At 42.6% G+C, this 72,089-nt stretch overlaps 2 protein-coding genes across 5 annotated transcripts in view; one reads left to right on the top strand and one right to left on the bottom strand.

The window, feature by feature from the left end:
* The window catches only part of NPAS3 (neuronal PAS domain protein 3), a 593,897-nt gene extending 584,475 nt beyond the window's left edge, over nucleotides 1-9,422 (top strand). For all 4 annotated transcript variants that reach the window (XM_071426922.1, XM_071426923.1, XM_071426926.1 and 1 more), the window contains 2 exons: nucleotides 2,220-2,335; nucleotides 5,139-9,422. In XM_071426922.1, coding sequence (XP_071283023.1) covers nucleotides 2,220-2,335; nucleotides 5,139-6,448 — 1,426 coding nt within the window. In that variant the 3' untranslated portion in view covers nucleotides 6,449-9,422. The remainder of the gene's footprint in view (nucleotides 1-2,219; nucleotides 2,336-5,138) is intronic.
* A 23,803-nt stretch (nucleotides 9,423-33,225) lies between these two features.
* On the bottom strand, nucleotides 33,226-61,241 carry EGLN3 (egl-9 family hypoxia inducible factor 3). The gene is made up of 5 exons (XM_071426916.1): nucleotides 60,518-61,241; nucleotides 40,682-40,801; nucleotides 38,693-38,829; nucleotides 37,930-38,003; nucleotides 33,226-36,839 (listed from the first exon to the last, which is right to left on the bottom strand). The coding sequence occupies exons 1-5, from the start codon at nucleotides 60,872-60,874 to the stop codon at nucleotides 36,802-36,804; spliced, it is 726 nt and encodes a 241-aa protein (XP_071283017.1). The 5' UTR covers nucleotides 60,875-61,241; the 3' UTR covers nucleotides 33,226-36,801.
* Between the last annotated feature and the right edge of the window lie 10,848 nt (nucleotides 61,242-72,089).

Here is a 72,089-nt window from a genome sequence, read left to right as displayed (position 1 = left end):
CAAAGTGATGTCTAGGGGTTAGATTGTGACTTATTATGCCAAGTCCAGCAAGCCCTGAAGAGACTGTGCCTGCCTAAACTTGCATGTTGAAATGCTTTTGATTCCCCTTTTGGGGAAGAGAAGGAAGCAACCCCTGGCAGGAGACCATTGAAGGGGTACTGAGGGAAACCTCACACGGCAGTGGAGTTTTCACTGGGACCTGGAGTTTTTTGGCCTGATATGATTTAGCACAGACTTTTCTGAACATATCCTTATCCTGCTACTTTTTTGTCTGTTCTTGCAAGTGTGAGGCAGAATGCAGCATTTCAAGAGGTCAGATTAAGGCTGATGATTCTGAACTGGAAGTACAGATTCACTGCCCCAGTCCTTAACTGGGCTGCAAAATGCCCAGAAATGTTCTCCTATTTCCTGCTTTAGCTGTAAAAGTCATGCATAAGAATTATGAACAGCTGCTTCTGTCCCCTTTGCTGCTTTCCAGACAATAGGTGAACCTAGTCCACAAACATCCCACAAAATAATTTCCTCTACAAGCAGAATATACCTAACCAAAAAAAAAAAAAAAAAAAAAAGAAAAGCTGTGTGGTCTGTCTTCCCCAGCTCTCCTCCCAGAACCTGATTTTTCTAGTCTGTTAGAGAAATATTAACATCTTCACTGAATTTGTGGTTTTAATTTAGATTTCTCCTTGTACTGGAATTCACAAAAGATCTAAATGTCCAAATAATATTTTAATAACAGATTAAGGCATAATTAGGTCTACTCTTAGCAGGAGTACTGGTCTGTATACATTTCCATGCATTAGAAAGTATGATTCAGCTGTCTGTAAAAGGATAGACTAATTATAGTGACAGGGAGGATTACTGCTGTTCTTGTTCTAGCAACTTGTTATTCACAGTGTGAAAGCCTTCAAACATCTTTTGCTTGGAGGGGGCAAATTTGGGGACTGCCCTGGGATGCAACAGAATAAAGTCACTTTGTCAGGACAAAGCCATAAAGATGATAATTGTAATACAGCATCTCAATGTGAACTGTGTGAACTCTGAGTTTTCACAGTGCACTCTAAGAGGCTGAATATGAGCATACTGTCATTCTGAAAGTGTGTCAGGCACCCCCAGTGCTGCCTCATATTGTTCCATGCAGGACTGTGGATTTTCCATTTTACCAGAATTGAACTTGAACTGCATGGAAATGCTCACTCATTCAAAAATTATTAAAGATTTGCTATTTTTAATATTCTCTACCACTTATGTTTAGCTATGGCTGTTCCCCTGCATTTGCATGCATTTAAGAAAGGAACACATTTTAAAAGGTACAAACCAAGCAAAAGCAGAGTGTTGCTGGGGTTTTCTTCCATCTCTCTGGCAGTGTAGCTTTTTTAGATTGCAGTCATGTTCCTTGCTAACAAGTCACAGGTGAGCACCACATGAGCAGATGAAGATATGATTATAATGGGTGTGTTGACAGTTCTTTATCCCTAACATATGCATCTTAACATGCACATGTGCATCTGTCACATAGTTAGAGAGGTTGTTTTTTGGTTTCTTGCTGATGTGGATGTATGTGTGCTGTGTTTAAAAATATGTAACCTATTTTATCTAATTTTTGGCCAGATTCTTTGGAACAGTGGTCACTTTTTTAGCCCTAGCTGAGCACCTCCTTAATAATTTCATGTGTGATGTGCTTGATTAAAATGTGGAAAACTGGAATGTTGAGAAAAACAGGCATTGAAAGGACTCTGGCAAGGTTGATGGAGAACATTTCTACAGAGATAACTCTGATAGACATTGCCAGTGGGAGAGAAACAGATTGGAAGAGTTAAAACACTCTCTCTGTCCTCCCAGGCACAGTAATGGGATCAAAATCAAGATATTTTGTTGTTGGATGATTACACAGTGTAGCTTTACTGCTAGATATCACACAAGCCACGATGTCCCACTTCAGCAAGGATGCTTTGATAGCTCTAAAACTTCACTAGAATCAAACAAGGTTTAGTACCTGGTCAATAAAGGTTTTTGACTGCAGTATTAAAATAAACCTTCACAAAATCCCTGCTGTGAAACTCTGAAGCCAAAAATATGTGTTTCTGTGTTTACTCTGCTATTCTTCCTGTTCTTTGTTCCTGAACTTTGATATGAAAAGAGGAAAAAATCATGAAACTGCAAATCATCCAATTGTGTTTATATTTGCTGTATCCTCTTTATATTTGTTGCATCCTCTTCAGTAACCCAGAGTACAAGGACACTCCAATGGATATTGCACAACTTCCTCACCTGCCAGAGAAAACCTCAGAATCCTCAGAGACCTCTGACTCTGAATCGGACTCAAAGGACAACTCAGGTAACACTCATGGTGTGCCTTCACACCCACTAGAGGTTCTTATCATGAAAGCCACAGGACCAGCTTTTCAGTTTAATTTTCCTTCTCAAGTATTTTTCCATTAAAACAAACAAACAAAAAAAATCATATAAAATTAAATTGAAAAACACTAGCAAAATCTTTTAATCACCTTAGCATTTCCATTTCCTCAGAATTTCTCTTCACTTTCTTCACGCATTCTTGCCTACATAGCACCAAACTAAATATTTGATTCCCCAGCTGTGCTTAAGGTGTTTTGCCTTGTGCAGAGGACTTGGGATTGCAACTGTTGGATAAAATTCAAGCTCTTCTCTTTCCAAAGTAGGCAGACATTCTACAGAGAGGTCTCCACCGTCAATCTATGACTCCTTGTGTATAAATACATTCTTGAAGAGTCTCACTAGGGGGCAGTAAAGATTGAAAAAATTTAGAGTTTTATTGGGTTAAAAGTTATATTTAATTAAAATGTGAGGGTTCAAGAACTTGTTTCTACGCTCTTAAAGTCTGGGACTTCAGCTGTTTTTTAAAAGCTGAGTATACTTCTCAAGTTCTATGTGTAAATTAGTCCTACAGATGGTCCAGTGCACAGATGGTTCACACATTCCCTGTTAGTTTTAACAGTGGTTACCTAGGCATAGGTGCAAATCATCTGGCCTTGAGAGAAGTGTGTTTTCCTGTAGCCCAAGAAGTAAAGATGTTTTTCAGCTGTTCTATGTAGGATGGGTGGATAGATAGATAGATAGATAGATAGATAGATAGATAAACAAACAGACAGATAAATAGATGATTTTTCTCTCATGTCTATGATAACTACCAAAAACACTCTAGAGGAAGTGGATCACTGTGATATAAATCAAGAAAAAGCAAGAAGACGATCAGGATATTATATTATATTTTCATATAGATGTTCTCTTTCATCTTTTGCTTTTATTCGTTATCCTTTGACATCTTGGTTTAAGTCAATGTGCAGGCTTGCTGACCACTGTCATTGGGAATTTCTTCATCCATTTCCAGTGCTTCCTTTATGCTGTCTTGTTCCTAAATAGCCAAATAACACATATGTGGGGAACAGTTTGCATTTCCTGGAAATGCACTGGCAGTTTCTCCAGGTGAGCACATGAGAAATACATGTACATTCATGACTTCTAAAGCTGATGCAGAGCAAGACAGCATTCCAAAGGTGCACAGATATTTATATCTCTGAAGGAGATGTCTGGGAGTCTTGGAAGGCAGAAGACACAGGGGCTTGTTTACTACAAAGGCATTAAATAGAAATTCCAAAGGACCTGAATTTGGAACAGTATTTTAGATGAAACCAACAAGTTCAGTTCAACCTGTCATATAATCCCAGGCAAATATTGTGTAGCTTTAGACCACCTCACTCTAAGACCACCCTTCCCCAGCTAGTAACCATGGCCTTAAAAGAAAGCATCTTCAAAAAAAGGAAGAAAAAATTGTAGGACAAATTCAGTCCTAGGTGGAACAAAACGTTGGATGAGACTTAGGGATTTACAGCCACTACTTTTTTCCTGTAGGTTTTATTTTTCAAAAGGAAGGGTCTCTCTGCTGCTGTTCACACAAGCAGAAGTCCCACTAAGTGACTTGCAAAGTGCAGTGGGCTGAATGCTCAGGCAGCTTTCCTGTCAAAGCCACCTTCAGCACTTCTGGGAAATAGTTTGGTATTGACATGGCTCCAGAAGTAACCAATATCTTTAGAGGCAAATGAATCCTTCCCCTCTCCACCTAAAGCAAGGATGTTGAAAAGGGTAGTACTTGGCTCTGATGAGCGAAAAACGTCTTTTATTAGGCAACAAAAGATTTCTGGCTGGTCTGTAAAGGACGGGGTTTCCTGAAACCTTTTTTGACCCTTTCAAACATAGTGTGATAATGGAGCATATTCAGTCTCAAAGTTGCTTTGGCTCTCTGAGTCCAGTGGGCTACAGTGTTTATCTCACCCATATTAGAATTATAATTAAATTAATTCAGGCAAGAAGAGTGACAGCTTCTCAGGGCTGTAGATGTGCTGTTTTCAATGGTCTTTAGATGATTTGGATCAACCAAGAAACTGATTCATTGGCTGATTATTTTTTCTGTATTTTTTTATAATTGTTTTCCTTCAGGACAATATAAGACAACAGTCTAGCAACATAGCAAAATTGTTTTAATAATAAACCAGTTTATTCATTTATTTTAACTAGTTTATGCATTCATTCATACACAAGTTGCTTCTCCTCTCACATGGGAGGAAATCAGCAGTAATTCCACTGCAGCCAGAGACTCTATGCCACTTCAAAAGTGGCAATTGTCATAGGAAAATCAGATGAGAGTACTAGAATCTTCATTAGTAAATAGTGCTATACGTGGATGCCTGCCCACTGCAGGAGAATATGGATGTGAAAGAACAATCACCAGAACATTAGGGGATAATGGGATTGTTCACTGACTCCTCTTTGGATGGCACAGCTACAGTGCTGTTGTGCTCACAGCTGTCATCATGATTCCTGTCTGGTGAGCAGATGAAAAGGCCCCTCAATCGAGGTGCAGCCTTATAGCATAGGCTTCTAGACCATTAACAGTCCTGAGTCAGAGACATTCATGGTGATCAAAACTCTCCCAACACAACACTGAAAAAAAAAAAACCATGCAGCTCTACAGAAGAGAACATCTTTTGCCAAAAATAAAGGTTAAAGCAAATCAAATCTCATTGGTAGGTAGAAACCTGGACTTGGATTATAATATTATGTTCCTATTGCTAATGCTTTGTTTCACTTTCATTTTGCTCCAGAGGACAATGAGAACTCAAAGTCAGATGAAAAAGGAAACCAGTCAGAAAACAGTGAAGACCCTGAATCGGACAGGAAAAAGTCAGGAAATCAGTCAGATAATGAAATGAACTGTAATGAGGATGGGAACAGCTCCAGCAACCAGGACAGCAGGGACAGTGATGACAGCTTTGAAAACTCAGACTTCGAGAATCAGAAGGCCCCTGAGGACAGTTTTGGCACTCTTGGCTCTATGCAGATCAAGGTGGAGCGCTATGTTGAGAGTGAGTCAGACTTGCGGTTGCAGAACTGTGAATCACTGACCTCTGACAGTGCCAAGGACTCAGACAGTGCAGGTGAAGTAAATGCCCAGTCTTCCAGCAAACATCAGAAGAGGAAGAAGAGGAGAAAAAAGCAAAAGGGAGGCAGCATGACCCGGAGAAGGCTGTCAAGCACCTCGAGTCCAAATGGACTTGACTCAGCTTTGGTGGACCAGCCCCAGCTGCTCTCGTCACCAAACAGTGCCTCAGTGCTCAAAATTAAAACAGAAATCTCAGAACCTATCAATTTTGATAACGATAGCAGTATTTGGAATTACCCACCCAACAGGGAAATCTCAAGGAATGAATCACCCTACAGTATGACCAAGCCCCCCAGCTCCGAGCACTTCCCTTCCCCCCAAGCCAGCAGTAGTTTACATGTCTCCATTCCAGACTCTGTCCTCACCCCGCCAGGGACTGAAAATACTGCCAGCCGTAAAACTCAGTTCAGCACCTCATCCAACTCGGCCTTGGCTCCAGTGTCCTCTGACCCTTTGTCACCTCCACTTTCAGCATCTCCAAGGGACAAACATCCAGGAGGTCCCACAGCGTCCAACTCTTTGTTGTACACTGGGGACCTGGAAGCCCTTCAGAGGTTACAAGCAGGCAATGTGGTGCTTCCTTTGGTTCACAGGGTAACAGGAACCCTTGCTGCGACCAGCACTGCTGCTCAGAGGGTCTACACCACTGGCACTATTCGCTATGCTCCAGCTGAAGTTACTTTAGCCATGCAGGGCAACCTCCTCCCCAACACCCACGCTGTTAACTTTGTTGATGTTAACAGCCCCAGCTTTGGGCTGGATCCTAAAACGCCGATGGAAATGCTCTACCACCACGTTCACCGACTCAACATGTCGGGACCGTTTGGAAGTGCTGTGAGCGGGGCCAGTCTGACCCAAATGCCTGCAGGGAATGTGTTCACGACTGCCGAAGGACTTTTTTCCACTCTTCCATTTCCTGTGTACAGCAATGGCATTCACACTACACAGACTCTGGAACGGAAGGAGGATTGAAATATGACCACATACTGTGTTCAGTGTTATACTCTGAGGCATAGACTATGTTTTAATTTAGACCTTTAATTCTAGCACTTTGAATTTGAGCAGGTCAGCTTATTATCTCAATATGATGGTCCCCATTTCATTCCCTTTCTCTTTAACTTGACTTATTCTTTAATGTAAAGATATTTTTTTATTTTTGCCTTCAGAGAGTCGAAGTACCAGTTGCCTGCCATTTTGTCTTCTAAGATGTGTGTTTTTTCCTTTGCATCTTTATTAAGATGCCTTTAATATGTGTATGCCTCTGCCATAGAATACTCAGTGTTGTGGTAAAGAGATTTTAAAGTGACAACCATTGGTTTTACTTCAAAATGATCTTGATATGATCAAGATTAAAAGAGACAAGCATAAACAATGTGCCCTGTTTGACTAAGTCAAATGAAAAGGGGGTTTTGTTCCTAATTCCTTTAAAATAGGGGATAGTATTTTAGAATTTTATGCAGAGTTTAATTCTCTTTTTATGGTTAAGATTTTCTTACTTGCACATAAAATAATTTGGGTTCTTAAAAAGTTAATTTCTGGCCTGTGACTAGAATGTTAAAAAGTTGGACTAAATGTTAATTACAGAAACTTTAACTTAATTTCTAAAACCATGGTGCTATCATTTATTAATCTGTAATGTCTTCATACAATATGCAGCTTGTGGGCTGGGTTTTTTGGAAAGAATGTGTTCCGTACTGGTTTATAGTGGGGTGCTGCAGTCTCCTTGGTTAGTTAAGACAAAAGCCCTCATTAACATTTGCTGCAGGACTTAAAATTTGTTACCTCCAAACTAACAAGCATAGCCTCACATCAAATTTAAATGGGTCAGGAAGCCTTTTTCAAAAAGAGCTTAAAAACAAAAAACTCAATTTAATTGACGCGAGGAGCAGTTTCTTAGGTGCATATTGTTTTGCTTTATTTTTTTCTCAGTGTAACTGAGGCTAATTTTACAACATCAAATAACACTTCAGAGTAAAAAAAAACCAGAAGAACTATTTAACATGTTTTATTTTGTTTTTCATTTAATATTATAGAGGGAAGGTTGTAAATTTCTTTTTGTTCTTTGATTTGGGTATTTTTTGTTGTTTTCTTTTTCCTTATTTCTAGTGTTGAAACCAATATGTTTTAAAACTAAAGGATGGGTTAATAAGCTTGAAATAGATAACTACAACTGAAAACTGCACATTAAGTAAAAGAAAAGAAATCTCCTATTTTGTCTTTGTTGCCAGAAATCACAGTGTAGTGTCAAACACTCCAAATGACTGTCAAATATAAATTCTTCTTCCACTCCATCTTTGGCAGCTGTTTGTTAAGGCATCTAATAACAGATGTGAGAACTGTAATGTGTACAATGTGTAAGTGTCCTTGGCTGTCAGTCCCATTGCAGTTTCAATGTGTGTTACTATATGCAGTATATACTAAGCTAATGTAGTTGTTTTGTCCTTTGTCTTCTCTGTGCTTTATCTCTAGTCCGGAGTGGTAAAGTCCCATTCCTGCAGTCCTAGTGAACCAGTGATTCTTGGGGGTTAGTGGTTTTTGTGTGGTGGCCTTCCTCTGTAATGTCACCTTATGCTGCTTCCACTGTCTGTATACCTTTTAATTTCTGCTGTTGCTTTGCTGTTGTGTATTCTCAAACCTCTCTCTCCCCCTTCCTTTCTCCCCTCCTCCTCCTCTACACGTTTCCCGTCTCTTTCTCTCGCTCTCTCGTTCTCTCTTCTTCACTCTCAGAGATAAAAGACTCTTAACTAGCTCAAGGTTAATGGAGCCATTTTTTCCCACAGAGGAATTCTGGGTATGACTTACTCTTCCAGTGTACCCCACAATGCACTACAGAGTAATGCTCAGATATATTAAGCAAATTGATGCCATATAGCCTCAGTTGTTAACATTCCCAGAGTCCTTGTGCTCGAACTGTAAGCAGAGGGTGCATTTCTTTGGTTTTCTCCTAGGTAGGCTGGCAGAGCAATATGTAGAGCAATTACCAGTGAGATAGGAAATTCTTTCAAAGGTCAACTGGCATTGTTTAAAAAGGAAACCGAGCTTAGAATTGTCATATATATTCGCTTACATGTGCAATGCTAATGTATTAACTCAACTGTCCTTCGAATTTTTGATCACTCACTGCGCTGAGTCAATTTCTGCGGTAGCTTTGAATTTGAGAAGGAGGTCCAAGCCACAGAGGAGTGATAGCAAAAAAGGAATTGGACGCTAGAAATTTAATTAATGAGCTTTTAAAGGTTCCATGGGAAGGATTTATGTAGGTCTGAAAAAGGCGAGAAAGCTGATTGGGAAATTCAAAGTTTAATTTTGGAAGCTCTGCTCTAGCTATGGAACAATCAAAGGACTGCACCTATCAGCTACAAAAAACAGCTAGACAGCTGTTGTTGTTTTGGGTTTTTTTTATAAATGTTTCTGTGTTGTGTCAAAATGATTTCTGGTGATTTAAACTAACAGATAATCACAGCTGCTGTCTAAATCCATAGTGTTTAAAATTACAAAATGAAAAAAAAACTTCATTACCTGTGAAGACTGTGTCTGTGTTTTTAACTATTTCTTGTACAAATATATGAAATCTTTTATGAGGAGACTGGTGCCAAGTAGCTGAATAATGGGGAAAGGGATTCTGTTCGTATAAATCTTAGCAGTGTTACCAACTCTACAATATAAAAAAATTAAAATGTTAAAAAGTGACAGCTATGGTACATTTATTTTGTGTTAAGCTAACCGAATCTAACTTCTTGAGTGCCTGGCTTATTTGAAACATTTTTTTCATTGATCATTGATAATGCTGCAAATCAGAAATGTACATACTTCATTTACAACAGGGTTCTTTTTATACTTTTGTAGATTCTCATACATGTCATACATGGTTGTCTTTATGTAACTTAATTTTTTTTCATCCCGCAGGTGCCATTTTCATAATAAACTTCTCTTGGATTTGTTACTATCTGGCATCATTTCTTTTACATATAACCATCCTGACTAATGAATGCTGGTAGTATTTGTTTGAGCAGGTATTTTTTAATTATTTTGTAAAAAAAAAAAAAAAAAAAGAAAAACAAAAAAAACTAAAATGCAAGAAAAAAATAACCAAAAATGAAAGAGGAAAAAGCAAGATTTTATTAACACTTGTGAAATGAAGAAAGGAAGCTGTCAAGATGTAGGTTAAGAATGCTAATCCAAATACTACAACAAACTTGCCACCATTCTAAATTCTCAGCTACCCCAACTCATTGTCATATTGAGCATTTTTATGCACATTATCAAAGCTGAATAATGAACCTGCAACATTAACCACTATAGAAAGTGTGCATTTTTTCCTTGATTAATGCACACTGGAAGAGGTCAGCTTTTGTACATTAATCATTTAAAATGCACTTTATATTTTCATTTTTGTACTCTACAATGTTACAGTGAAACTCTTCAGTCACATTATATCCTACCTAGGCTGCTGATTCATTTAAATGTGTACTTTCTTTCCCCAGAGTGGTGACCTGTAAGTAGTTGGTGTCATGCTGCTAGACATTCTGCCTTACCAACTGAGGACAGAAACATTTGCCAGTGCAGAACTGACAAGGCAAAAAGCCTTGGTCCCACAAATGAAAGGGGGGAAAAAGTCAAATACACTTTTGATTACACAGAAACCCACACACAGTGGCTGGCCTTAAAAAGAGAGAAACCTTGCATAAATTCTGGATAAAAAAAGGCCTAGGCCAAGTGGTTTTTGTCTCTGTAGTAAAGAGCAGGGAGAAGCTAAGGCTTAGGAGATGCCTCCCCAGGTACCCATTGCTGCGTGCCGACCCCATGGCTGCTGCTGCACGTGCAGAGGATGGGCTGGGGGTGGGACAGGAGTGGCAGCCTTCTCACCCACTGCAGTTCTGCATTCATTGCCTTTCTTTACCGTGCCTCTCCCACCTGTGACAAATATTTCCAAACTCCATATTTTATTTTGTTATGCTGAGTATGCACTCTCTAAGAATGCAAATTTGCCCATAGCCAAAATCTCTAAGCAACTTTGGGTGCCTAATCTCTTCTGTATGTCCACTTAGAAATTAATGCTGCTGGGCTTGTCATTCTGGGTCAAATTCTGCTTGCCTTATAAATGCTGAGTAAAACTGTCTATTCACAGTTTGCAGCTCAACTCCTTACTGTGAAAGATTCACCCAGCTGAAGTAAGAGCATGTGAATCTGGCTTGCTGGGCTGATTAAAAGAAAAAATGTGCACAATTATAGCTCAGTGAGCCAGCCCAGCACCTTAATAGATTGAAGTCTGGCTCTTTCAGCTTCCAAGCAGTTCAGGATGCCCACTTCCCAGGCTCCAGGCACTGAGTTTGATACAACTCCAAGTTGCAGGGGGTAGAGAGAAGCAGAGGTTAGCGGTGCTGCTTTCAGCTCTGCTTGCGCGTTCCAGTTGGCAACGCGTCTTGTTTATGAGGTAGCTAAGGGTGCCAGTGCCAGCTGAGAGGAAAACAGAATTTAAATGCAGATTGAAAGAATGACCAGAATAAAGCTTAATGGAAGAATAACATGCCTGTTCCAAATAAGTGTTAAGCAGTATTACTAAAGCCACTAATTCCAAGAAGGGGCTTGAGAGGGGCATTTCTGAGCAATTATAAGGGGTTTTTTTACCTTAACCATACTGCCTACACATGCATCAGAGCATGGAGTTGATGGTCAAACTTAATAGACTGCTCTAAGATTTACAGTTGAATGAGGAAGTTTGTGGTTTAAAGAAAATTATGGAAAGGCCATTTCATGGAGGGGTTTTCACAGTGATGCTGTTCCACTCATCTATCTCCATTATCTGCAGCAACTTTAATAAACAAAATCAACTGCTTGAAAGCGTTAAGCCCTTTGGAAAGGGTACTTTGGGGTAGGCCTAGCTGCTATCTTTGTAATATTTGAGGAAAAACTTTGCCATGCAGGAAGTTGGGCAAACTTTCTCAACTCATTTCATCAAAGGACATTTCCCAAAACAACTGATCTCAGTAACTGCCATCTCTAAAAAATTTGTTCCTAACCCACTTGTTTTGCAAGGTGATGTGTGCAGGTATTTAAAAGCTAGCTGAAGTGTTGCAAGAGGAAAAGGGCTCTTTCCAAGGCTCAAGACTGAGAAGTTACAGCAAAAGAAAAATATTTCAGGAGTACTTAAATAATCAGCTCTGACAGCTTGCACTGGTGCTTTTGCACAGTGGTCGTGTCACTGGAGTAACTGTGATGCCCCTGACAGCACATTTATTGTTATGATTCTAGGAAATGCATTAGTTTAAATGTGTCATTGCTCTCAGAGTTATTTGCATAGTATTTTCCCTTCTTACCATTGTAATTTCTTTATTTTTCATTTTAGGGCTGGGGGAGGAGGGTGGAAAGACTGGATATGCATTGTCAACTAATTTAATGAACTGTCATCTATCCAGTGAGTTTACTGAAGAGCCTACAGAAATGTTAACAAATGGGATGTCACCAGAGCCACAGATGCTCAGGTAAGATCAAACCCTTTATAAAACATGCACATGCATGCACACAGGGTGGTACCTATGTATATATGCATAATAAAGGTCCTTTCTTCCTGTCTCACCTATTCTTTCATCTTTTCATAAGTGAGAATTGGAAGCTATTTTCATAAAACCTATCAAATCACATCCACATTTTTTCAGCAAATCATAGAACTGTAGAGTAGTTTGGGTTGGAAGAAACCTTAAAGATCATTTAGTTCCAACCCCCTCCAGCTGCCCTCCAATGGACAGGGATGCCACCCACTAGATCAGGTTGCTTAAGTCCCCATCCAACCCAGCCTTGAACACTTCAAGGGATGGTGATGCCTGGCTTGTCCACAACTTCTTTGAGCAACTTGTTCCAGTGATTCACCACTCTCTGAGTAAAGGATTTCTTCCTAACATCTAATCTAAACCTTCCCTCTTTCTTTTTAAAACCATTGTCCCTTGTCCTGTCACTATTTGTCTGTATAAAAAGGCCCTTATTCCTCCTTTTTTATAAACCCCCTCATGGTACTGGAAGGCTGCTAGGACGTCTCCCCGAAGCCTCTTCTCCATCTTGAACAACCCTAACTCTCCCAGCCTGTCCTCATAGAAAAGGTGCTCCAAACTTCTGATCATCTTCATGGCCCTAATAGGACCAAGTAGGATCTTTTTGAAAGCAAAATTACAGGAGATAAGCCAAGGATTCAGAGTTCTTCTTTTAATTGACCTGAATCAGGTTGTTCAGAAGTCTTGTTCAGAATCCTAAAGTCAGCAAGACAGAGTGGAAGAATAGCTTTTTTTTCCAGAATCACCATGGGGTGGGTCTTTCAGCAAAACAAAAACTCAGAGTAGTTCAAACTTTTTTCATATAATATATTTCACATTTCTAGAAGTATTGCACTCTAGAAGAAAATATCGAAAGCTTAGTGACCTGGGTCTGAAGCCAAGCAGACAAAGTCAATAACTGTGAGCTTGATTACACTTGTAGGAAGTTATAAGTTTTTTCCCAACTTGTAGGAGCTGTGTAGCCTAGATGCAATGTGGAAAATAAGGGATCTTCTTGTAGACACCAACAGTACAATGAGTACTGACTTAATGCTTGGGCAAAAAAGATCATCAGGTCCCAAAAAAAGCTTATGGGATGTCAGTGGGAGAAGGTTTGCATGCTTTGCAGACAGGAGACTGTATTGCCCAGTACTTTGTCTCAACTTACTTCTCACTGACTCTAGAGACATAGAAATACTGAGATTACCTTTCTCCTTACAAGTTTTCCTGAGCAGAAGGACTCCTTGTTTTTCTTCTTTGTAATAAAAGGGAACGTAATATTTTCTGGCAAAAGGAAAGGAATCAGGTTTTCCTCTTGCTTTAAAAGCATTCACAGATTTATAGCGGAAATGACAGGAACAGGATGTATTAACCATATGACCCCAGCAGAATGAGTCTACGCTCTTGATTGATTTAAAAGTTTATCTCTGTCCTTTGCACAGCCACAAAGGGTCAAGTCTTGGTCTTGCTCAAATCAATGAGAGCTTGACTAATGACTTTAATGGCTCAAGACCAAAGTTTTGAGCCAATACTCACAATCAAATAACAAAGCACAGCCTATAGCATGAACCACTGGCCAATGAGTCAGGCTAATTGTTACCCTGCATCGTTTCCTTTCTAATCCTGTACCACATCAGTCACACTCAAAGAGAGAAGCTCTTTTTTGTTTGATTAAAAAGCCTTTCCCAGTTTTCCCAAGCTGCATGGTCTGATCCATCCAGAGATTCCTACCTTTAAAACAGGTGAGGAGTGAGGCAAAGGCATAGGTAGGCCTGCAAAGATTGCCTTCTCACCCATGATCTGTGGGAATGTGCCTGGCAGCCTGGGTCTTTTATATAAAAGCAATGGTGGAAATGTTGCTGGACACCAAAGCTTGTATTTTCTTGAGCAGACAGCAGTGCTAAGTGATGGCACATCAGTGTCACCAGTACAGCTTTCCCACACCCTCTTTTAATACCATCCAAGAGATGGGAGAGTTTACACTGTAAGGAGATGAGTATTCACTGAAACCAGTTCCTAATTTCTTTCAGTACTGTGAATTTCTGAGGTCTCTTAGTGTCCTCTGTTGACTTTCTTGTACTTCATTTCTTTCTTCTACCCACTAGTCTGCTTTATTACAGCATGTAAGGTAGCATCTTGCAGGGTAGTGACAAAAAATTATTTCATCTCAGGAAATCCAGTCTCCTTACATCATAGAAAATGGAAAGAGTCAGTATTCTCCAAAGATCTCTTTGAGCTGAAAAAACAAAACCTAAATGCTATGATTCATCCTTGCAGCAAGGACCAAGAGATCTTTGACTTTCCAGGATAAAATTAGTTTCTGAGAACATGCCTCCCATTTATTGCTCATTGGCACCTTGAAAAAGCTGTAAGTTTTGACCTTTCTCCTATTTAGAAGGGAAGATCCTTGCTGCTCTGTATACTTTTGCCTTGCTACAAGACGTGCAGCTTGTGTGCCTGACTTGGGCCCCTTCAGTTCCTAGAAAATTTTCTTCACTAAATATTACCTGAAATTTCGGGTTGCACGTTAGCATGATCATTTGCTTCTCATGAGATTGTAGCCTGCCTTCAGGTGTTCTTTTTTGCAGCATTTTTCCTCTTTTTCCCACCACCTTTGTTTTTGGCTTTGCCCATCCTTATTATCTTTAGAATGTCTTCAAACACACACCCCAGGTGCATAGCACTTCTCCAGTATGATCTATAACCATTACTGCCATTCCATGGGTCTTGTTACCAAGCCAATTTTATAACCAATTGAGTATTTTACTATCAATCCCATACTTGCTAACCTTATAAATTAATCTGTTATGTGGCACTGTATTGAGAGCCTTTTCAAGTCCAAGTAAATTATGTCTCCTTCATCGCTGTCCACTTTCATTGCCACTTCCTCAGAGAAATGAATCAAGATTGTTAAGCATGACCTCCTTTTTGTAAATCCATGCTGACTACCTCTAACCAATCTATATTAGATTGATATTAAGTCAGGACACAGACTCAAAGGGAGCCTGTTATATAAATGCAACCTAAGGTTGCTTCATGTGGAGATGAGAGATGGGAATCACTTATACACTGAAGTTAGCTGTACCAGGTCTGATGGTTTGCCAATAACTTATTAGTGGCCAGATCCCTCCCCAGGGTCTCAACCAAAACTCCCCTGGAGAGAAAAAAAGCTTTTATCTGCATTTGCCTAGCCTGTTTCTATTGCAGAAGTGAATGTGATCACCGAGGATGAGAACTGGTTCTGCTTTTATTCACCTGCGATTAAGTCAAAATCACAAAGGCATTGCAAAACCCTCATTTTCAACAGAAAGTTGTCCCTCAGCTTCTGAGAGAGCTGTATCTGCATTGCCTAAGATGTATGTCAAAAGGCAGCATGGGTGTTGCTTTCTGTGTGAATGCAGCCAAAGGATGCCAAGAGAATCTCCCACCTTGGCCAATCTCCCACCTTGGCTGGAGAGCCTGGGTGCTCTGTCAACTGCAACAATTTTCCTGATATCCCATTAAGACGTGGGATCTTACTTCCCATGATGTGTCTACTCTAAATACACATCATTACTGACTAATGCCAGAAAAGCAAGTTTTTCCTCAGCAAGAGGTGGGGACAGGGACTACAAGGTGCAGCCGTGTGAACTGCACCATGTCCCCTTGCTTGCTTGCTTGCCTGGGTATGAAGTTGGCAGCCCACACAAGCAGGATGAGGAAAGAGGCTCTTAGCAGAGAGAGAATCCTGGGAGCAGTTTAGGTATAAATTAGGTGTTTTGCCAGCTTTTCTACCTCAGTGACCGGAAATACTTCCCTCAATGGTGTAAGCATAGTAGTGGTCTCTTTAGTCATCCCAACAGTCTGTCTTGAGCTTGTTTGACAACATATGCATCAAACACACTGAGATCCAGGGGAAGTCAAAGACATCCCTCAGGAAACTAACCTTTGGCCTTCTGCCTCACAGGACACCCAAAGTGCACAAATTGAGCCTTCTAACCTACACCCTGTGGAGGCTTATTGCTTATGTCCTATATATACACATATGGTTCCCTTGTCCCTTCAAATCAGAAATGTGGTAGTCTGTGTACGGTGGGAGAGATGTCACTTTGGGAGAGTTCAGCACAGTCAGTGCTGCTGCAGGACTTAGATATTCTGGCAAACATCCACTAAAACAAAGGAAAGGGCCCCCCCCAAACAGTTTGGCTTGCGTTCAAGGCCTTGACCCTCTAACAGCCAGTACAGACATGTTCAGAAAAATAACTTGCAGACACACTAGGTCAATACAGAGAAGCATAACTTAAAGATAAGGATTACATGGGTATAAAGAAATAGTTGGAGCATGTCTTCCCTGTTTGGAAGAGAAGATTGCTGTCTTCCAAACAGGGAAGACATGCTCCAACTATTGCTTTATGATGAAAGAATTCTGAAGAGAAAGTAAGATTATCATGTACTTTGTAGGCAAATATTAAAGCAGAAAGGCAAAAATAAAAAAAGCAAATCATGTTTTAGAGTTCTCATGTTCCCAGTATCTGGTATCTGCAGGTAAAACATAGTCTTGTCATTGGCATAAGATGCATCACAGCTACATGGAGTCCCACAGTCAAAGAAACAGGATTTAACATCAAGTGCATCATGTAAACTTATATGTGCAATCCAAATTACCTAATATCTTTAAGGAATCAGCTGTTGAATAAGTATAGACCTTAGAAAATATATCGGACAAGCAAGCTATATAACTTGCAGCAGAAATTATGACAATGCTTTTCTAAACAAATCTGGTCATGGGTGAGAGATCAGATGATGGCAACCCTCCCTTCTGATGGTAAAACCCCATTGAAACACTGACCTTGCTGAAACTAATGAGAAGTCTGCTTTATATATGCACAATTTGTAGAGTTAAATCTTAGACAAACTAGGAACAACAAAAAGTGAACCAAAAATGTAAACAAAACCAGCAGCAAAATCATTTGTTGTGACTGTAAGGTTCTGCCTATGATTTCTGGCATATTTTTGTGAGCAAATAGTGAAGTTTTGTAAAGGATCAAAAGTACCTTTTCATTATTATATTTTCTCTATGTTACACTGCAGCAGATGAGTTGTACTTACAGGAATCCACAGTGCACTTCAGAGAAAGCATCCATGAGAGAAGAGGGTGGAACTGACATTTGAGATAGGAGATATCCTTTAACTTCATCATTAAGCATCTGCAGGACATTTGCCTTCTCTGCTTCTTTGTATCACAGCTCAAACATCCCCATACACCAAGAGGGATCTGGCTCCCTGTGATAAGCAGGGACTCACACCTCCCAGACAGCTTGAGCCCTGAGTGGCAGAGCCCCAGCTGGGCAGCACAGGACATGGAGCTCCACCACAGTCCTGCCTTGCAAACATCACTCCTGGCTGGCACTGTCAGGCATACACTGACTTGCATGGGTGTGAGCACAGCACAAAATTTCTAAATACACTTTGGGCCATTAAAGTTAAATCAAGTTGCTTAAAATATGAAAATTCATATTACCAGAAATCTTACCCTGAAAACAATTTCCCCAAAATTCATAAATATTAACTTCAACATTGGCTTAGTACCAAGTTTAAAAAGAAGGATACAAAGCTCAAAAACTCTTTCATTATTTTAAAGGCATGGTGCTGAGGTGTGAATTGCCTCAAACATGCACCACTTTGGCTACATGATGCTGCAATGAGACACATGATTTTTTCACCTAGTCATGCATTTATTTCCATTACTTAAATTCAGGTTGCAATGCAGACAAGAGTTTTTTTGAAACTGAATTAAACCACTACAATATTCTAGACATTTGCTTTGACCATGAGCACAAACCTTCCTTTCTTACAGAGGCTACAGAGGGAAAGATATATCCCTGCAGTCAACACATCCCCCTAAAAAGTGGGAAATCTAAAGTGCTTTCTTTGAGAAGGCTCAAAATATCTTCTCCCCATCTATTTTGGTCCGGGCCAGAGGATGACAAAACAATCAAGAGAGTGATAAACAAATGAATCTAATGAAACAATTACTTGTAATTCCCTAAAAGTGTGTTGTGATACTACTTAGTAGCACTGCTGAGTAATGATGCTGCTGCTGTTAGCAGTTGTATTAGCATCAGTAGTAATGTGGTGTACTGTAGAAAAAGTATTACTTTTGCTATCTCCCAGTAGTGATGGTAGTGGTACAAGGATAAGTTCAAAGTACTTGCTGGATTTTCCTGTGCTTATGAAAGTGCACTCAGCTGGGAATGTTCGCTTCCAACTTGCTTGACCCTCTCTGCTTGCTTCTACCCATCTTGGTCACTGATTGACTCATTTTTTCATTTGTGCACAAGATTTCACACTGTCAGAGGTTAGCAAAGTAGGCAACTTGGAGTCTTTATGTTAGCATATTATTTGTCAGTTGACCTTGTAATACTATCATTTGATAACTGCATGTGACACCAGCATTTAATACTCTGTCTGGGCTGACAGATAAAATTCAAGGCACAAATCAGTAACTGTCCAAGGGCCCGATCACCAGAAGGATGGCCTGCCTTTCCATGCTATGCCCAAACTAATGCTGCCCAAAGAAATCTGCATAAGCTATTGGGGGGGCTCATCATGGTGGGGCACTGGTTCTCAAAATTAGTTACTTTATAATTTACCACAGTGGGAACTTGACAGCCTTGTAAGGAGCAAGAAAGAAGCTTTTCTTTAGTTGTCTCAAACAGCTGATAAATGCTGTGATGTTGTATGTCAGAAATAACATTTTCATTGATGATATGGGTGGGTCTGGGAACCTCTGCTTCATACTGTGAGAATATGTCCCAGACCAGGGCTCAAAAAGTGTTTAAGTGCTGATCACTAACTCTAAACAGTACCATAGTGTTAAAAATAATGATAATAATGATGAATGGTAGCACAGTCTTATTCATAATTGTTCATTACAACTGAAATCTGATTAGATCTTCAAACACATCCCATCCATGTACCTGACAGCCCTCTGCTGAGCTATAAAGGTGAGTGGCACGTGCTCAGTGAAGCTGACCCATACAGTGAAATGGTTTATGAGGAATGACAATATATGATGAGAATACAAAACTTGATAATGGGTTTATTTATTGATTGCAAATAAAATTCATGAACTGTGAAGCTGGAAACTGCACCAGAGGGAATTGGTCCAAGAGGACATTAGGGGGGAATGGGAGAGGGAGAAAGAGAATGTATTACATGTAAACTAAGTTAAAGGTTGCCTAAAGGCTTCTTGTTCCACAAGCAGAGCCTCTAAGGATAGGATCTGAAAGCCTTTAATGCTACTAAGGCTTTGTCAGTAAGATATTTGCATATTTTGCCTACAAACCCAAAATGCTGTATTAATTCATTTTTATTTACCTCTCTGCCACTTCTAAAAGAAACCTTGCAGGAAGCTATTAATGACACCGCTTCATAAGAGATAATTTTCAGAGAGGCTTTGCAGGTAGTGACTGAAGAGGGGAAAAATGTGTGTCAAATTTAGGTTATTAACAGTATAATCCTTAAACAGACAGTATCTCAAAGACTAATTCATCTTCAAATTTGTCTGTAAAAACCTCATGATCCTTCACTCTGTGTGCATGCAAACTTACATTGCATGTCTTTTTTTCATCATGTTTACTAGAAAGTGAGGAAGGAGAGCTTTGCAGTGCTGGGCTGGAGGCTGGAAAACACAATTTTGCTATGGCACCTTCCATTCAAATTCAGATTCCTTTCTCCACAGTCCACCAGCAAAACCAACAGACAAGGAGCTTTCTCTCACAGATCATGTGCAAAGCAACAGGGTAGCAACAGGGATGAGATTGATGTATTTTGTCCTAAGTTACACAATATTTTTTCTTAGTGCAATGCCGGGTTCCTGCTGGACAAAACTTTGGACAAGCTAAATGTGAAGCAATTGCTCTTAAATCTGTGGCTACGAGAAATCAGGAGTCCCATTTAATACAATTTTAACGGCATGACTTTTTAACCACAGTATGGCAGAAGGAGCCTTGACCTTTTCCCTACTTAAGCATAAAGTACTGAAACCTTTGTGTCTTTCCACACCGAGAGAAGACCTTTTTCTCATGTGAATTTATAATATTCAATACAAGCTTCTTTTAAACTTTCCTGTTGTTGGAGGTACATTTTTCCTCCCTCTACTCAGATCCTTTTAAGATATAATTTATTAGAGGTTCACTCTTCCTTCCTGTACTTTTCTGCTCTGGGTGTTCTATTTATAGTCTTTGTAATGTCAAAATTATCTCTGAGGAAAAACACAGAGTCATATATGTCACCAACATGAGTGACCCCATTCCAGAGCCACAGCCTTTGTGGTGCCTCCCAGCCCTGCTCCACACGGACATGGGAGGGCAAAAGACACCTATGGCAGCAGGGACACGTGAGTGGAAAGGCCTCTGTTGACAGCAGAGCCTTATGTGTGGTCTGGGAGGGTTTTCACCACTCTGTTCTGAAAGGCAACAGTGAACTGCAGTTACTGCATTTGTTCTTCACAGGTGCTGTTTTGTTTTCCTAGGGTTTTTCCACACAAAGTGAGGAAACATTGCATCTGGAAAATTACAAGCTCTGCTCTTGCCAGTAGCTATTTCTTGAGAAGAAGCCCTATGACCCCATTAACACAATTCGTAGCAAACCCCAAAGATGTTTCTTAGATAATCACAAAGACGATAGCAGAGATAGTAAGAAAAAGAAAACTTTTTCTTTGGGTAGGGGTCTTCAAAATGGGATATTCCCTAAAGAAATTAATGTGAGGTAATTAGAAAAAAAAAAAATTATCAGTAATGTAAGGATGTCACAGAAGCACACAATTACAGAATCTGCTGAGTTGGAAGGGACTCACAAGAATCATCAAGTCCAAATCCTGGCCCTGCACAGGAACATCCCCAAGAGTCACACCATGTGCCTGAGAGTATTGTCCAAACCTTCTCAAACTCTGCTAGGCTTGGTGCAGTGACCACTTCCCTGAGGAGCCTGTTCCAGGGCTCAATCACCCTCTGGGCGATGAACTTTTCTCCTAACCCTCCCCTGACACAACTCAGGCCATTCCCTCGTGTTCTGTCACTGTCACCACAGAGCTCAGTGCCTGCCCCTCCTTTTCCCCTCATGAGGAAGCTGTAACTGCAGTGAGGTGTCCCCTCAGTCTCCTCCAGGCTGAACAGACCAAGTGACCTCAGCCACTCTCATATGGTTTCCTTCCAAGGCCCTTCACCATCTTTGTTGCTTCCTCTAACCACAAGTGCTGGACATACCTTTGAAAACTTGCAGCATCTCTCTGTGACAGCATCCTTTCCTCTGTGTGTTACCCTGGGGATGTGGCAGGACAAGATGCCACAGTGGGGAATTCTCAGGTGTGGAAACAGGCTTCTCCAATGTACCTGTTCACTGAGTGTGCAGGAGTAGTCTCTGGAAAGGTCTTCTGTGTTGACATTCATGCCCTGGAGTTCTAATATGACAATTAGTTTATAATCCTTTAATATATTTTTACCTAATTTAAAGTTCAGTGCTGAAAGAAGATTAGCCATATAGCTCAATTACATAAATGCTTAAGACTCTTCTTACACACCAGAAAGAAGAGGTTTAGGTATTTGAGCTTTAATGCCCCATGATAATTTCCCCCCTTCCTTCAAAAACAGCTGCAAAACAAATAAATTACAGGAAACATTCATGGCCAGAAACTCTTTCTCTTTGCTGCTCTTCAGAGGTCTTTATCAAGGTTTAATCCTCATTTGCAGTCCAGTAAGACAAGCAAACCACAGACATGGTTTAGTGGCAAACACAGTGGTGCTGGTTGAACTCAGTGACCTTAGAGGTCTTTTCCAACTTAAATGTTTTTGATTCTTTGACCTCCAGATATCTGGACAGGTTGGTCTGGAAGACCACATACCTAATTCTGTCACAATGCAAGTCAGTAGTGGCAAACCCAATCATTCACCCCCTCGTCCCTGAAGGATTGAGTGCACACAGGATCAGCAGGACTGGGTCCAAAGATGATCATCCTGGCCCTTGGCTGCATGCCACACCTGTCACCTACTGCCTTGAAGAAAAGCAGGACATGTCTTTGCTGTTAGTGCATGAGCATTTTAATTTGGGCAAATTGCCTCCAAATTTCTTCTCGCCCCACTATAGCTCTATAATATTTGGCCTACTGCTTTGATCACCAAAATATACACAGTCTGCTAAAAAATATACCTGAGCTTTCTGGTTTTCCTTTATTCTGTTTTGTTTCTATTTTTTTCAACAAGATACAGAGATTCAGTAGAGATATAATAACTGCAGTATAGGCACTGTATCTGCACCATAAGCAAAAGTAGAAACAACTAGAAAGCTTCCTGGACTTTGTAAAATATTAATAAAAAGGTTCTAAATAATTGTCTAGTTGTCAAATACCTTGCTTAAAACTACTCTTTGTTGGTGAACAGAATTATAGTTGAAGTCATATTTGTCCAGTGACTCCTTTGTGTTTCATTTTTACATGGTTTTATGATAGTTTCTATTTATGTTTCTCTCTTCAGTAAGAAAAAGAATTCAACAGAGGAGAAAAAAATATGTATTTTGTTTACAAATATAGGTGCATATAGACAATCAACAGCTATAGCCATGTACAAATTCTGTCTTAAGATTTGGCCTCTTCCATCTGCAAAACTTCACAGGAAAAGAAAGAAAACCTAATTTTGCTATAATATTTTCCAAAATAATTACTTCATCTGCTAGTAAATTTATTATATCAAATTGTCTGCTTATTTATATCTATTAATTGTTTATTAAAGGAGCAGTAGTAAAAATAAGTGGAATAACTATATGCAATTGTGATGTCTAAAGAAGAGACATCATATTGGAAAATAATTAGCTACTCAAAAATAATCATGTTAAACTTACTCTGTATAACAGACTAAAATAGAAGCCATTTTAGACAAATCCCTCTGCTCCTGTTAAGACATATTTTGTATAGCTAGGATCCTAATTTTATTCCTTTCCCTCTGGGTAACAATGCTAGGTGTTATTAAGGTTAACATCATCTTTTGCATTTATTTTAATTCTTTAATTTAATTTATAATGTCAAAAAATAAAATTGAAATGTACTCACACTTGTAAGAGCTTTGGAAATCATGCAGCAAGATTTTTTTGAGACCTTTTCTCCTGTTAAGTTTCAACAACACACACTTACCAATTCCCTTCTTAGTGGGTCCTTTCAGGGGCTCAGCTGCATTAATTTAACTCCTTCACTGTGATTTGTAGTTAACAAAGACTACACTTGGGGATAAAAGAAGCTTGGTGACTGATTCTGCCTTTTGCCATCATTTGCTTGGTCAGAAGATAATGGTGGCAACACTGACAATGTTTAAAAAAAAAATGAAGAGTACTTCAGATTTGCACTCTAAGAAACACTTGACAGAGAGGAAGATAGAGGTTGTTGAGGAAAAAAGCTGAGAAAAGATGTCAGCTTTGAAAAACCATCTTTTTTACCTATTTTTTTTTTTCTGTTGGGCACCTATTCCAGATGTTTGACTAATCCAAGTAGCCAGTCCAGCACTGCACTATCACCACTGTCTATCTGAGGGCCCATCACAACTCTCAGTTCTCCACACTCCTGCACCACCCCCATCTTCCCACCCAGCAGCAGAAAGGACCATTCAGCTGGTCAGTCTCCTGGGGCCAGAGGCCACATTGCACAGGAAGCAGAAGGGTATGAGACCTGCAGACCCTCTGCACCCCTGGCACATGCTGGGATTGAAATATGCCTGTCCAGATATGGGATCTGTGTGTGCATGAGCACAAGTCTCTGCATCAGCCCCCCTTTTTGCTGCCTTGTGCCCCAAGAGGCTCTGGGGAGCCCTGTTCCCATGAGAGAGACATCTCTCAATAATAATGTGTGCCTCACAACATAAATAGCAAAGAAGCACCTCAGTCTAGTTTCCAGAAAAGGTTTCTTTTTTTTTTTTTTTATAATCTAGGCTTTTTAAACAGGGGGAAAAAAAGGACATTATTCAGCTCCTGCAATGTAATGAAAAATATGTGGCTGAAGTACAACATGCTAAATACTTTAGCTGAAAAACAAAACACCTGAGCACATACATAGCATCATTAAAAAATCATGTAAATCTGCACATGATTTCAAAAGGGCCCAAGTTCCTCAGGATGGGTTGCACTAGAAATGTCAGGAGAGGGCTGGGAAATTCCTCAGCCAGTCCCCAAGTCCTGGGGGACACATTCTACTGCAGGCCCCTCTCTCTGCTCACACGTGAGGCTGAGGAGGGAGGGCTATGCCACACCCCAACAAGGGCACTGCAGTGAAGACTGCCAGAACAGCCCCATACATCCAGAAGGCTCTTCATGTTTGCCTCTCCACTGCCTGCAGCTCCAGAAGAAGCTGAAAGAGGCAAGTCATACATTCTGTGACTCTGTGGAGATGGATGCAAGCATCATCATTTAACATCATGGGAAGTAAAATAAATCACACACAGAGAAAAAAATATAGGTAAACAAAGGAAAAAGGAACCTTTTTGTAAAACATCAGGACATCTCAGATACATTGCTGTGATCTAGAATTATGAGTGCCATTGCCTAATACAGTTTATACCACTTGGTGGCAACACTTCCATGTTTGATTTATTGAACTTTTCTCATAATCTTTCTTCTGATACTGAAAAGGACAAGTGTAGGCTCTGTATGTGCAATTAATTATCGCAGAGAATAAAAATAAAAGGTTTGAATGGCTTTGGTACTACTTTCTGTCCAAGACTCATACTAAATTCTTTTCAAGATTACATTGTTTTATGTCCTGAGACATTTCTAATAGGAAAATTTCACATTCCTCAGGTATCAGTGAGAAGCCCTGTACAGCAATTTCATCTTAAATACTGGCAGAAGATATTTTTTTTTCCAATGTGCAACCACAACCATGACAGAAAATGTTGACCAGCTGCTTGCAGAGCACCAGGTGCTCAGGAAAGACAAGTCAGATGACTACCACTGTGCAGGTTTCTCCACTGCAAGTATGTTTTAAGACTGCAGGTGAACAAATGAAGGGAATTCATAGCTGTAGTCTTGCATGGTGCACAGGCAACAACCATGCCATGGCTCACTCTTGCAGTTTAAGTTTGATCTACAAGACTCATTCTTTCAGGAAAGATGCTCAGTGTCCCCACCTGCTCAACTCTGGGCACCCCACTAAACCTGATAATCACCATCATTAATGTCAATAATTTCTAAATTAAAGGATGGGCAAACTCACTGGCATTGGGTTCATATTCCTGCAGTTTGTGGTGTCCTGTTCTGCCAGCTGTCTCTAAGCTAACGTGTCACTCTAATCTGTCAAGGGCCAAGCAGGGTGGCTTTGTGAAAAGCAGCCCAAAGTCCCTCAGTGTCCCAGGGGTGGTGCTGAGACTGGGGATGCTCCTGCGCCTCTGTTCACAGTCATGGGCAAATTCTGGGTAGAAAGCAGTCCTCAGACTGCTGTGGGTGAGGGTCCTGTGCTGCAGTAACCTGCAGGAGTGCTCAGCAGCCCAGACCATGGCAGCCTCAGCAAGAACAGGGACAATGCACGTGGCTCTGTAATGACCAGGTGACTGGCCAGGATGTAGGAATGCTGAATGTCTGCAATCATTACCAAACCAGGCAGCAGCAGCCAAGTGAATAGAGCACCCAGCTGCTGCTGGCCTCCCTGGGTCCTCTGCTGCATTTCAGCTTCCCTCCATGAGGCTTGGAACTACAAGCCCCCTAGGAGACATAGGATTTCAAAAGGGTTTTTAGACGAATAGGTTTTTCCACCCACATTGAGTCTGTAGCTTGGGTTGCACTCTCAGTAGAAGGAGCCAGGGGTACTGATCCAGCTGTGCTGTCAGCCATGGTCCTGGTCCACACATAGGTCCACCTCAGGAAGACAGAACAGGCACCAGATCAGTCAGACACAGGGGCACCCTGTGGCATGTCACTGTCACTTTCACTGCAGTCAGAGCCACCAGGACAACACACACAGACCCAACCCTTCCAGCCCCAACACTTACCTGTTGATGTCCAGTGCAGACATGGGCACTGTGAAGGGAAGGTTTCTGAAGTGCCCTAGCTTTCTAATTTACCCAAGTGCTGGATCAACACTGGGTAATAATTGATATTGCTGATAGCTTGAGCTGAGTAAGCATAAACTTGAGCTCAGCTGGAACGTGCTGCAGGAGCCAGATCTGAGTGTCTGTGCAGCCAGAGGCCTGTAGAGCCAATGGGAACTGGGCAGGCAGGAAACAGGCAGAGCATTACAGGAAAGGCATCAGGTGCAGGAACATATCAGGGTCCTGGGAAGCAATACCTTGTCAGCCTGGAGTCCCCCAACCCAGCAAGCTGAGACTCACCAAGGCACTAGTGCAGTCCCTGGCAAGGAAGCACTGCCTGGAGGAGGCTGGCAGCTGCCTTCTGCCCTTCAACAGATGCTGAAACCAGTATGGTCTCACCAGACTGCTGCAATGCCAGGTCTCCAGCAAAGCCTGCCAGCATGGGGAGGGACAGACAGGTCCCAAACTGTGTCGGCACCATCATGGTGCAAAACAGCTTCCTGGCTCACAGCCAGACACTCCTGAGCAGCACCACGTGGCCAGGGACCTCTCAAACACAAACATGCAGTGGATGCCATGCACATGTCTACATAGGAGGTGATCCTGATAGAGCCACATTAAAATATATTTAAGGATCTGTGAAATAGATACATATGGCTCTGGGATGTGACACCCAGCTTTATCACACCCAGGGAAACCAGCTACACATTTCCTGCTCTTTAACATTTCCATCACTGCTACAACATCCTGGCTTGGGCCAGAGCTACCTGGCACAGGTGAAGAAAAACACATGCTTGCAAAACTTTCCTTATTTCACATTGGGAAAGGAGCAACAGTATAAAGCACAACTAAAATCACACACATGGCAGGGATTGAGCCAAAAACCCTCTTTGCACATATGGATGCTACTACTTGCAAACTGGGAGAGTGTTCAGCAAGTGAAATGTCAATTAACATATTTTGCTTGACTTCTGCGTACTTAAGTCTGGAATAGTTTGGCCCTAATATTAAGGAAACACTTTGAGTCCCCTTGGGATGATGCCCAGTCCTGGGCTGTTTTCTCAACTGCTCCAAAGGTCTCCAAGACATACCCACTACTTTCTCCATTTGGTGCCTGCACTGTGTTTAAACTGAGATTGATTTAAATCTCTCTGCCCTGGGAGGAAAGAGGCTGGTGCCCATGGGTTTGCTTTGTCCTTCTTCCCTAGGAGACCCATGCAGAAAGGGGGCTCCACCTCATGCCTGGTAATTACTGCCCAGGTTCCCTAATCATTCTGTAGCTGTATTCAGCTCTATGTAAAGTCATTTATTAAATAATGGGGATGTTGTTGTTCTTCTATTATCTCTCTAGAGTCCAATACTGTTCTTATCAGCTTTCTAAAGTCCATACCTCTTCAGTGTAGTCTCATGGCTGCAGATCTTCACTGACTCCTTCTTCTGCATGCTGTTCTCTCTCAGGTCAGGGCTCCTTCAAGGCTCTCCCTGACTGGCTAACCCACCCCCTTTTATCCCAGTTATCTTCATTGGTTAAGCCCAGTTAAGGACATCACAGCTGCAGCCCATCAAGGGCTACCGGGACCTCTGGGGCAAAGCCTCTATACAGAAATTCTAATACATTTCCTCTACTATATGGGGACACTATTTACTGAACCCATATAGACTTTCTGGGCTGCGCACCAACAATTTAGCACTCTTAATGAGAAATACAAGGATTAATTTTTAAGCATTCCTTTGGTGACCAGCAGCTGCTGGAGCTGGAGAGTATGGTGTTGTGCTTCAGATGGTGCCAGGATCTGGCAGAGGTGGTGCTTGGAGATATGCCTTCAAGGGAGGAGAAAACAGCAAGAAGTAAGGCTTGGATTCAGCTTGAGAGAAGCTGGGGAGGAAGAAATCCATCTGAAGAACTTCTGATAGCATGCAGAAAAGCCTAAAATCAGTTTCTATTGCAAACTCACAGGTAATAGCCAAGAACAAGGCATACATGGGCAGAGAAGAACCTGCAGTCCCAGTGTCACACTCTGCTGAGGGTCCTGTAGAGCCATCCCCATCCCACATGGCTCATGCTTTTCTTAGATCACAGAATATTCTGAGTTGGAAGGGACCCACAAGCATTACTGAGTCCAACTCCTTAGTGAATGGCCCATACAAGGATTGACAACACAACCTTGGTGTTAATAGCACCACACTGACCAACTGAGCCAACCTCAGGGCCACCAGGAAAAGCACTTTGTGAGCCTCCTCCTGGGGCAGCAAGGCCCAAGCCGTGCAATCCCTAGGATGCTGTGGCAGATGCTGCATTTCCAGGCCTGAGCAGGACTCTCCAGTCTGTATTTCCTGAGAATGGGAGGCCACATGCTGACCCTACATCTGCAGCCCTGCCTGGGTCCCAAAGGCACTGAGGAGCCTCAGCCTGCCCCAGGAGCCCTTCTAGAAACCCACCATGGGGTTGCTGCTGCAGAAGCACAGGTCAGTATGATGAAACAGGTGATTTTCAGAGCTGAGGTGCTTTTATCTATTCCTCAACTCTCAGGAAACAGAGCATAAGTATAATAGCACAGAAACCTCAAAATCAGCAGTGGACAGAGCAAATTGAGACTTTGAGTCTTAAAATGGCAGGGGAGAAAACTCCTTTGTGCTGCTGCACAGGGTGATGCTGGTCAGGGTGCTGGCATGGGTGCTCTGGCCAGTGGGGATGGTGAGGGATCCATCCCTTCAAAACACCAAGCCAGCTCGGGGAAGGCGTGCCACCTGCAGAGGCTGGGGACTCCCCCATGTCCTCCAAAACATCTTATGGTCATGATTTGCTGACAAGGGGAATGAAAGGAAGCTGAGATTCCAACAATTTTCATGTGTTCCCTGGGCACAGTCGCAAAGAAAAGGAAATATACTAACAATTAAGGGAAAATGTTTAGCTTATGATATTAACATGTTTGTAGCAGCAACAATAGTATAGGTTCCAACCTCATATAAAATTTTGATGAACTGCCAGTTTTAAAAGTGAAAGAAAAGTTTGCAAGAACTACTCATGATATTTAATATTAATAATAAACATATTTATGCTCAAGTACTGATATTCAAAGTCATCAAATTTATGATCACATTAGTTAACTCAAGCCCTTTCAGATGTGTGAAATTATGACTCAACTGAGACTTACTTAAAACATGCTTGGAAAGCAACATGGGAGAAAATGTTTAATGGACGTAGCAAACACCAACTCTCAGACACATGCACACTGTTTTTAATCAGAACATGGACTCTTGAAGAGAGGGGAGGTTCCTGCCTTTAAAACCATATTCCCTCAAAGGCTAACTTCTGATACCCCACTGCATATTTCTTCATCGTTCCCTTTTTTTCCCTCCCAACATTATTTATTACGAGTAGTGAATGATTGATGACCTATAACACATTTCCTAGGAAACAGAGAACCCAACCAGCTTCATGGCTGTTCTGGACAGGAGGGGAAGTTGCTTCCCACTATATCTTGAGTTTAGATACAAAGGGACATCACACTCAGGATGAATGAATGAATTGAGACAGGAAAAAGAAAATGAGGAAAGCACAGCTTTAGGTTTGGACAACAAATAAGGGCAACCTGCATGAACTGTCTTATAGCAAGCGGGTTCAAAAGGAGATACTGATGCCTGATGGCTGTGGAAAATGTGGGTTCAGTTCTTTGCTGCCCAAGAAGAGGAGAGGTGCTGCTCAGCACAGAGCACTGCCAGGCAACAGGATCCTCCTGAGGTGCTTGCTCACCAAGCCCACCCTGCTGTGCAGTGCATGCCTGTGGTAACTGTGAGTGCATCATGACTGAAATAAAAGTGCAGGGAGAACTGAGCATGGCAGGGCTGGGCTGAACTTCACCCCTGGGGAAGGGCAGCCCTGGTTTAGTCCTGCAACAATGCATGGTAGTGGTCTTTATAATCTTTACTGGAACAGGACAACCTTTTACCTCTTCCCTTCTTGGGATGCCTTGACCATGTAAGTTCCAAAAAAATGCTTACATTGCCATGACACGGAACGTGTCATTTAACCTGGCTGGTCCTTACTCATTGCTCCAAGAGAAAAAACAAAAACAACAAAAAAAAGCCCCTTCTACTTACATCGCTCCTGACAGACATTTCTCCAACCAAATCTTTGGTAAGAGAACTCTACAACATCTTCAGATAGTGCAGTGGTTCAGCATCCCAGCCATAAGAAAGCTTTTCCCAACAAATGACTCGTAACTTCCTTGCTCCAATTTTATCCCGTTATTTGGGTCTATGCATCATAAGTATAGAGAGCAAATTACGTATGATGTTTTTACTTCCTTATAATGCTTTTACTTCCTCCTTCACTTGTCTTCTCACTCCCCTTGTCCCTGGAAGGAACAGTACCAGATCTTTAAGCTTATCCTCACAGGTTATAGTTTGTAGGTCTCTGATCATACTTATTTTTTCCAGTGGACTGATAGGTGAACATTTTTTTCCACATCTTTCTTGAAGACAGAAGCCACAATATCTGAGTTCACACAAATTTCCTCTTGAATCAATGAAAATATATTAATTCCCTCAGAAATGTAACAACTAAATGGGTTCAACAGAAAGGTCACACTCCTCCCTCATCACGTGGACATACTGTGTAGCCTAATAGTGAGGATCTTCTCCTTTGGGATAAATGAAGCCAGTCTGACTGTCCTTGGGTAAGCCTCGTGTCTGACCTTTGGCATCCTGCATCCATGCACTGACAGACAGGGATCAGAGAAGGGTAGAGAGGGCAATTCCTCTCCCTCCTGTTTTTGTCTCAGCGCTGGCTTTGGCTGGGGTAGTTAATTTTCTTCACAGTGGCTGTTTTGGATCTCTGCTGAATACTGGGTTGATAATACAGAGATGTTTTTGCTATCACTAAGCAATGCTCATACAAACCTTTTCTGCCTTTCCTACTGCCACAATGGCAAGGGGGCTGGGAGTATGTGGGATATTGCAGGTGAGAATAAAGAGTAGAAACTAAGTAGAAAGCAAAATAAAGAAGGTGAAGAAAAATCAAAACAACCTTCTGTATTGACACTTGTTTTCAAACTAATGACATAATTATCCTGTAGCAAGTCTTGGCTACAGAGAAAAACATTTTGTGGGGAACTAATTAAAGAATTAGCCAGTGTTTAGCTTCTCAAGATAAAGGAGCATAAGCTTTGAAACAGAAGTGTTTGCAGTATGCTTTTGAAAACTCTCTGAAGACAGCCGAGCTTAAGTCTGTTAAGACTCTTCCTTTGACAATTAAATGTCTGTTCAGATGTCTTTTTTTTCCTTCCTTGATTTTTTTTCTTCTTATAAAAGAAGCAGCTGGTACTTCTTAACAGTAGGCATTTTCTCCCTTGCTTAGATCATGGGGTGGTGTGTTACCATGTATCACAGTCATGAACACAGGTCATCCACTGAACCACTGTATAGGTGGGACAGGTGTCAAAGCTACCATGAAATACAATGGTTAGTAAAATAAAGCAACTTGCTGGCGCTGCACGCCACATCAACCCCCCAAGACTACATCCTAACCAGAGCTTTCCCAGGCACAAGGTGGATCAGCACCGTGTCCCTGCCAGACAACCTCTGAAGGTTGTGCTGCAGAAGAATGCAAAGCCCCTTTTAGGAAGTTAATCAACTCTTTGGTTCAGCAAGAGGGTACAATGACAGTAACCATTGTCTCCCATCCACTTTAACAACTCAACATCCTCTGCCAGGGAAGGGATAACCCATCCTGAAGAGGATGCTCTGCTCCCTCTACCCAGGGAGCTGTGAACCCATGTACCCACAAGTGATTTTTCAGAGCTCTACTAGTTTGGGCTACAGGGTCTTTCTTCCCATGCTTCTCACCAGCCCCACACACAGAGGGGTTTTAGGAGCCAGTTACACTCTTGACTCCCCTCCTGTCAAATCAGGTCCAGGGTGTTGCTAAGATCAGGGATCACAAATTTCCTCCTCTGTGGCAGGACTGTGGGTGCCCAGCATGCTGGCACTGACTCTGCTCACTGCAATGCAAGAACTGCTGCCATTGACCCAGTGTGGTTTATTAGCATCTCCAGCTTTGTTTAAAATAAGCACACATGCAGATGAAATTATCCCTGCTTTCTGCAAGACAGATAAAAAACTCTATGCCTTGTGGAAGATTATGGGAGTTTTAACCAACTCTCTGAAGTAGAAGTACTCCATGGAGACAACATTATGTGGGAAAGGGGAATCAAGTTTTATTAACCTCTCTTCCTCTGTCATGCTCCTTTGCAATTTTCAGTGCAACCTCCAACATCAGATGCATTCTCAAGAGTCATGAGAATTGTCAGTGCAAATATATTTAGCCATATCCCTTTGGGTAGCTGGGGGAGGAAAGAAACCCCTAAATAGCTGTAAGATAACAATTACTGCAAACATATTTGCTTAGAGAAAGTTTAGTCAGAGTTCAAAGTCCTTGGCAGCTGGATGGCCAACAGCCAGCTTCTTCTCAAGCTGTCCCTAGAAACCTTTACTCTTTGAGGAGCATGCTCAGAAGAGAAACCCCTCTGCTTTCCATAGGTCTTCGCCCTATGCTCTAAGAACTCCTCAGTGTAAAAGAAACGCTTAAATCAATGGCAAATTATTTAGACATCTCTTCCCTCTCTAACAAAAAAACTCCACAACTCAAGTCCAAGCCCTCCATGATAAAAAGTATGTTTTAAATAGGAAAGGAAAATTCTCACTCTTCACAAGATTGTAAAGGAATCAGAAAGTTCACAGCTCTACCAAACGAGTGAAAATGCTCTGGCTTTCATTCAACTGCACTGTTAGTGGGAGTGAGGAGAAGTCTCCCACACAGCCACAGGAGAAAACTGTGGGATTCAGACTGAAAAAGTAGCAGGGGGAGGATGTGAACACTGTTAAAAATAAAACTTATCAGACAACAATTGAATCGTGAGAATGTTATCTGGTTCAACAGGAGCGTGAAAACAAATGGGCATTTCAAGAAGAGGATCACTAGCAAGGTAAATAACTTCAAAATAGCAGGAAGTGACCAAGAGAATGTGCTGAGCCCAGGGCAACAAAAAAGGCTCTCCATCAGCAGAAGACAGTTGTGGATACAGATTTCAGTGTCACCTTACATGCAGCTGCATGGCACTGCACCCACCCCTTGCATCCCGGCCACAGTAAGACACAAGACTGAAGAGATTTGCACAGGACAGTGTTTAACATGACCCAGTGTTTATTGACTCCTGTGACATTTTTATCAATAGTAACAGGAACACAAAATGTGATGTGTGGTAAAATACTACTAGGGGTTTCTACATGAATCCAATGCAAAGTGCCAGCATTGTTGACCAGCATACAACCTGACAAGAGAAGATGCAGTCATAACTCACTCTCAGATATCTGCTGGGAGTACATCACAGTCAAAGTAGAACTAGTCATTTGCCTGCAAATAGACACATTTTCTTCTAGATGCAAGTGGTGTTAGAGCCAGCTATTTTGCAACAAGAAATACATATAATATATTCCAGCATTTTAAAAAACACACAGGACTAAAACTGTTTAAAAATAGAAGGGAAAAAAAGAGTGGAGCTTTTTAGACACTATTTTGTAGAAGTCATTCTTCATAGAACCAGAAGTAATCTAGAGAAAAAGATTTATTAGAGGCTACTTTGCTCAAAAGGCCAGTTTTAAGGTTTTAAGTTCACAGGTTTAAGAACAAAAACAGTCTCTTGATTTTCAGCACTGTCTCCTGGCCTTTTTCCTCCCTGCCCAACAAAAACCTTTTGTTGAAAATTGCAGCTTAGTGGCTCTGCACATTTTTCCCATGCAATTGAAAAGGCAACCATGTTTTTTAGAGCCATCAAAAACTTGCATGACATTACATGCACGTGCAGCATGAAACATCTTCACAGATATTAACAACAAAGGCACATTACCTAAAGATTTAAAAAAATACCAACCAGAATTTTTGGAGGATTCAAAGTTAAATACCTTAGAGAAAGCATTCCTTTTCACAACTGGCTGACAAGTGCTCTTTAGCCATTTGATTCAAACAGTTTGCTATGAAGACAAAACACAAGGAAAAGGCCTCTCTGAAATACCCTCCCCATGTGCATGTCACACATGACCAACGCCCCCCACACCCCACCCTCAATTAAACCACAGCTTCTTCAAGGAGATCATCCCACTGAAAACAGAGTAGAGATCTGAAATGGAGGACTGAGGAATTGGTTTCAAGCTCTCAAGCCCTCAAAATTTTTTGCAGTTGATTACAAGTGTTAATAAAGACAACACACCCTGCCACAGAATAATTGCTCTGTCTTCTATATATGTAATATAGATGAGGAAGATATTCACAAAAAAGAAAATATGTATTTATTTACAATAAATGCAACTATACTGCTCCATGCTCCATTCACCACATGTGTTGCTGACCACTGCAGAAACCTGGTGGTAGCAACAGTGATAACTGAAGTACCTTCCCTTTTCAGCCCTTACACAAAGCTTTTCCCCTTCCAACATCTTGTTTTTCCATTGTTCCAGGCTCCAGTGAGATGTGTACTAACAATGCTTTCTAGTTCATTTTTAAGGTTATGGTTTCTAGAGGCAAAGCAGTATTTCCTCTGCTCTGATTCTCCTCCTTTTAAAATCATGTAAGAGTTTCAAATTTATGTGCCATTATTAACTTTGAATAGGTGTATTCCATCACCTTCTCTAAATAGTAATGCTGTCTTTTCCAACACATTTCAAAGGATTACCTCTCTCAAGGAAGAGCCAAACTCTTTCACCTCCCACATGAACATATCAGAATGAGAATTTCAAGTTATCACTAAGTTTCCTTCAAGTCTCTGGTGTTACTTAGAAGCAACTGTAGTAGAATAATGTTTTTCTTAACATTAAAGGACATTTATCACATTCTTTGTCTTTTTCTAATTGTAAATATATTAGTCACACATGTTCCCTCATACTCCTCTCTTAGGGTGCACAGTGCTATATGACCATAGCTGGATCTCTGGGAGAAGCCAGAGAGAATAAAGGGTTTCTTAGCACTGCTGTATTTACATTCAGCATTCATGGGCAGGCTGAAGGATGCTCAGCTTTTCTTTAAGACACAAAACTGCTTTAAAAAATACTCCATTTTCTATTATCATTTTTTATGCCATGAAAGTTATTTCTTTTCTGTCCTATGCAGCTGCTACCTTTCTGTCACTCACATTTAATAGCTGCCATTGCACACTACTTTTGCATTCCCTAGCTCAAGAGCAGCCCATCACAGCACAATGACGCAGCAGAGCATGGGGAAGCACTGCAGGGGCCAGAGGTTCAGACACACCACCTTCACCAGCAGGGGCAGGTGGCACAGGAAAATATGGGACACTGAAGGGGGCATCTATTTGGAACATTTAATAGGGTCTGACATACACACTGACAGCATGAGATAAAAATGAATGCAAGTGAGTGTATTAGGCTGAGAACAATTAGTGTGAGGGATAAATACATCCACTGCCAGATCCCAGCTTCATTAAGAGCTATTCTGAACTGCATAGTAAGTGCTGGTTGTAGAAGTTTAGACAGACTGGGAATAGGTCACCAGTTACTCATTGAGTCTATTAAGTTTAAAAAAATAATGGAGGGAAAAAATGTGTGCTTTGCCATTGAATAACTCTGATCTCACAGCCTGGGCACAGCAGCAGTAGTTACCTGCCATCACAGATCAACTGAAACAGAATTGCAGTTTCATCCAAATCACATACACATGCAAAATTAAACAAGTGTGTTCATGAACAATATGCAGCATAAAAATCAGGTCTAAGTTACCCATTATTTATCATATGTTTGTCAGACTGCCAGATATATCTTTCCCTTTCAGATTCATATCTATGTCACACAGAACATAGCAGATGGAGAGGTTGCAAAGCAAACACTTCTCCACATATCACTGGCCTTAAGGGCCAATGCATTGTGTGCCATAAGCCTTTCAAGTTTACCAGATCTTTGGGAGAAAACAGCTGCTTTACCAAACGCTGAAAATAGAAAACATACAACCCATCCTCCTAAAAACAGAAAAAAAAATTGGTTTTATGAAGTTGTGAATAGATGCATAACTACTTTCCCCTCGATCCTGGGACAGAAAGGGCAGTACAGCTACAGAGCTAGAATGTACCTCCTGAAGAGCAAAGAATATCCAGAAAATACAACGACTGTGTAGACAAACATCTGGGAAGTCATGTTTCTGAAGAGCTGAACCAATGTTCTGCACAGCAAAATGATGAACAATACATCAACAGGTCCACTTGGGACAGACCATAAAATGCTCTACAAACATCCAATTTAATTTCCCATGTCAAATATCTCTCTGTGCCTGTCAGCAGTCTGCCAACTGATTTTAAACTTGCAAGGCTTCTTCCCATTTAACTAGAACTTTTTTCCCCCATAAAGTGCAAATAAGACTCAGTTTTTTACCACTAGTTCCAATGACCATTATCTTAGTTACAATAGTGATCAAAAGCCAATTGGCTGAGCCACTACCACTAGGCTTGAGTATCACACGCTCTTTTTTTTTTTTAAACCCTGGTTATTTTTTCCAGCAAAAGGCAAAGAGCAAACAAGTCTTTCTTCTACCAGATGCAGCATGACAGGAGGCTGCCTTAAGTACCATCAGCATAAGATGCACGTGCTAGACACAACCGGTGCATACTTATGCATAAAAATGTTTTGCCCTTATTTGCTGGAAATGGAAGTCATCTTTGGGATCTTATTTCCTCACAAAGAGTTCATGAGCAGTTGATTAGTCTTCATTAAGAGGTGCTTCTCTCTTCCTCGCATCTACATAAAAAAAAAAAAAACAAGTGTTTAAACCAGGGGGTTCTGACTGTATTCATCTGAAAACTCAGAAACAGAAAAAAATTGGTTTGTTTTCAATGGACAATACTTTCCATTTCAGAATCATGCCGTGAATCCACTATGTGGACTGAACTGCTACATGATACCACAGCATGTTAACAAGGACAGTCACACAAAGATCTTGTACATTTTTCATGTTCAAATTGAAGATGACACATGCAATATTTAAGTAACCCAATAAACTCTGAGACCCCAGATCAGTGATACTTTTCCCCCAATCACCTCTTGGTCCCTTTTTCATGATCCTCTCTACAGGTGAAACCAGTATTTGCTTTGCATGCAAGCTACAGAGATGACAACAGTCTGTTCTGAAAATCATTTGACTAATTACAACTTTGCCCAGCTGCACATATTTTTAAAAAGACAAGTGCTCTCCACACTGTTTTTTGAGGAGGCAGCCCCTGAAGACCAGATCTTAAACTGCTCTGAACAGCAACCCTTAGATCATGGTCCCAGGTAGGGTGTTGGAACATATCTGGACAAGTCCATGACTCATATGCCATTGCTACAGCAGCAGTGCAGGGTGGCTGCCATCAGAAAGCTGGGTCACCCCTTTGTGGGCTTCTGCCCTTCACTAATACAGGAGACCCTATTCATTCAGGACATTTAGAGAACATAATTATTAAACTGTCTGTGAAATTCCAAACACAGTACTAAACAGGGTTTGGAGGAGGCAAAAATATACCTCCCAAATAACAAAGAAGAGCTGACTCCCTGTGATTGGAGTAGCCACCCAGGGTAGGAAAAAAATGTCAGTCATTTGGTCCTCAGATCAGAAACTGTCTCTCCCATTCTCCCCATTTTGTTCATCAAGGATTCTAGGGCCAGGCCTGATCTCCTATCACAACTTCACCTGCATAAAATAACTGACTAGCAATAACAGGAGAAAAAGCTTTCTAAATATGCATTACATATGCTTGTAGCTACAGAACCACTTCTGGTCTATCTTTGATTCTGGAAATACCAAAATGCATGAAATTCTTTCTAGTGAACATTTATAAAAAAATCATACCAGTTAAGTTCCTGAACTTCTTTTTGGCTTCTGCTCTTTCTTCGGCATCAAAATACCACACGGTCATGGCATATCTATAAAAAAAAGAAACCTTGCATGTCTTTCCACTTTTAATATTAAAATACAGCACTGCACTTTTATGCTCATAAGGAAAGCAAAAACAAAACTGGATTAGTAGACTAAAAAAGTAGAATGAAAATGACACATCTTTAGAGGCAAACACAGACAGCATTTTAGTGCATATTTTAACAAGTCAGATAAAAATATAGGTGAGAATTTCTGCTGGAGGCATAAAAGAGAGCACAGCCCCTGGTAACAGAGGGCAAAAGTAGCTTCCAGACCTTTGGATGTTTTTCTGTTCTGAGAGGCCTGTAGGCAGCTTGGGGGCTGCCCTGCGTCACATCAGCTTTTCACAGGCTGCTGACAGATGGTAGCCCCAACACTCCCTATAGTGTTACAAGGGCAAAAGAATGACCCAGCACCTCCCAGCTAAATAGCTATGCCCAGCTTGGAAGATTTCTCCTGTCAACGGTTAAGGGCCTTTTTTTCCAAAACATGAGGAAATGTATCATTTGAGCTTGCTCCTCCTTACTTAATGAGAGAATTCCCAATGACTCAAAACCAGGAAATTCACTCAACATCTGTCTATTTTTTATGCACATGTACTAAAACATGATCGCCATAATTTTGGATTAAAATACTGGTAGAAGAGATGCCCTGGGGTATTTCCTAGCCAGAAACCAATATTAAATATGCTACTTACCTGGTTGCATAAGAAGGCTGGACTTCATGTGGGTTCCTTCGATCTGACCAAAAAAAAAGTAATCGGTCAAAAATCGGCTCAACATCTGCTACGTAGGACTTTCCTTCTGGGAATATTCGAAGAATTCCACCATGCAGCTGAAAGAAAAGGAAAGATTGGTTTTTTGCACACATAAACAGCCACACAATCACATGAAAAATAACTTATTTCTCTCTCCTCCACACCTAACAAATGGGGAATAAACATCTAATGATAAATGTGACACCTACGTGACAACACTGGAAAACCTTACTGTGTGTCTTGGCCACTTTGTTTTACCAGTTTGTAATGTTTCAGCTTAAGCTTCTACCTAAAGCAAATGAACCAAGATAAAGGTAACACCAGCCCTGCAGCAAACACTGGGAAACTTCTGAGCTTCCAGTCACATTTCTAGAACCAGTGAATACCACAGAGCTGCTCTACCTGAGATCAAGCTCTCTGCCCAACAATTGTTAGATACTGCTCACAGTATTTCAGACGACGTGCCTGATCACTTAGGAGGTAAATTCTACACCTCAGGAAGAGTGAAGTCTGTTTTATTGTTAGATTTGTAAAACTTCTCAAATGCATTATAGATCCCAGCCACCATTTTCCCTACTCATAACACAGCCTGGTTTCTCTACCATACAATTTCTGTCTTTCCACGTGCCACGATTTTCAGGAAAAAGGTCTGGTGATCTGCACACACTCCAGAAACTTCAAAAGATGAAGATGAACCCTGCCTCGTCCTGCTGCTGTTAGAGTGCTCTTTGGAGACTTTAATGCTGCATCACCGGGTGCAGTGCAGCACCAGCCTGACGTGGTACCTCCATGTCACATGCAGACCTCAGTGAGAAACTACTAAGCCAGGTTTAAAGCCACATGGCTGTTTTCAAAGCCCAGTACTACTATACTCTTATATAGCATGTCCTCCAGCATACACTTACATAAAATCACCATCACATCTACATAAAAAACTCCATCAGTGTCCTGCATTTCAGTTAGCTTTTCTTGGTGCTCACTTGGGTGCCTCTCCACTATTTGGATAAGGGTGCAATGCACAAAATAAACTGGATATTTGCATTTCCTCCCACATCTCCTCCTTCATTTTATTACAGTGAGATGTTTCACTGTCATACTCTCTGTAACAAGATGTGCTTTTCTGCAACACTGCATTTTTCAATCACATTGTCTCTGTATCTGAACTCACTTATTAGGGTTCATAGTATTTACCTGTTCTTAAAGAGCATATTGGCCTAAAAAGGTTAGAGAAGCAAACAACATTGGACAATTTTCAAGCTATAACCCTCACGAACAGTTTGTGGTGCATTACAACAGACAACAGACTTGCAAAGAGACATCCTGAAATTTTACAAACTCTTCTTTTGTTTCTAATTTAAAGGTATATGGCACATTCAGGGGTGACTCAACTGCCTTACAGTAATATAGGCGGGAACAAGAGTTCTATCCAGTCAAGAGACCCACTGGTGGAATCAAACCATGTTTGTTCCTCTTCCTAAGCCCCACTGCTTCATAAATAAGAAAAGGGAACTGCCTGAATATCTTCTGCAGGTTAGCCTGAAGTATCAAGAATGATAAAGTCACAAATTTGGGCTGTCATTTTACTCTGCTCCCACAATCCACTTATTCTGTAGTGAATTGATTTTCTTTTTCTGCTGTTTCCTCTAAACAAAGTGTTAAGAGCATACAGGCCAGTGCTTATAGCTTTATCCTATAACAACAAAACAGTATGTGTGTAGAATGAGAGAGAGGATGATAAGGAAACAGTTCACATTCTTACTTCCAAAGCATTGCCAAAAACAGACAGAAAAAAAAAAAAAAGAAGAGATGAAGAATGGACCAGCAGCTCAGAAGTTCATCAGAGTTCACAGAAACAATGGACAGCTCCAAAGCTCTGTTTCTCAAGTAGTTTTTCCTTCCTGTTGTGCCTCAACCCCATGGCTTACTCACCTTGGAGTCCCAGTTCTTATTCAGGTAATAAATACAGGTAATGCAGCGCCCATCACCATTTGGATTGTCCACATGACGAACGTACCCAGTTCCATTTCCAGGATAGCAAGCAACCATAGCCTGAAATATACAGATTGTAAAATAATTAATTCTACAAGATGTCCACCTTCAGTTTTAATTTGCTAAGCATCCTCCCACCACCAGTTTGGTTCACTATTTCTCAGATGATCAATCCAAAACCTAGAGCAGACATCACCTGAAGGTATTTTTGCACAAACATTTTTCACAGGACAGCTCAGCCAGTGTGAAATTCAAAACTGGAAAATAAATACCCTTATAATTCACAATATATACACTAAAATAAAAGGGGAAAAAGTGAAACTAGAGCACTAGTATGCATGGTACAAGCTTGTTATAAGCTACGTGACTTTGAGGCAGTTTCAGCTGAAATTTGCTTGGGTTTCTACAGATAAGCAGTCATTGCAAAACAGATTCTCCAGTCATAATGAAAGTAGAAAGCAATCCCAGGATGTCATGCTTTACTACCACCATTCTCCTCTATTCATATCTTCCAGTCATTGTCATATACACCCCTGTATGCAACTCAAAGTGAGTGGTCCCCAGGAGATGTTGGTAAAACTCCATAGAGTAAAGTGTGCAAAAAGCTGCAACTCCTTTGTGCTGTGTTTGTACAGGGCAGTGCATGTTTGCTTTCATGGACTGAGCCACAGAACTAACCAAATAGCTTTCAGAGCATTTCTCTCTTTGATCATCTTCAGACTTGCTGATACAATCACTTAATTCATGGTTTAAACTTCGTCTTGAATGATAAGCCTGACACGAATTACTCCAAACCACACAGCAATCAACAGGTCTTAAAAGGTTTTTACAGTAAAAACATATTAAACTTAGTTGACTTAATTAGCAGCCTAAGCAGAATGCAGGCAAGAGCAGGTGAGACTGCTGGTAGGGTACTAGACCTTTCACTCAGTGTCTCAGTCACTCATCATTATTGGGGCTACTTGGCAGTGATACTGATCACCCCTAAAGCTGTTGCAATAGAAGTCTTGTTCCTGACATCTCCCCATTGCTTGCCAGTAATTAGCAGCAAGAGTGATGGGAAATGATGGGAAATAAGTTCAGCTGGAAAACTGCAGATAGTGTTCAGATGTGGTTTCTGCAATTATCGCTCCTCAATCTGTGTGCTGTACTCCCATAAACAAGTTGTGCATGAAGCACACCACAGGCTCAAGTTCAGCTCACTGTCCACCAGGATGAGCTGAGGGTTCCCAGGTTCCCCTGAGGAGCAGATCTGCTGGCAGCCCCCAGCCTGTACTTCTGCAAGGGGCTCTTCCTTCCCAGGGCAGGAGTCAGATTTGCCCACGTTTAATTTCATAAGGCTCCTGTTGGCCTGTTTCCCCAGCCTATCTGGTTTCCTTTTAGTGGCAGCCTTGCCCCCAAGGGCATCAACTGGTCCCTCTCAGTTTGGTGTCTTCTGCACAGCTGAAGAGTGCACTCTGCCATCTGTTTCAGGTTACTGATAAATAAAGGTGTTTAACACAACAGGTCCCATGACAGATCCCTGTGGTGCCCCATTTGGTAGCAGCCTCCAGGTATTGGAAGTCTGATGGACCATGACCCTCCAAGTCCAACCATCCAATCAGTTTTTTACCCACCTACTTTTCCATCCTTTCAGACAATAAAACCCTAACTTCACATATAAGAGTATTTACATGCCACAGAATGAGGATATGATTGTGCACCATTTGCATGACCTGCTCCAATGATCTGATATGCAAAATTTATAATGTAATTGATAGTTGGAGATTGACAGTATAAGGCTTTACTGAGAAATGTTTATCTTGGAACCCCAGAATTCCTGTTTTCTTCTTCCAAGCACATGTGAAAGGCGTGCTGTTCTCATGGGACATGACCAGGTACAGTACAGCACATGCTGGTTTAATCAACAAGGAAATTTTACGGTGCCAACAAACGCCAGCACAGAAGCTACTGCCAGCCAGCACAGTGGATCCCTCAAACCCTCTGCTACCAAGAACAAAACCTATCCATAGGAGTCAGCCATGTATGAATTAACTTTCCTCCCCACAACAAGCACCAGAACAGTACCTGCAGGCAGCAGTAAGCCACCAGGGCCTGCTCTCCATGCCTCAGGCCAAAGGTGCCTAGAGACTAGTGGCCTGCAGGGTCAGGACATTATGCTAAACAAAAGCAAATACTTTTAATTCCAAGTAATAAGCCCTCTTCCATACACCTAGCAGTCAGGTAGATGCCTTGCTGTAGATCCTATCTGCTCTGTTGTCATTCTGCTGTTACAAATGGCTCCAGAGCTGTACTACATTTCACTATCAGCCTGATAACGGCAGTAAGGGCCAGTCTACAGCATAGTGCTCGAAACATGTTAAGGGCATAAGTCTGGTGGAAACCACAAGTCAGCTGTGTCTGCAATGTAATAATGGTCTGAGGAAGCTGGGCCCTCACTGGTGAGGATAACCCAGTTTGTGCACTCCCCATCCCAGTTATTAGCACAGCACCTCATGCAGGGGCACCTTCACCCATCCCACGTGCTGTGAGCTGCATCAGGTCTAACAATTAAAATAGCAACCTTGTGTAAAACAGGATCTTCATACACTGGGAAACATGACCCTGGTGCCCCTGAAGCCACTCCATCACTCCACTCCTCAACTGAGCAGGGAAAGAAAGTGTAATGAAAGGCTCATGGGTTCATAAGGATAGGAAGAGATCACCCACCAGTGAATGTCACAGGCTGGGGAAACTAATTTAATTTATTGCCAATCAAATCAGAGTAAGATAGTGAGAAAGAAAACCAAACCTTAAGACACCTTCCCCCTACCCCTCCCTTCCTCCCAAGCTCAACTTCACTCACAAGCTCTCTACTTGGCCAGCAGTGGGTCCACGTTGTAGCCAGCTGATATTGGCTCTGTCAGACACAGAAGCTTCTGCCACCTTCTCACAAAAAAACCCTGACGGCCTCTCAGCTACCAAAACTTTGCCCTGCACACCCAACCCACCGTGAGGGCTAAGGGGAGGGGGCAGGGAGGAGGGCAGTGCTGGAGCAGGGTGTGGCACAGCTCTGCCAGGGGCACAGGCACCTGCAGGGCCAGCTCAGCACAGCTCAGCACAGCCCTGCTCACCACGCCAGGGGATGATGCAGGACAGGAATACAACCTCACTGACCAACAGTACCTCGTCTTAAGTCAGTGTACAACACAAAATTATGGTGGCCTTAAGTCTCTCTTTGGAGAGTAGACATTACTCCAAGATTACTGAACTGCCTAAAAATCAATCCAATATTACTACTGTTTTTAATGCCACAAAAAACAAAAAGCTACTGAACTGCAGACCCCTGAAAGGGATTTAGGTGCTTTATTTACTATGGAAATCTAGGCAAAAGGCCAGAGTTTCCCCTGGCCTCCCCCACATAATATGTTCTCTTAGAACATGTGCTTTGTCTCCAACATTGATGCATAATTTATTTATTTACAGTGTGCACCTTTTGCAACTGCCACACTCCATCCCTGGAGATTAAGTGGAACAATTCCCACAGAATCCTAAAGTATGGGCCACACTATAGCTTAACTTTCAGAAAAGCAAAGAGAAAAAAGTTTCTAGTAGCAGTAGCAAAAGAAGAAAAGCAGAAGTGAAATATCCTTTTTCCTGGCACTGCGAATATTTGAATGAAACCTTAAACAATGAAGGGAAATCATTCTGGTCCTCCTAGAGACTGTTGAAATGATATGAAGCTTTATCAGAGCAATGGCTGGAGCAGCTCCAGAGCAGATCAAGCTGGCCTCAGCAGGGATTCCAGCTGTAAGCAGTACTTTTGGATTCATTTAAAGCAAACAAGAAACAGGAGATGAGATGCGTGACCCAGACTTAATTTAGGTAATTTGTGAACACTGGTATCTGCCAGATTAGTGCACAGTCCAGCTACAAAAACCAGAGGCTCGATAACAATAATCAAACCATTTACCAGGTGTGCACGTGGAGTGTTAGTTAAAAATGTTTCCTACACTTTTGGCTATTGTGTCCAGAAGAGCACACTCCATTTTTGGAAGCAACTCCTCTCTTCATTAACAATCTTCAAACCTAAACTAATCAAACTTAGTGATGATCAGGAATGTACCTAACATTTCTTCTTTTCCAATACAATCTATTACAATGGCTGTTGTAACTTCCCAGTGTAAGCACTCAGAAAATTTCTGCAACACTCCCCTTTTTTAAGTTAAAAAAGAAGAGTTTGTCTTACAGTACAGCTGAATAGTTAAAAACTGATACCCAGATGCATGCCTTTGGAGTCACACTTACACTCCACCACATGAAGACCAATGCTCTGGTAGTCTAGTCAACAGTCATAAACCTACAAAGCTTGGAAAATGAAAAGCGAATCATCAGGACTAAAGCTTCTGCCCTGTCATTTTCAGGGATGTTAGCTTTCCCAAGAGGGTGCAAATCAACCACAAGTTAAACAAGCAGCAATTACCAGCTTTAGGAAGGACCCAGGAATCGTCAGTAAATTCCACACTGCACAGAAGCTTGCAAAAATAAGTTATCTACGATTCAGTCTAAGTATTACATTCAAGTCCGCCAGAGAAATCTGCAAGTCAAACTGCAAGACACTAGTAAAGTTTGAAGTCAGATAAAAAACAACTGTTCCATTGAGAGGGTTTTTCCCTGCCTCCCAGTGCTTCTAGCAAGCAGAAAAACAAATTCTCTTAGCTGATGGCCAGGATCATGCTGTGAGACATGATTTACAAAATAAGCAATGCTAGAGCAGCCTGATACGTGGAACACAACATTTCAGAAAACATCTCGGATAGAAGATGTTTGTAGGTGGAAATGAACAGTGCTGAATAGGAAGCAGTGGAGACACCAGGTCAGAAGGTCACAATTTTCAGCCCAATATGTGGTTCTCAGGTCTGAACCTGAGGGCAAACAAAAATCACTTTTGACCAGTCCTCTAGGGTATTAGGACTACCAGGATTCACTTGATTGTCTTAGTTTTGAATGTATATTGTGCTCAACCTGATTCTAGTTCATAGATGTGCAGAGTCTTTACATCCAGAAAGGGAAAAGCACCCAGCATGCTCTACATTAAAGGAACATGAGTAGTCTGACATTTCATGATCAAAGGCAGGAGATTCTCAGTTGAGGCTTGACTGACATATAAACACTATCGGGTATTAAGTAATTTCTTATTGCACCCAATTGCCCCTAAGTGTTTTGTGCTGCATAGCTTATAATGGTTAAGTATAAAATATTCATGAACATTATTAAATATTAGTTTGTTTGAATTTATGAAAGTTAAAATATTCAACTACTATACTGAAGCATGAACTGGGAACATTGATCTAACTTAATACTCTATAGAGATGGGAAGGAACAGAGGAGAAAAAATTATGTTGAAACACCAACAAATCAGAAACATTAGCTTAGTGCCTGTTGGAAAGGGAATCACCAGTTCCAAGAGGGAGTAAAAGTCTGCTAATTTCAGTCAAGCAACACATGAAATGGGCTTCAGTAGCATCTTTCTCATATTGCATGAGAAACTGGTCCCTCATTTCCTCATCATAACTTGGTTACCAGTCTTCAATCAAACTATTACTTGTAACTGTGTAAAAAAATCCTGTTTCCATGGATAGCACTTTCACCAGGTGGTCTGGCATTTGCTTCTTGCTTACATGCAAGCCTGATCATTAGATTCAGATCTTCCAGGAGCTGAAACCTCATCTCTCCTTTCTTATTTTTTTAGTCTTTTGAATGCACCACAGTTTGTTTGTTGCTTACAGGTACATAAAAGGACTTTTTAAAAGAATTTTTTGAGAAACAACCTGAGGATGGGAATTGTGGGAAAGACTATTCTCTCATCTGCAGGAAGAAGATGCTAAAACACTGGTTTATTTTTGCTTACCAACCAGAAGTCTTTTATTACCTGATAATATTCTGATTACTGTATGATGGAAAACTGTCCCCGCTTGTTAAATTTCTTTTAAGAACTAAGGGTAGAAAAAAAGAACTACCCAGGAAAGCTCTGTTCATGGATAACCTCCATGCCACACAGCTGTTGATGATTGGCATGTTATCTAGTTGTAGCTCAAGGAGCCTCTAATAAGCTCTCAAATCTTATGGAATGTGTCTGTAAGGAAAACAGATCACAGATTAATGCTGCTTTAGAAATGAGCTCCCTGTTAAATGAATCTGTGATGGCGCTTAAGAAGCTTTCCTTATGATTGGCAAAAAAATTTAGTTTTTCATAGCCTATTAATATGAAGGACTGTTTCAGCCTGTGACTGCTTTTTTTTTTTTTTTTTCCCTTAACAGAACACACACTTAGAAATAAATCTGGATGCTCTTGAAGTTCAAGCTGGCTGCCAGAGCAGTGCCAGTGTGAAATGGGAGGGCAGGAAACAGCCGTGCCTCATGCGGGCAGCAGCCATCTGCAACTGTCAAGAGAGCAGGGAGCATTGGGGAACCAGCCTCTGGATACAGCAGCCAGCTCTGCTGAGCTGTGCCCACTGCTGGATACCTCCTGGGATCCTACAGGACCCTAAAGTCACGGGACAGGATCTGAAAGGATCTGACCATGGAAGAAGTTCTCCAGGTTTCCAAGGGCAAGAGAGTTCCCGGCATTCATCTACCGCTGTACACTGTCTACGTGGCTCACATGTTTTAAAAAGCCAAGGAAACTAACACTGCTTTCAGACCACCACCCAAATTCTCTGTATTCAGCCTCTGGTCACAGCAAGGAGAAAACAGAACACTGAAAGTGAAGGAAACAAATCTGAAACTGCCATAGGAGCACAACTGTCCTTGCAACGAGCATCTTTGCCTGTTGTACTAATTAAAACAATTAGCCTCCTTTCTTGTATGCTTAATAAATCTACATAAGTCTATGTGCATGTCAATCAACACTTTTCTCCCTACTTCAAGTGCTTCTCTCGTCTTCTGCAAACACAGACTCAGACAAGATTTTTATTTTACATCCTCCTCTGAGCTGAAACCGCGCTTTGGTGTGTGCTGTCACGGGCTCGTTGTGCCTCGCACGCACACAGCGGCAGCGCCGCTCCAGAGGCGATCAGCGCTGTGGAGAGCGGGCACACCAGCACGGCAGGACCCGAAACTTGAAAGGCTATTGCCAGTGAATTAGTTCAGTCAAGGATATTCAGATTAAGTCTCCAATTAGCAGCTGTAAACATGCGCAGTGCGTGGATGTATCAATAAAGGCTGCTGAGTTGAGAGAGACCGCCCGCCCTGCGCCGGGGAGCGCTGGCTGGGGGCCAGCGGGGTGATGGCTTAGCGACAGTGCTACGTGCGGAGCGTGAGGCCATGGCCAGCGAGGAAACTCCGCTCCAGAGAGCGCTTCAGACACGGGCAGCGGGGGAACGGGAAAAACCCACACAGGCAGCGACACTCCGGCGCTCAGGCACTGCTCGGCTCTCGCTCTTACTGGGCTGTCCCTCCCTCCTGCGCTGCAAACACAGGCACAGAGGCTTATCTCCCACACTTCAAAAAAAATGCTGTCTAATTACATTTAGGATTATTTTTGCCTTTTGCTGAAGCCCTCTTCCATCACCCAGACAACTCTTTCAGTCCTCTCCTCTCCCCAAAGAGCCAAGCCTGGCCAAGCTGCACTAATGAGAAAGCATCCCAAGCAATTGATGCAGGTGGAGAAAGCATCCCCTGTAATGAGCCCTGGGGGACATGGTGACAAGCACCACCCCTGCAGAAAGGCAAATTCATAAATAAGTGCAAGCTCATTAAGGAAATCTGTAAGGACTGTCCCTGTATGTTCAGTTTCTCAGCAGGGAATAAAAGCCCGGTAACCAGCACACACATCCTCTGAGGAACATTCCTCATCTGTGGGGTAGAAAGATAATCTCACAGTTCCTGAAATATTCCAGCCTTTCATTCTTCATCAGCAAGTCAGACCTTTTCAGTTCTGCTACTAGTCACCCAGAGGATTACACCACTTTTTTTTTGTTTGTTTGCAAGATTTAAATAACTGCATATTTTGATGCTCTTGTGGTTGTACTAATAAAGGTCAGGAAAGACAGCCACAACATAGCCAAACTTTTGCTGCTCTTGGAGCTGCCTGAACTGCCAACATCCTTTTCTTTTTATTACCCATTTATTTTTAGCCTGTGGGCCCAGGGCAAGTGAGTGGCAGAGCCCACAAGACTTTTATCAGCTCCCATTTGGTATGCAGCACTTCAAACACTTCCCCGTGAGCTCATCAGGGGCAGCCCTGGACATGCTGGCAGGCTGAGGTGATGAGCCACCCCCTTGGTGTGCCAAGGGGACAGAAGGCCCCAGCTGCCAAGAACAGTCCCTCCTTGAGGCCACCACTCAGGATGCCTCTTGTGACCCCACATGATCCCACTACACCAGAGGCAGCACCACACTGGGGGAGATGTTTTCCTTTGCCCCTCTGGCTCAGTGAAAAACACCCTTCACTGCCAGAGAGGAATGAAGGGTTCAGAGAAGCACCACCACACTTGGCAGGTACCCCAAATATGCCTCAAGGGTCCTCCCTGTCAGAGCCATCTGGGCTCCTCATGCTGCTAAGACATCACTGTGCTGCATAAACAGAGAGATCAACGTTTCTTAAGTGCTTGTTATCACAGCAGTAAAACCAAATTAATGCTAATTGATGAGACCAGTTATCTCCTATGTTAATTTTGGAAGGAAGCCATCTCACTCACTACCCCCACACCTTTTGCTCACCCATACCTTTACAAAGGACTTGCCTAGATAACAGTATCCTGCATAAGATTTTGAGTGAATAATTAAGTGTAAAACCCATTAAAATTATCTATAACAAATTACCATCAGAAATAATTTCTACTATGGTTCAATAACGTGTAGTCTTTACCTCTAAGGCTTTGCCTGCACATAAAGTTGTACTGCTCTGTCTACACGTGCACTTTACAGCAGTGTAATCTCTCAGTTAAAGTGGATAGATGTGTATTCAGTGACACACCATCCTTCCATGCAGGAAGGGAAACAAGATATTCAGATTCAAGGGAAATTTGTAATAGTAAAACTGTGCACCTGTTCTAAAGCTAGGCAATAAAACCTATTGGTAAAAAAACCAAATAAATCTTCTGAAGTGTTTTAGTGCCTTCCCTCTCCATCATGTACCCAGCTGGTACTTACACCAGTAAGGTATGTGTAGACAGACACTCGGCAACTCTGAGCAAAGTAAGCACGCACAGACAGACATCACACACCACAAACTGACTGCCAGCCTTACATCTGCATGTCTCAAAGATATTCACAAAAGCTCTCATCTCCTGAACAAGGAAGTCTGCTCCTTAACAACATGAACAACATTAGATTTTGGATTTGAACACGGGCTGCTGAATTCCCACTTCCCTCTGTCCACTGGTCAAGTGTCTCCCGTGGATTTATGCTGCCACCACCTGACAGAGACCAACCTAAAGGCCAGCTGTGTTGTGGCCACTGACACAGGCTTCGACTCTCCTGCTGGGGCAGTGGCCCTGCACAGGGACACATCCGTGCCTGGAGGGTTTCAGCCTGCTCACACCTGCTGCTCTGCTGCAGCCCTCTCTGGAACCTCACCCAGTCATTCCCACCACCACAACTCACTGAAGCAGCGGGCCTTAGGAGATTACTCAAGGCCCAGTTCAGGACTGAGTCTTAGAGCAATAATGTTCTATGGCATCTAAGGTAGTGTTTGCAGGAAGCACTGCAACTGTTGAGCAAGGGAGGCAGACTCTCTGGTGTGACTTCAGGATGTTTCCTGAGGATGCAGAAAGCCTGGAGTGTTCTTTCTGGCTCACTTCCCTCCTTCTTCCTCTTCCTCTCCATAATCTTTCTTCTGGCAGCCAGTGTGACAAGAGCAGTACGTACTCATTGCCACCCCACGGGAAGCCAAGGCTGAGCCAAGCTGGAGGCTGGACAGAGGCTGCTGTCCCAGGATGTCAGCTGCTTGGGCAGCCAGAGGAGGCAGCCCTCATCCCTGTCTCTGCCCTGGGATGGAGATGAGAGATAGAGGCTGCATAGGCATGACAGGCTGTGGTAAGAGCAGGAGTAAGAAACCACCTGGTGGGGGCCCTGCAGCTGGCTTTGCTAGAGATATGGGCTACAAATGCATCTCTGTGGTGGGAAGCACAGAGGGGGGAGGCAGGACAGATACTTGAGGGGAAGACAGAGCTATAGGGTTACATATGCCCTTTTCAGTGTGAGGGTCAAGTAGGTACTATGTCTGCCTGTAGCTCTGGTCAGCACTGGCACAGCTAGAGCCTTTTCTAACTGCAGCCAAAACATTGTACTAATACAGCTTATAACTAGCAGCAGGAGCTTCTACAGATGGTAAATAGTGAAACATGCTTTTAACCAAGTGCCAGCAAAGAAAAAAATTGTTTCAGTTGCAGACATCCAAGTGTAAAGAAACAAACAAAAAAATCACATCAACTACATTTTTACTTTTGCCAAGAAATTATCAGTGCAAATGTGAGACTGCACCAGTTAAACATCAAGTTATGCACTCAAATATCTTGGTAAAATGCACAACTTTGAGACTTCAGTGTTTGATCATCATGAAATGTTGAATTACACCAAATTTGGCAATGAGGACCAGAGCTCACAAATCCTCTCACTGCTCCTTCATGAGGAGAAAGTCTGTAAAACAGTGAACCAGGCAGTAACCCTTCCTGTTGGGCTGCTTCAGAGACACCATGCACATGCTCCATACAGCAGATGACAGAGGGTGAGTTAACTTACTTAGGTGGAAACATTAGTGAATATTGTCAAGAACAGAGTTATCAATACATTCTGGGGGACTCTCTCCTGTTTGTGCACACCTACTTGTATGGCTGTTATGTGTTAACAGCAGAACATGTTATGGCATTTATGGTGAAGCTTCTCCTTTTCCAGTGTGGGGCTATGCAAGAAACTTTCTTCACTCCCTGGAGTTCCAAGGCAGTCAGGAAGCTCCATGCCAATCTCCACCAGCACAAAGCCCACTGCTCTTACACCCCAGGCTTTTCCCATTCCACATGGCATTCCTCACCACACACTGCCTATCTCTTTGCATGCATTACTGGAATAAGTGCTACTGTTAATGGTATTAAGACAAGTTTGCCATAAGACAGTCAGTTGCAAAGGTCAGATAAAAATCATAACTACTATGTATTTCATCACATGAGGCTCCTTGCTGCCTCCCAGGAGACCACATAAAACATGACCTGCATTTCAAATGTAAGAAAAAAATTTAAACACCAGGGATGGCACAAGATACACAACTTTTCCTATAGTTTTCTAAACATATTCTAGCATAGTCTAAGCCAGGCACCAGAACATGTGCTTGAAGTTCCATTGATCTGAAACTGCCTTTAAGAAAAAGTAGTTAAGTGAATTGCTGAACTGGAGCCAAAATTTTAAAAACATTTGTCTTATCACTTTGTATAAAAAAATACAGTGCAAGAACACATAAGCAATGATTAATTATATTATGACTTACAGATAGGAAAAATGCAGACATGTATCTTGTTTGGATTTTCAGGTTCAGAAAGAAAGTACAGAAAACAGACTATTTATTTTGACAAAAGGATTCACATGAACTAGATAGACACAAGACTCAAAATGGGTATCTTTTTTTGCTTCAAAGCAAGATGCAATTTCCTGATGTTTGGCAAAAGACATGGCTACTCTGCCATTTCCAACTGCAAAGCTTTGGACAAACTGTGCTGTTTCCAGTCAGTGCAGATAGAGTGCTATGCTGTACTCCTGCCATTTAGACTATTCATTTTTATCTGGGTAGCTAAACATGAACATTTAGTAAGCCTCCATGGAACCACTATGGTCAGCAAAAATCTTTTTGATTACTTTATTTGTGAAAAATCAGAGCAACAAGTAGGTTGTTTAATCAACTGCTTTCTACTAAGTGCTTTGCATGTTGGCACTAAGTTTATTCACCTACTAATCTTATCAAAGCACAATGTCAAGAGAAAAATGACTGTAGGGGGAAGGGCTTCTTTCTGTCACTGCGAGATATTAGATGCACATGTGTGAGTGATGGAGGGGAAACAGAGCTTACAGCTCTCCCCAGATCATTCACAGGAATGATCACGAGTGGTGTGCTGATGGGATGACGTGCCTGTGAACAGTTTAAACAGTAGGAGATAGATGATTTACTTGGCATGAGCCTCCTTCATGATCTTCCTTCACCTCACTGACTGAACTGAGAGACCTTCTTGCTTTTCTGACCAACTCAGTAACATCTTTTCAAAGCAGTAACAGGTCTAAACCAAATTGTTACGTAGTGTTATCCATCAGTCAAAATCTTCTGTCAAGCCCCACCAAGTTCTGTACCACTGCATCAGTTATTCACCCTGGAGCCCACCACAGCAGCCATCAGCCATAGGCACAGGTACCAGAAGCAGTTTCCAAAACACCTCTTCCCAAGAGCTCCTCTACTAATAAACCTTACCAATAAAGCCTTTTCACAGAAGCTTAGGGAGATGTGTTGTTGGCAGCTTTCTAACAATGTTGTTTCAGTCTTCAGCTTTGTGACAGAAGGATTACAGTCATGGCAAATCCAACCCGGTGCTTTAAGCTGGTATGCACACACCCTGCTTCACAGGGGTAAAACCAGTAACACTTCCTCCTAGGCTTTCCTTCCTAACCTCCTCATTCTCTCAAGCCATCCACTGCAAGATGGGTGAGTGCTATGGGGCTGCTGGTGCCAAGGGACCACTTGCCCCTGGCCTGCTACACAATGGGAAAACTCAATCCAATTGCAAGAGGAGGAGAAAAAACGTGACTACCTCAAAGAAACAAAAGAGAAGAAAGTACCTTGTCTTAGTAAGAGTCATCTTGAAATATTTGATAAAAGTATTGATTTTTCCAAGCGTATTGAGTTTGTTCAGGAAACATCAAAAATTCATCTAATTAAAAATGCATACACGTTTGGATCACTGTGGTTCTATCTCCTCCCTCTCTCATCCCTTCCACACACAAATGGGAAGGACTTGCAGTACTGTTCCACCACCACCTCAGGAAAACGAATTTTTAAAAAATCTCTGCAATATGGAAGAGGATACTTCCATGTAATAAATCAAGCAGATTTCCCAGGAAGCAACATGCAGGAAAAGTCTGAATTACATTGAGCCACCATCCAGATAAATTTGAAAGTCAGAGAAAGAAGAGTTTACTGTGAAATCAAATAAAGGCATTGGGATTAACACAGCTGGAATCTTTAATGCAAAGTAACAGGCCACTTTTACTGCATACTTCCTGTACTGCATCAGTGTTATCAGAATCAATGTCCATTTTAACATATACTGCTATTAGCAATGAACTGTATGAAATGGACTGAATTATTCATTAACAATTACCTTGGGAAAAGGCACACAAATATTAATAGCAAGGATCATTAGGAAGAAATTCTTTGCAGAAAGGGTGATTAGATATTGGCATGGGCTCCCCAGGGAGGTGGTGGAGCCACTGTACCTGGAGGTGACTGGATGTGGCACTTAGTGCCATGGTCTAGTTGACATGGTGGTGTTCAGTCACAGTGTGGACTCAATGATCTCAGAGGTCCTTTCCAAACTAATTGATTCTGTGATTCCATGGCCAGCTCTCCTCCCTTCCAAAATGCAAGCTCAGCAGGACAGGGCACTGAACTCTGAATCTTGTCACTTCCCCAGTGGCTTTCCCAAGGATACCGCACCTTGTGATGCCACACACACATCCCCGTGGGTACAAAGGACAAACACTCCCATACACAGAGGCCTTAATGCCCCTGTATTACAGTCACACTAGCATTCAGTGAGCAATGGGTCCTCACAGAAAAGCACACTGAGTGGCACCTACTTGTTTAGGGCTTGCAAGTGATCAAGCTCTGGCCAGCACACCAGTAAGGCAACCTCTGCAAGTCCCTGGCACTAAGAGCTGACATGGTAGCAGCAAGAACTGCTACCAGAACAGGCACAGCAACAAATAAGTTACTGCAGAAAATGCATGACCAATGTATGACAGACTGTGGAAAAACTTCACTGCTTTGTCACCATTGTGTAATACCAGAGTCTATCAAGACTCACTAAGAACTGCTGGACTGTAAAACTACAGACAATAAAAAAAAAATTGCCCTGATGCCAGAAACACATGCACAAACTCAGGATAAACAGACCATTCATATCTTTACATTGCCTGAGAGCACTGACATTTCCCTTCATTTATAGGATTAACCACCTTCTGCCTTTCTCTGGGACTACGGCTGTAGAGCACATGGACAAGCTCCTGGCACAGTGTGATGAAGGTCACTGGGTGGATACAGACTTCCCTGGCAAGAGGGGGAAAGGAGGACCAAGAGGACCACTTGGCAGCCAAAGGCCCTGGTGTAACACACACTGAAGGCAGCAGGTTTTGGCCACTGCCTACCATGAAATGTTTGCCAGTGCACTACAGTCAGGTTTTTAAGAGTGAGGATACAAAATAGCTACTGAATTCAAGCTGCTTGCAACTTCAACACCTGAGTATTAACTCAAACACCATTCCCTAGAGGTTTCCCATGTTTCTGAACCCACTTGCAGACATGTCCATCGCTGTCTGTGAAATATTGATCCATTTCTCCAATACCCTGTCCCTGCTGAAAGAAGAATTTATCAAAAAGATTCTCCAAGTGCCTCTTTCAGAGAAGTAGTTCTTTTGAAAGTTTCAAAAGTCATTGAGAATAATTTGATGAAGAACAAAAACAAGTGTTAATATGCCCAAGTTTATACTCATCTGATTGTCAAGTAAAAATTATACATTCCTGTGTATAATTAACCAGGCTAACTAATCTTGCTTGACAAACACAGATATAAACATCAGCTTTGACACTGAGCCAAAGCAACCACACTAGGATCTGTGCCAATGCTGAATTCTTCAGTTTCATATCATAAAATGACTTGTCTGTTGTATTTACAGTTCCAGGGGCTCTGGACTCTGCTGACAGCTGGCCAGAAGAACAGATTTGAACTTGTGCATTATGGCAGAACATGTGCATTTGATTAGAAGAAAAATTATGCATATTTCTTCTAGATGGTGGTATTCATCAGACCTCCCACTGTAAACTAATTGTAAGGCACATTGCTACCCAAGTATCAAAAATACCTTGTAAGTACAATAAGCCAGTATATCTCAAGGGGCAGTACCACTCTACTATAGCTAGTTTTCTGTTATCTCACTCTTCAAATCAGTACCTCAAGTCAGAAAATTCAGCATTTCACTGTGTTTTAATTGCAAAGGATAGAATTTGAATGTTATAGAACAGCACTTTTCTTTCTTCATATATAAATGCAAAAATACTTTACCTCCTTACCTGAGTTATAAGGGACTTTATAAAACTACTGCTGTAACATCTCATCCATTTCTTCAATCTTCAGGAACAGAAATCTTGGTAACAATCTGCTAGGCAGACCATATTTCAAAACCTACCTAGGACTACCCCATCATTTGATAGGCAGAAGAACCCACTCTGGTTTCCAGCAAACACTCACTAGCTATGAACTGCTACCAAAAGACCTACTTCTCCTGTGACCATTACAGAGGGTCCACCAGGGTTGTGTTATGGCAACAAGCAGAGGAAGCAAGTTTTTGAGAAGGTTCACATCCCATAGGGACTTCTAAATTAACTAATCTTACATTCAAAACACTTTTTTATTTTTTAACTTTAGGCCATACACTTGACACAACATGAGCAGTTCTGTTCTGAGCTGAAAACGTCAGTCACAGGCTTCCTTCAGCACAGAGCAGCTCTTAAGATTACAAATTCTTGCTTTATTTTCAAACCAGCAGGACTCACTGGTGTCCAGCAGGTGCAAGATGGGCTCAAAGTCCCCAGTGGCAGCCCTGACATGGATTTCAGCCCCTGGTGGTACCCAAGAGGGTATCTGTGACTCAGAGCAGGAGGTGCAGAGTCCACTGAGAGTGCAGCCACACCAGTTCAAAGTACCTTCCACCCCTCAGCATGAGGACCCAGGCAGTGCTGGCAGCACGTCAAGAGCTGACTCAGCTGGGGTACCCAGGGCAGCAGGCACTGCTGGCATTGCTCTGGGACCCTGCCCAGCCACAGGGACAGCTGCCCTTCTCCAGCAGAGGCCAAATGAGAAAAGGGCATCAGCAGCAGATGAATTATGCAGACACCCCACTGCAAATACAGCTTTAACACTTCTACCCATCAGCCAGCCTGGTTCCTGCCATAGTCTTACCCCTGCCTACTCACATCAGGGACTTCCAAATTCCCCCAGGCTCCAATGAGGAGGAGACTCCTCATTTTTTTAGGAGACTCCTCATTTTTTTAGGAGACTCCAATGAGTCTCCTAAGAAAACAGCAAAAAAACCTCCAAAGACACTCCACCCATGACCAAAACATTTCTCAAGTCTTGAAGGAGAAATTTATAGTACAGTGTTTTCCTACAGGGCACCCCCCTCAAGCCCCTGCAAATGCTAGTTAACCCCAAGAAGGAACTTTGGGACCTGGGGAGTCAGAAGCTGCAGCACATCATCCTTTCACCTACAGTCCCTGGAGCATCACCTGATCCAGAAGGCACTCTGGGTGACTGGCTTCACAGAGCAAGCTGCAGCTTTGCTTCTGACCTGAAACACCCACCAGCTTTTCTCCACCAAGTAAAGCAGAGTAGTGACAGGTCCTCAAAAACAGAGTGACTTCTGTCCTCAGGCCAGAACATCCCTCTGCACAAGGACATCAATCTTCTCACTCTGAGGAGAAGAGTGAACTTGGGTCAATTATGCCTCAGTCATGTCCTTAGTCATTTACCTACTAGAAAAGGGGAACCATTCCATTATCTTACTAGAAAATGGAGACTAGTTGATGAGAATACAAAAGCCAACAAGCAATGCATTGCGTCCATCAACCTTTAACCATGCTTTGATCATTCAACCAGCCAGTATTTTAAAATACAACTCACACCAAAGATATATTTGTATCACTGGTCTGCAAAGATGGCAGGTTACATTTCATGATCAGCCCTCAAATGTCAGCCAGCAGCTCCAATGAATATCCAGCACCCTTGAAAATTTTACTTCTGTTCATTTTCTTTGATGCAATCTTAACTCTCTTGAAATTAATTTGGCAACAGCACAATCCCAACTGACTTGTTTCTCTCATTTAGCTGAAAGGAAAATTTCAATTATTGGACAAAAGTTGTTCAGGACTTATGTTTGTGTAGCTACAAAAATATGAAACACTTCACACTGAGCTGACATAATCTGACCTAAGTTCATTTACCAGGCAAATCTCTCGCCTTCTTCCAACACTTAGGCTGAAGACTAAAGTCATACTACTTATTAAAAGAATAAACCTTTAAATAATGATGGGCTCATACAACATAAGTACATTTTCATGACAAATTGAGTTAACATGTACCTAAATGCTTACATTTTAAACCAATTGTTCTGAACTCTTAGTTTTGAGTAATATCTATATACCAAAACAATAAATTACAACAGCACATGTCCCACAAAGATGTTCTGGTCCAGTTGCCCATGAACACCCCACAACCCCACAAATGTTAAGCTGTGAAAGTTTTGTGGGCATTCATTTACATGCATAATCTGTCAGATAAAAATACTGGATTTAAATTTGAGATTTTTGTGTATGCATTCATAAGACTTCAGATGAAAAGCAGAATAAGATTTTATGGTGGAAGGGAAATGTCTTAAACCGACGTGGGAACCTGCACGCACTGTAGTAATCAGTTGTTAGTCACAGGAATAATCTTCCTGCTGAAGGCATCCCACATCTCAGTTACAGACAGCAGCTGCTATTCCAGAGCCTCACATACCCATGGTACTTCTTATTATAACAAGAGGATTGGTTACCATTAACATCTGATGAAAATTTCTCTGCATTTGGTTTTGTAAACAATATTGAGATATTGAGTCCCTTTCAGTCCCAGACTGTTGTGCAGCACTTCCATGTGCTGTTTGGAGTCTGACAACTTTCACATTAAAGCACAAGAGCCAGAACTCTTTCTTCATTGTAAATAGCTTGCTGCCTATTTATAAAACAAGTTCTGTTCTATTTTTTACTATTTGTACAAGAATGCCTTCAAAAACACCAAAACTGTTTTAAAATCATCTCTACAACCCAAAGTCACTGCTGAAAACATGCTTCTTCCCAGCCAGCACCAACATCCTTCATTCATCCAGCTGATTTGTTTTACAAATACCTTGTAAAAAGGCTGGACAGCCTCCTTTTCACTCCAATCCAACTTTTAACCACCCCCCCCTCCACACACAGACAATATCCACCCCTACACACACACCCTTATCCAGAAATGCACTTTCAGTAGTAAACAGGTAAACAGAAATCACCCAGAGAAAGGATGGGGATGACCTTTAAGGTGTGCCAAGGCAGGTTATTTATGCCTCCCAATACAAGGGTCTCAACAGGAATAAGTACAATCCAACCTACCCACATTTTAAAACATACCTACCCAAGCTTTAACTGAATTGATGATCAGTAATACAATGGAGCAAAGAGTAAGGAACCTTTTTTATTCCCACTGCTGTGTGTAAATGTGTGGGGGTGTATGCACAGGTTTCAGTGTGTTCCCAAGCAACTGGTGAACATCACTGTACTTTTTTCTTCATTTTTCAGGGGAGAATCACAGTACCACTCACACATGCCCTTAGTCCAGTGCAAGTTAGGATCTAGAGAAATGCCTAATTTCTCCCTACTGTCATTTTTTAAAAGATTCATTGTTTTGTTTCTGGCATACTCTAAAGTCTGTACTCTGAAAATGTACTCTGTCAAGTCTGTACTCTGAAAATGTACTATGAAAATGTACTATGTCAAGTCAGAAATAAAGAAATAAGCATTCAGGACAACAAAGTAAACTTAGTTCCAAGCTAGTTCACTTTGCCGTAGCAAAACAGGTAAGGAAAGAAAATACAAGTTATCCCACACTAATGTCATTGCCAGTGCAAATAAACTTCATTGGGAAAGAATAATACAAGTTTCGCCTCCATTTCTGAGAAAGCCTAGGCAAAAACAACTTATCTCTTTAAAACAAAAGTTTGCTGTGCTCAAGCCACTAAACATCCCGTATTCTGTGCATACTCAATTCAGTAACGATAATCTCTTCAACTGTAGAACGGCGACAAGAGTTGGAACCGCGAAACTATTCAGGATAATAATACATGTGCGAAAACATCCAAACAATCGGATCAGAGCCGGGGACGTTCGTTCGCAGGGAGAGAATGGAGAGCTTGCTCCCCCGCGAAACGTGGTCAACGTGGGGTACGCCCCGCACGGGTCCATCCTGTCCGCACCTGGGGTGAGCACAACCAGAAGCGGGGTGCAGCCGGCTCCAGCCCACCGCCAGGAGCCAAGAGCCGCCTGCAGAAGTGACGGCCGGTGTCAGGTGGAAAGGCAAAGGACCGGACGGGGTCCGGCAGCCGAAAAGCCCGGCGAAAACGCAGCAAGGGAGCGGCGAGGAGCCGGCCCGGAGCGCCGCTGGCACCGGCGGGGCGAGGGACCCGCAGGGGGCGGCCCCGCTTCCAGCGGGACCCCGCACCCGGCGGCGAGGGCTGGAGAGCGGCTGCCGTCACGGGAGTCCCGCCGGCAGGCACGGCGCCTCCGCCACCCGGGGACAGCCCCGCGGGACTGCCCGAGCCACGGGCACCCGCAGGCACCCCCGACAGCGCGGGCGAGCGCCCGCGGAAAGTTTCGGTCAGGTCCCAGCGGCAGCAGCGAGGCGGGTCGGGCCGGCTGGGAGCCGGTGCCGCGGGCGGACAGCAGGTCGGGGCCCCGCGGACCCTTACCTTGGATCGCTCTTTCACGTAGTACTTGCCGAGCCGGCTCCCGCAGTACATCACCAGCCGGTCTATCAGCGTGAGGAGAAAGTTGATGGCCTCGCAGCCCTCCTCCGTGCCTCCGATCCACTTGATCTGGTCGCCGCGGAGGTGCCGCTTGGCGACGCCGCGGCTGGGGCCGGCCAGCTGCCCGTCGGCCAGTTCCCCGTCGCGGTGCATCCGCTTCACCCGCTCCAGCACGCAGTCCCCCACCACCTCCCCCAAGAAGTTGTCCAGGTAGCAGAAGCCGATGTCGTGCAAGCAAGGCACGACGTACTCCAGGGCGATTCTCTCCAGGTCCAGCCTCATGATGTGCCCCAGCGGCATGGCGCGGCGGGGACGGGCGCGCCGCTGCTCCGCCGGCGCCCGCGCTGGGAGGCGATGCCCGCGGGGCCGCCGCCCGCTCCAGGCCGAGCCGGGCAGGGGCTCCGCCGCGGCGCGACGCCAGGCGAGGCGAGGCAAAACTTTCGCCGCTGCGGGCTCGGCTACGCACCGCGGCCCGACGCTGCGGGAGCGGCGGTGCTGCCGAAGCCCCGCGCTGCTGCTGCTGCCGCCGCCGGCGCCCGGCAGTGTGCGGGAGCGGCCCGGGGCGGGCGGGAAGGGCGCGGGCAGCCCCCGCCCGCGGCAGGAGGGCGGCAGATGGCCCCGCGCTGATTAACGCGCCGGCTACGTGCGGGATGTGTGCTCGCGCCGCCGCACGTGGGAGGGGCCGCCCGCCGCGGCGCGATCGCCCCGCCCCCTCCCCGCCCGCGGCGGCCCGGACAGCCAATCGCGTGGGGCGGGGCGGGGCCGGCCCGCGGGGAACGCGCGGCGAGGGCTCCCACACGTGCGCGGGGGGCGTGGCCCGCGGTCCCCCGGAGTGGGCGAGGGCAGCGCCATTGAGGAATGTTCCCCCTGCATGTCGGCTGCGACCCTCGCGCCTCGCCTCGCCTCGCCCTGCTTCGTCCTGCTCCGCCGCTCCGGAACTCTTGGAACAGCCCAAGTGAAGTTTGCCAATGCCCCGCCGGGGCTTTCCGGCCGCCTCTTACCTCCGCCTACCGCAGCGGCACTTTCAGCACCAGACGGGACTGTTGCATTAAGCGGCAGATGCAGTTCTTCTGAGCGAGAAATGTACCTTTTACAAAAGGTTTACATAGCAAAACAGCACTTCCCTGAATTATTTATCCCAAAGGGCCCGCCAGGTTGCTTGGCTCTGGCAGGAAGCACCTCCCGGACCGTCGGCGGCTTCGTGCCACCACGGGACAGCTGCGGTCAAACCGTGACAAAATTCGTCCCAAACCAAAACTCGCCGTTCCCGCGCGTGCCCCTTGCCGGTAACATTGTCCCTGCACCGGCCGGCCACGAAGTACGGTCCCACGGTCGCTGTTGGGTCTGTTCCGACCGGGCAGCATGCTTTCAAGTAAAATGCCTCCCGAAAAGCGAACAGCAGACAGCCGCTCTGCTCCGCTCACACACGCAACACGCCCGGGTTTTGCTAAACAAACAAGAGAAGCCTCCACAGAAACCAAAACCGAAGCAAAGTCACGTTGCGGAGAGGCGCTGCCCGCGGGCAAGCCGGGCGGGACAGGGCGGCCGTGCCTGAGTCCGTGTCTGTGAAGTTACCGATGCCACAGAGCACCGCAGCCGCTGTCCGTGTGCCGAGCCATGCCCCTGCTCGGCGGCCACCTGCGCTGGCCCCGCGGAGTCCGCGCACACAGACACACAGACACACCGACACACCGACAGACCCGCAACCCACGGGCAGCCCCGGCCCGAGCCCCCAGGACGCGGTCCCTGTGTGTGTGCGCCTGCCCGTGCGGGATGCGGTCCGTGTGTGTGTGTGTGTGCCTGCCCGTGCGGGACGCGGTCCCTGTGTGTGTGTGTGTGTGTGCCTGCCCGTGCGGGACGCGGTCCGTGTGTGTGTGTGTGTGCCTGCCCGTGCGGGACGCGGTCCGTGTGTGTGTGCGCCTGCCCGTGCGGGACGCGGTCCGTGTGTGTGTGTGTGTGTGTGCCTGCCCGTGCGGGACGCGGTCCGTGTGTGTGTGTGTGTGTGTGTGTGTGCCTGCCCGTGCGGGACGCGGTCCGTGTGTGTGTGCGCCTGCCCGTGCGGGATGCGGTCCGTGTGTGTGCCTGCCCGTGCGGGACGATCCCCCCGAGCCCGCTCAGCAACCGGCACGGCACGGCACGGCACGTCGCGAATCCTGACGGCTCCGGCTGGAACCCGGCACATTTCACCCCCAAAAAAGGCAAAATTTATGCTGGTTCTTTTCTTCCCTTTCACGTCGCGAATCCTGACGGGATTACAAGCAGTCCGTGCTGCTCGAGCTGCAAACTCCAGGCCCCGGCAGATGCAGGAGCGGGTCACGTATTCCACGTTTGTTCTCCTTGAATCCAGTGGTGTCTACCCTCAGTGCACAGCACTAAGCACAGGTCTAATCCTCTAAAGTTAGTCCCTGACAGCTCTGTCGAGAGCCGAGCAACATTACATCAGATAAATTCGTATTACATCAGATAAATTCGTATGGACTGGCAAAGGACCTTATTTGATTTAGGTACACACTTCACATTAAAGTGGGGTTATAATTAATAAGATACAATTCTGAATCTTATTAATCCCTTAATGCTTATCTAAGAAATCAGTCATGTATTATAGGTAAGAGCAGTTGTCATAATAAGCAAGGGATGCAAGATTAGTTCAATTGCAAAATCTCAACATTATGAAATTTGGATACATTAGGAAATATTGTTGATGCATATTATTGTACACATTTTTATTATATAAAAGCCATTATGTGCCAAAACCCTTTGATTTTTCCCCTTTTCTTGTTCACACACACGTGCAGATATACAGTCCTGTACCAGAATCAGGTATTTGTAAACACTGAACTTCCAGCCTTTCTATCAAGTATAATGATGCCATTTTGACAAGTCAAGGGCTAAGAGGGATGCCTTCTGGCAGTAGCTGAAAGTTAGTCTTTACAGCTTTATTTCTCTCCTTTTGAAAGTTTGAAATTATGAGTTAGACAGATTCCAGGTCTCCATCAGAAAAAGTCACCTTAGAGAGTTAGAGATTTGTCTTAGAAAACTGAGTCCACAGCCCCAGCTGCAGAGTGATGTTCAGAGTTGGAAATACTTTTATTCCTCCACCATTGATGTCATGTCTTCCTCAGGAGGGCATGTGCTGCTCTTTGTTGGCAAATCAGGTTTTCTGGTGGACAAAGTGTTTTGGCCCTTGAAGCATGATGTGCTTTTCATTCTACCATTTGCAAAGCAGTCAGATGCATTACTGTTCCATGTGAGGATAAAACATCAGGAGGAACAAAGAGTAGTGATTCTATTTAGTTTTATTTACCAGTGTCATTTTACTTCATCTCTTTGTTCCTTGATGATGATAATAATGAAGGTGTGTGATAGAGGTTGTGATTGCTTAGGTTAGAACCTCTCCATGCATGCAGGCTGCACCCAGAAACAGTTTTCATTCCATCATTATAGTTTGTGACCTGAGCAATCACAGCCTCTATCACACATCACCTTGTTCATCACCAAGAAAGGACAAATTCTTGCCTAGCCCACAGACACTCTTCAAGAGCTCTCTCATTCCCCTTAGGGGTACCAAAGCTGAGTTGAGAGATGCTGGGCTGCAATTGCAGTAATTCCCAAGCTAAGCCATGAACTTGCCAATAAAAAGGCAAAGCAGTTCTCAGTGTATACTGCAGTGGATGAGAACTGCCCAGAAGAACAAAAGAGCTGGAACAGGACCAGGCATTGAACCTTCCATAACACTTCTTGTGACCACTCCACTGCTCTCCAAACAAAGCTATCACAGACCATGTACAATGTCAGTGTTGCACAGGGCACAAACAAAGGTGAGGGTGTGAAATCAGGCAGTTCACGTCACCTGCACTTTTGGACATGCATAAGGTTTGTTTACAGTGCTGTGCATCTCAGGCATGAAAGGTGTCACCACAATTTAATTAAAAATCCTACATCATTCAATTATAGATGAGCAATCCCTCTGCCATATAAAGCTCTGTTTATCCTTACAATAGAGAATTTTGTTTTCACTTCTAAAATTAATTCTGTGCCTTCTTATTTTCCATTTCATCTAATTTTGAAAACTTCTGAATCCTGCATATCTGTTGCTTTCACTGCCAGTATGGCACACATTAGAGTTCAGTAGACTAAAAAAGGACATTAGCAAGCTGGCAGAATGATTTTAAGGAGATTTGTTTTAGAGGATTAGAATAATTGGTGTCAGTCAAGCCTGGATATGAGTTATAAACTAATGCTATTTTTCTGACAAGAGAATTTACAGATGAACTGCTTCACACTTTTTTAGAGCAGGGAGTTTTGAGCATTTTGAGTCTTGTTTTCAGATTTTTCCTGCTGGAAAGCCAGACTTCTTCAGTGCCAAGGGCTGAACTGCAAAGGCCTCAGCAAGAGAAAGGGAAGAAGGGAAGAGTATTCTTTGTATCAAAGAGAAACTGTAAAACAGTACTCTTAATACCTCATAGCATGATTTGTAGAGCTGATGTCTCATGATCTAGTGAGAAAATAACTGAAGTTCTGCCTACAGAAGGTACTTTTCTGACAATGTTGGTATGGTTATACAACCCCTCTGGCCAAGAGGCAGGTAGTGTTTGTACAGGGATGACACACCAGTGCTAGCACACCTTGCCATGGCTTCTTGAGAGGTCACTAACCCCACCTGCCCTTCCCATCCCTCTGCTGCAGGCTTCAACCTCTCCTCTGCAGTGCTGGCAGAAGAGAATGTATTTCTGCCTCAGCCTCTTCAAAAGTGCAAAGTCCAGAGCCTTACATCCACCTTCACTGGGGGCTTAGTTCTACACAGAAATAGCTGAGGCATCAGCAGCTGTACCTTTCCTTTGCCTGCTGTGCAGGTATCACGGCAGAGCAGCCGTGTTTTGGTGTGATGTGTCCTCCAACTGCAGCCACAGGACTTGACAGAGCTCCTTTGTCAGCACCCTTAATATTAGGTCACACTGAAAGCAGGAGTGAGGGCAAAGGTACCTGTCATGGCTTGAGCTGACCTAACAACTCATTCAGCACCTTTTCCCCCCACACCTCTCTTTGCACTTGCTTTGGCACACTTTGGACTCCTCGATGGGTGATCTCCTTTGCTAAGGTGGCAGAAAAGCAATTCTGAGCAAAAAAAAAAAGAGTGATTTGGGGAGTTGTCTTAGGTCCAGTGAGATGCCCTGAAAGGATGGCAACCATTGGGACTGACCTCTTTGGGCAGGAGTGAACAATTTGATAAACAAGAAGGAACCCCAGCTGTCTGGCTGAGGTGGTGACTCTGCCCCTCAGCTCTGCCCTCGTGAGATCCCACAAGGAGTGCTGGGTCCAGATCTGGAGCCTTCAGCACAAGAGGTATATGGACCTCTTAGAGCAGGCCCAGAGGAGGGGCACAAAGATGATGGGGGGCTGGAGCACCTCTCTTATGAAGACAGGCTGAGAGACCTGGGAGAAGAGAAGGCTCTGGGGAGACCTCATTGTGACTTTCCAGTACTTACAAGGGTTTTTAAAAGAGAGGGAGAGGAACTTTTTGTATGAGCAGATAGTCATAGAACAAGGGTAAATGACTTAAACCAAAAGAGAAGAGATTTAGACTGGATGTAAGGAGGAAATTCTTCACTGTGACGTTGCTGAGGCTCTGGAACAGGTTGCTCAGAGAAGCTGTGGACGTCCCATCCCTGGAAGTGTTCAAGGCCGGGTTGGATGGGGCTCTGAGCAATCTGCTCTAGTGGGTGACATCCTGCCCAGGACAAGGTGTTTGGAACTAGATGATATTTAAGGTTTCTTCAACCCATGGCATTCTGTGAGAGCTCAGCTGTCACTGGTATCTTCCCTTCCTTTCCAGCCATCCAGCCTGAACCAGGTTTGAGTTAGTTAATGTGTAATAAACTTCCAGGTAGGCTTTGACTAGTCTAAACATCTGCTAAAGATTGCCTTGTTTGAAGTGGGCTGAGTATCTGATGTACCAGTATCTTCCAAATCCTTGTCTTGAGAAAAAACAGCACTCTAAGTGTTGTTATGGCTAAGGGAGCTCAGCTACCTGTCAGCCACAATCAGGTGTTTTATCAAGGTTTTCCTAAAGCAGTTTGGGTGTAAAAATGGCTCTTTGGGAAGTGAGATTTCCAGCTTCCTGATAAGATTAACTGCTCCTATCTTGTTCCAGCAACTCCTGAGGAATGCCAGACCTTAAACTTGCAGCTTTTACTGGCCTGTGGTGCATCTCTGGTAGAGCAGTGGATGTCTGTGGCATGTTGTCAGCTGCTTGAGGAGCCCTGGGGTGTTCCAAACTGTCCTGCAGGGAGTTAGCAAGTGAGCAGAGTGCAAGGAGAGCAAAGTTGTTTGGTAAATGCACTTCATGCACAGTCTGACAATATTGCACTAGGCAGTTAATTTTATGGCTATCAAGTATCATACCATCAAGAACTTGGAATTAAGTATGGCTATGAGGGTAAAAGAGGCAACTATTGAGATTTTCATTTATGTAAACAGAAGTTCAATATGGTAAATAAATAGCACAAAGAAGGGAAAACAGTAAATCTTGAGAGTATAATATTTTTGTAAAACAACATTTCAATGAATTTGAAATTGCTAACATTTTTGTAGGAATCTGAGTGCAGATATCCATATGTACATTTTTGTGTTTTAGAGAGGTTTGTTTTCCCTTTTTGATGTGGATTGATCAGTTAAGAGCTGTATCCAATGCAAGTATTTAGGTTTGAATTTAAATAGAAAATTACCATAGATAGCATTATGATTAATTTAAAAGTTACTTTCTTTTTAAGTAGATATTCCTCCCCATAAACCACATCCCTTTCTCCCAAGTGTTCTCCCAAGTGTATCTCAGTGTTTCTGGAATTAAACAGTAAATCCTGATGACAGAGAAATAAGTCTGCCCCAAATAGTGCATTGTAATAAACTAGAGGATATGTCCAGGAAAACAGTAATCCACAATCCTCTGATCAGAAGACTGGAGCCATAGACATGTTAACTGCATCGCCAGGGATTTCAAGCCAGAGAACTATAACAGCCAGAAACATAAATTTTGACAGACAAGATATCAAAGTTCTCAATATTAAAGAGATTTCTACTGATAAAACCAGATCTCAAAATCTTTTCTATGTCTTTTCTTTCTCAAAGACATTAACTGATTATTAATATAGATGAAGAAGAATGCCAGAAATAAAGTGTTTAAAGTGTCTTCCCTGCTGCTTTGCAGTTGTTGAGTTTTCACATTTCTAGTTTTCCCATAGCTTCCAAGGAAAACAAGGAATAAGTATGTGATGTAAACAAAAATCAGAACGAGAGTATATTTGAAGATAGACATTGTTAGGGATCAGACTTGCCACTTTTCCTGTTCTATTAGTTAATGAATGAGCAGTCATTTATTACCTGGGTTTTATAATTAAAGTTGCCGCTGTGCAATTGTAGCACAGGCAAATTTAATTTCTGAGAAATCTCTAGCTGGCAAGAAAAATTACAGTTGATTTACAGCAGTTACTGAAATGCCAGTGAGATAGTAGAGCTGTCTGGGTTGGGTTGTTGATGACTTTTCTCTTTGGGTGTGTTTTGTGTGCATGTGTGTGTGTGGTTTGGGTTTTTATTTTATTTTTTTAAGTTGCTGAATCAGAGACAACAAAAATCCTTATAAAGGGAATAAAATCAGAATTCTGGTTTTTCTTACCTGTTTCAGATCCATATGAATACAAAAATAGTCTTCAACATGGGGGAGTGTGATTTTGCTTTATCTTATTTCATCTCCCTGCCTTTTTATTTATTTTCCATTTACCTATGAGTAGAAAATTTTTAAGCAACTTAGTGAGCATACATTTTAAATCTCATGCCTTAGCTGTCAAGAATTATGGTCCTCCATTTTGGCTTTAGATTAAGATATGATATAAGTTAAACAAATAAACAGAAACCAAGATTTCTTTTTAAAGTTCCTGAGTGAGAAGTTAAAATGTTTCTAGACTACTTAAGATAATTAAAGCAGTGTGTTTCTGCCTTTTATTCCTATCCTACAAGTATAGGGCCTTTATACTAAAATACAGACTTTTTTGCATCAGGAAGATAATAAATCCCATAAAATACAAGGCATAATCATTTCATTAAAAATAGAATTTGCATTTTTATATAAAGATCACAATAAAATATTCTTGATTTGTGTTTCTGTTATACAAAATTAATACAGATGTAAGTTTTGTCTATATTGTAAGTTTGATAATTAGGAACAGATGTTTAAGCACTTGGACATCTTACCCTATATGTAATTACTAGAACTGTCCTCCTATTCATAGGTTGCAAAATTGATCACTTACCATACCTAATTAAAGCAATTTTTTCTCCTAATGCAGAACCATGAAAATACAGTTCCCTAAATTCTCTTCTGAATAGCTTGCTAATAAAACTTACACAAAAGATTTGTTTTCCTCTCTTAAATTAATTTTTCTAATAAAACTCATCTATTTTGTAGGACATTGGCCAGATGTTATTCTGAACAGTAGTGCCTAGGTTTTACTCTGGCTGCATAAAATGTAAAATACATGTTCATGTAAAGTTTTAAAATTGATAATTTATACATATAAATAGTTGTAGTGCCAGCCTTATAACAAAAGTGCATTTAGTTTGTCCTGTACACAGTTCTAAACACCCTCATGGCAGGGCATAGGGTTTCATCTATTTAAAATATTACTTTCTTTTTCTGTAAATAAAATTTAATCAAAATCTGGACAGTCATGGATTTCTGAGGATCATGTGGCTGGCTCCTGCTTGTTCACACATTTGGTTTTCTGATAAACAATTTTTTTTCTTATTGCAATTACTTTCTGATAGCAAGCACTGATAGCAAGCTACCCAGCCACATAATAGCAACAGAAATCAATGCTATCGGGTGATTTTCATAAATCAAGAGCTAAAGGCAGAAGTCCCAGTAGTTATCGATCCCACTTGCACAGCTTTCAGCTCATGTCAGCCAAATGCTGTGCTAGTCCTCTTACACCTGAAAGTCCTTGTCCTGGTGTTTAGAACAGTGTGCACAAGGCTTTTCCATCTCTGACACGAGGTCTCTTTGCTGGCCAAATAACATCACTTTTCACAAATTACTTGCAACTCAGCAAAAAAGAACAATACTTGTAATTAAAACCTGCCTTTTCAAACATACTTTGCTGTTACTAGCTAGTAATGTCTTTCCCCAGCAAAACTTTCTAAAGGCAATGCAGAAAAAAAAGTTAGGCCTTCATGTAGTGCATTAAAAAAAGAAGACTCTTAAAGGAATTACAAGTATTGTGGAAAAATACTATCCATATCTCTTTTCATAGGTGTTGAAATTATTTTTGTGTCCTATGGGAAAACTTAAATAGAATTTGTGTTACAGGCACAAGATGGTGACTTAAGTGATAGATCAGGGGATTTAATGGAGAAAGGCCTTCTGTAATGACTTTCTTGCCTATTTAAAGCAAAAGGAGTGAAAAATACCATAACCAAAAGTGTTGACCTAATATTTAATTCATATATATTTAAAGCATTGATTTTGTAGACAAGCCAATGTTCCTACAACTCAAAGCAAGGATCCAGTTACTCCTATTTTAATGCCAGAATGGATTGATTGACTTTAATTCATGCTTTTCATAATTCTTCCACAGAGAAGAAGTTGATGTTAATATTTTTTTCACTGTCTGTTTGACTGTGAAATGTTAGCATGTCAGGATGCTAGTATGTTCAAATAGAACCCTTGGATATTGCAACTATAATCTCTCTTTTGAAGAGGAACATTTTTGTCACCAACATTTTTTTCATGAGGGATCTTTGGAGCTGCCTTTTCTGAACAGACACTGCAGTAATTAGACTCAGTACAAAATGTCATTCTTACTTAATAAACAGCTCAATCTCACTTTGCAGTTCCTTCATTGCCTTTCTGGGGATTTCCACGTCAGAGGGTAAGTAGCTATTTACTGCCAAAAATCTGCTGGGGGTTCAAAAGCAGCTTCAAGGACATTAAGCCTGGACATCACAAAGCAACACCACCTTTGGGAATGTGGGTGCTCAAACCAGAGAGGAGCAGCTAGTATCTTCAGTGGAGATTTACATTAAGATTAAGATAATTTTAGGAGATACAGGTAGCTACCTTATCCAGAGACTGCAGCAGCCAGGCACATCTTCAAAGCTTTATGTCTGTGCTAAATGAGCCTCTACCTAATTCATTCTTCTGCAATTTTCTGAGAAAAATATCCATTTTTTCTGGATGTATGGGAGAAATATAAATAGAGACTGCCCATGACTAAACTTGTCTTCTCATTGTGTGGTTGTGAATGGAAAATTCATCTGGGCTCTTCTTTGCACTGCTGTGCTCTGAATGATCAGATAGTGTGATCCGAAAAAAAAAATCCCATCTTTAAAATTGGTCTTTTTCTCCCTTCTCTAAGGAAGAAAGAGATGTTTATGTTTTGAAAAGAAAGGTTTTTGGCAAATGACTGCACCCTTACTTAACTAGGAATTACTGATGATGCTCTCTGGCTTGGGGTGAGGAGACGCCTGAAGAGATCTGTGCCACACTGCATTGTGATTCTAGAGGTTGATTACACTCCTTGCTTAGGCTTGATCTAGGCTTGAGTCTATCCTGCAGTCCCAGGAGAGGATTCTTAAGGTCATGTTATATCCCAGAAGCTACTCTGCATTTATAAGTAAGAGAAAACTGCCTGATGAAAAGTCCACTAAAATCTTGCATGTGACCTCAGTCAAGTCTTGGGGGGAAAAAGAGATTTCTTGTAGCAGATTTATTGCTTTTATAGAGGCCAGATCAATAGGCTGTAGTGTATTGATCCTAGAGTAGATTGATTCATGTTCATCTCTTTTCTTGACATTTTTGTTATAAACTTCTGTCTTTCCCATGAAATACAGAAAAGATAAATCAACATTTTAAAGGTAGTCTTTAAAGTAAGCTGCTGTTTCATCAACAAGCTTTCTGAGTGTATGTGTGTTATTAAATATGTGACCAGGAGTAGATACAGCATCAATGATAAGGATAGGTTGATTTTATAGAGAAAACTGGATCATCCTGTTAACCTGTCTACTATCAGCAACACATTTTAGTGCAAATGAACTATGCACTAAGAAGTAAAGAACATAGATAAGATCTGGGTCTCAGCATGCATGTATATTTAGATGTATAATAGCTAAACTGTATACTATTTTATGCTCTGGGCACCACAGTGATTTTCAAAAGGCCTTAAAGGTCAGGGAAAATAAGTTTGTTTTGGAGGGTCATGGCTGAGAAAGTAATGCAATCACAACAGAATTGTTCATCTGAGCATGGACATTATGCCATGAGAATTTGCTTTCCTCTAATAGAAATGTATGTGCATCCCATCCATATCTATCTGGTGCTGGCACATCCTGCTGACACTTTGGCACACTCTTTTCTAGTGCAAACCCCTCCCAGTGGGTCACATCAGAGCAGTGGAAATGGTGACTTACACTGATGAAGTCATCTTGGGGCAGGTCACATCCCACAGTCAAGTGTCTGGTAAATGTT

This window comes from Agelaius tricolor, unplaced genomic scaffold (genome assembly GCF_023055355.1).
Source record: "Agelaius tricolor isolate 1412-34295 unplaced genomic scaffold, bAgeTri1.0.p SCAF_5, whole genome shotgun sequence".
NCBI lineage: Eukaryota > Metazoa > Chordata > Aves > Passeriformes > Icteridae > Agelaius > Agelaius tricolor.
Note: the sequence above shows the minus strand (reverse complement) of the source record. Positions and strands in the feature narration are given on the sequence as shown.

Coding starts and splice junctions, on each gene's coding strand:
- EGLN3 (XM_071426916.1), bottom strand. CDS start 60,874: ATGCCGCTGGGGCACATCATGAGGCTGGACCTGGAGAGAATCGCCCTG. Junction 38,830..40,681: donor ATAAGAACTGGGACTCCAAG/GTGAGTAAGCCA, acceptor CTTTTCTTTCAG/CTGCATGGTGGAATTCTTCG. Junction 36,840..37,929: donor GAAGTTCAGGAACTTAACTG/GTATGATTTTTT, acceptor TTTTTTATGTAG/ATGCGAGGAAGAGAGAAGCA.